This window comes from Esox lucius, chromosome 13, assembly GCF_011004845.1.
Source record: "Esox lucius isolate fEsoLuc1 chromosome 13, fEsoLuc1.pri, whole genome shotgun sequence".
In the NCBI taxonomy this organism is placed as follows: domain Eukaryota; kingdom Metazoa; phylum Chordata; class Actinopteri; order Esociformes; family Esocidae; genus Esox; species Esox lucius.
The window spans coordinates 27862250-27912830 of record NC_047581.1 but is presented as its reverse complement, the minus strand read 5'-3'; the positions used below and the strand labels follow the sequence as shown (position 1 = coordinate 27912830).

Here is a 50581-nt window from a genome sequence, read left to right as displayed (position 1 = left end):
GTGGAAAATGTTAGACCATCACAATTTGTTTTGTGCAGTAGTTCCCCCTGGTGGCCAGTTTGTACACAGCACCTTAGTCATTTGTTTAGCACATGGACTGACTGGATTGGATTAGACACCTTGGAAAAGCATAACATAACATGAGTTAGCTACAGAATATTAAGCATGTATCTTGCCTCTACATGTTCATCCTTCTCGTCTATTCATATGCTTTTCATATACTCTATGTTCGATATGTTGGTGGGAACAGTACTGGTTTCTCTGTATTGGGGACATCATATACAGCTTTTATATAATTGATCTGTCTTGGTCGTACTGTAGTTCCTTTCTCAAAATTCACCCTGAAACAACCATTGGGATCAAGATTATAAATATATTTGAAAGCTATCCCAATGCCACCTTTTATTTTTGAAAAAAGCAACTACAAATCTATTTTATCCATATGATTTAATAAATATGTTTTAAATGTAAGTAAAACATTTAAAATATTGTTTTTGAATTTCAACAGAAATAAAATAGGCATTTATTTAAGCAAAGTGCATTGTGTGTCTACATATTTGGCTTAATCTGTATGCAGTCATAACTCATGTATGAATTATTCACAGGTAGTGAAATTGGGTGGTTCTAAGGTTTCGGGCCTTGTATTGTCCTCTCCTTGGGTCGCTGAGTGGTGGGGAGAAAGTAAACTCCTCATGCGAGCCTTATGATAACCCCCTCCCACACACACACACATACACACACAAACACATACTTCCTGATTCTCTTTCTAATTTGGGTTGGGAAAGATAGTTGGGATAGTTGAGATGTTATTTACTTTATAGGATCCAGCAGAGAGGTACCGGGAGGAACATTTTAGAAATACACAGTAAGCACCTTACTGACAGGCTAAGCACATAAGGGGATATTGGATCACCGAGGAGGAACGAAACGAGGATGCCACAGGAAAATCTAATCACCTCAGAGAATGACAGTAAGATTTCCCCATTTTGTTTCTGTCGGTATACTTTTGAATGCATGTCACCTGGACCAAGGGGTGTTTTTATTGATACAATCTGTTTGCTTAATCAAATTGGCAACAGCCATGCATATTTCTATGGTTTAAAGAAGAAACCTGTGAACAATTTGCTATTGTGTTTGTAGAAGATAAAGTAATAGATCATTTATAATGATAAAAGCCGATGGCCCTCTACTGTTCTCTTATTCTATGAAAAAAAAAATTACTTTCACATTGGTTTTACAGTAAACACCTGGCTGTTTTGTAATCATTTGCACAATCTCATGCAGCCATTAGCAGAAAAAAACAGGACATAATTCAGTCCTCAGAATGTAATCACTTTTCACCTGCACATACAGACAAACACACGTTGGTTCACCTATCAATGTGAGGACTGGCAATTTAGCACCATTAAAATAATTTTTAACAAGTAACTCTAAACCTAACCCTACTAGTAAACCCTAACCCTAACCTCAATAACCTAACCTTTACACCTAAACAAAACCTTTATTTCTAACTTAACAATAAACTTAACCCCAAGTCAAATACAGCCAAACACACACACACACACACACACGTTCACTTAGCTATCTAAATGAGGACCCCAAAGATATCTGTGCTTAACAATACTTTTACTAACGTTAACCCTAACCTCAACCTAACCTTAACCTAAATGACCTAACATTTATGCCTAAACTGAACATAGTGCTAATGCATAAACCAAAATCTAACTGGTAATACCCATACCCTTAACATAATTCTATCCATAACCTAAATTGTGATATTTGCCCTAAACCTAAAACTTCAGGCAATTTTTTCGCCCCATTAGTCAACCTTTTCTGATTGAACCACCATTTGGGGACATTGTTGTACTCGTTATATAATTGAGTCAAAAACACAGACACACACACACTGAACTTAAGGCAGGTGGGGTGATGCCCTCTGACCCCAAGTTGCTCCCCTCTCCTGGACTGCTTTTGATAGAGGCCATGCGTGCTCATTAGGCTTCATTGTGTCCTTTGTGTTTCTGTTGCTGTTGTATGGCCATAATGACCTGTGTATTGCCTGCTACTCCGGTTACACTGCGGAAATGCATCAAACAGACTAAAGCCTGCCCATGAACATCTGTTCGCCCTGTCAGAGGCCGCTTTTATCCATCCCTCAAACCAAGTATAGTCAAACAAAACACAGTAAAATCTATACAACATAACATATTAACATTGTGCTACATGGGTTCAGAGTGCGTCCCCCCCCTAAATTACACCAATTTTACCCCTCCCTTTTGTCATTTTGCAATGTTATACATCAACCGGGGTCTACCATCCACCAGGAGAGCCACAGGTTATCACACTTTAGGAAGAAGCTGCTAAGCCAGACCTTGTTTAACTGAATATTTGAGAACCACTGGATCAATAAGCCACACCAAGTATCTCTGCAGGCCGAGGTTGACCATGTGTTTTATACAGTTGCATAACAGATATTCTACTTTGTGGAGCGGTTAAGGGCCCTCAACATCACAAGACGTTAGGGTACTTGAGATCAGAGAACATCCTCCTATCTTGCGCACACCTCATCATATTTAGTTTTGAACAGAAACTTCTACATTAATATTTTCATTAAAGTCAAGGCTGATTTTCATGCAAAAAAAAGTCTGGACCTCGTGTGCAACTGATAAATATTGAAACAGGGTTTGGGACGAATTCCATTTTTTCCAACTGACAATACGTTTTTCACTTTGAACACATGAAGGATATAACTGTTTTAATCCCTGTTTCTCTTCAACCCAGTCAACGTTGGCTTGGACAGTGCAGGTGAGTGGATCTGTACTGCTTTGCACCTGGGAGACTGACCCTGTGCATTTGCATTAAAACTCTGTGCTGATGAAAGAGGGGCTTTAAAAACGATGTATGCTTAACACGTTATTGTTCCATGGTCAAGACTTGTGTTGATACCGCAACTGTCAATCTCACGTAGCACCTGTCTGCTGTACAGACTCCATTACTATTCTCACTACTCCAGCAAGTACATTAAAATCAGGAGGAGAGTTTAAGGATTGCATTTTGGAACGCTGGCTAGGCTGGAGAAGACCAGAGCCGGGCTTTCTGGGGGTGTTGACATATGGCATTGTGTCCAAGTCAGGAAACACTGGGCTCAGCTCCCTGGTCATCCTGCCTACACCCTCGTCACACGACCCTGTGCACCCTGTGACCCCCCCTCCCACGACCTGTGTCCCCAATTACCACCGGATTAACCAGGCTCCCTGACGACAGCCTGCATCTGAGGAGGGAGGGAGGGAGGGAGACCGAGGAAAGGGAAAAGATGGAGGGATGGAGGGAGGGAAGAGAAAGAGAGAGGGAGGGAGGGGGAGGAGGTGAAATGGCAAGAGAAGGAAAAGAGGTATGGTGTGTTATGTGAATGTGTAGAGAGACAGGATCAGCATGTACGTGAATCACTGGAGATAATAATAATGTTTGCGTGGAATTCAGTGAGTCAGTGTGTCAGAATGATCTTCTCTCTCTGAAGATTTTTGCGCAGTTGTTTATCTGCTCCTCAACTTTTAGAGGTTACTGAGCCTATGTCTGGTCTCCTGTGCAAAATCACAAATATTTTGAAAAATTCTGTGCAACTTCCAGCATGCAGTTACATTGCACGTTTCAGTTAGCAGCCAATATGCTTCTTTGTCTATTTGAGCATAATTTAGACCGATTAGTGCCCCACAAATGAGAAATGCCATATTTGTAAATAGCCCTACAGTAACTCTGATTAGCTATGGTGCACAGGTCTATGCTGGGTTCTGGACTTCACAAATGTATATTGATCTGCCCTTTCTCTGCCTTCAAAAAAAAATTTTTATTATGGTTTGTTGCATTCAAAAGGCTTCTGATACTATGTTGATTCGATCAAAAAGGTTGATATTTTCTGTAGTGCACACTAGTAAGTCAAACACGGTAAACTTAAATTTTGAGGTCTACGCAAGCTGGAATTTCTTCTGCATGGTAGACCTGAAGGAGATGCACAGGTGAGTTTTTAGAGGGAATGTTGATCAGGGCCTTAGATTAATGTGGAGATCTGAGACAAGCTGATAAAATCAGGTAAAAGGATTATGACCGGGCAAGTTTCGGATACAATATGTATGGTGGTTGATTGAGGGGTTTGGTATCTCCTCCTGGCGTCTCTATCCTGCACTCTAATTCATCCCATTAGGTTCATGTGTACACTTTCACCTCCCTTTGATATCTTTATTTAAATTGTTTTCCTGTTTCCAAATGTTTGTTATAATCAAATTGTTTGATTATTAATAGAATGACTGCTATTTCCCTGCTCTTTTGATTTTATTGCAGATGAAGAGGACATGGCTGTTGACTGTGGTAGGCTGGAGAGGGCAAAAACAGAGAAGAAGAAAAAGAAAGAGAGGGGCAGAAAGAAAAAAAATGGAACAAGAAGAGTGTCCAGTGCAGGAACGGAAGAAAAGGAAGTGAAAGACCGACTGGGAAGAAAAGGAGAAGAAAAAAGAAAAAAGAGGCATAGAGAGGGGAAGGGGAAAGAGGGAGAGAAAGAGAGGCAGGAAGAGGGGAAGGGGAAAGAGAGAGAGAAAGAGAGGCAGGAAGAGGGGAAGGGGAAAGAGGGAGAGAAAGAGAGGCAGGAAGAGGGGAAGGGGAAAGAGGGAGAGAAAGAGAGGCAGGAAGAAGGAAAGAATTACAGGGAATCCAAAAATCGAAATAATTTCAGCAATGAAAGGAGAAGAAAACTGGGAGCGAAAGGTAAGGAGGTTGTTGGAGAGGAGGATGAGGAAACCCTGGGAAATGACGGGCACTTGAGAAAAGATGAGAAAAATGAGGACACAGGACAAGAGAGAGTTGAGAAAAGAAAGAAAAATGAAGTAGCTGCCACTAGGTGAGGTCCCATGCATGCAACCCCCTCACTCTCAGTGTGTTGGTTTAACACGGTTCTGGGTGACATTTTGCATAACGTGAGCAGTGATTTTAACCAAGTCCAGCAAGTGTATCATCACAAGCGCTGTGCAGTTTATTCAGATCTGCATGGTAAATTAGCCCAGCAGCTGAAACTGTTTGGACTCCCCAAAGTATCTGTAAAACCTATCAATCTGGTTTTAGTTGTCTTTATTAAGTGTGTAGCTATTTTAAATGCACTTTGAATAAAGTTGTATATCGTATTATATTATCACCTCTAAATGATGCTCATAGTTGAACGTTTTCAAATTACATTTTGAATTTCAAAACCATTAACATACTCCAAGATAAACACTTTTTTTCAATACATTTCCATTTTCATGAGGAAAATGTTGCCGTCTACCTTCACCAAGTCCTTGTTGTTTCAGCTCAGAGCAGGAATCACCAGATGAACAGGAGGAGAACGTGGGGGAGGAGAAACTAGAAGTCTTGACTCCTGAGGAGTTGGAGAAGCTGAAGGAGGCTGTGGATGATAGGAAGAAACTTATCTCTACCCTAAGAGGAAAGCCTCTACCCATGACGAGAAAACTGCAAACTCTACGGTGCTGAGATACCCCCAGTACTTTTCGGCTCTTCAGCCCTTGGAAAAGTGTGCTACCTTCATTAGCCTTTGAATGCTTCAGCAGCAGCATGGATATATAGCTCATTAGTGGATACCTCACATTAACCTGGATTACACTTGGTGATATTTTGTTAAAGATGCAGTCTAGGGACATTTTCAAGTGGCTGAATGGGCAATATAGTGTATGTAAATAATATATATATATATATATATATATATATATACATATGTAGAATCACTATCATACCTCAGCCATGAAATTCCAAGGTTGAAGGCTACGGTGTGCGGTAGCCTTCAAGAACCCGTGGCATGTCGTGACCTCTCGTTGCTGGGAATTAGACAGAAATTAACAAAAATATGTTCCTTGTGGAAATTAAGATTTTGGATGTTGTCAACAGTCTAAACCATGTACTACAACATGGTAATGTACAAAAATGTATGATTACTGAAAGGAAATAAGTAATTTCCAAAACTTTCGGACATTCTTAGGCCGTGTGAAATTACGAGATAACATTCTAAAATAATTTGCTTTGCTTGTTTGGACTCAAAATAATTTGCTTTTGAGTTAATAATATAGTAGTAATTTATATTTACAGTCCAGTTATGAAAACAAGTGGGTCGGAACCCCCCCACCACACCCACGAGCTCCTGGTGGAATTTCACAGTCACAGCTGTCAGTCAAGCAGAGATGGCAGCATAACAGACAGAGAAGTAGCCCATTGTCTGAACAATCTAGTTGTCATTATCATGGGCAATGTTGCCAGCAGCTGTTTTAAGGGAATTAAATAATGACTGTATATTATTACAATATTCCTGCACACTTTAATAATTTGCTCTAGTAAGGATTACTTCTGTTGTGAAAAAATCAAGCTGCATGTTTGTTTCTCTCATCGATGTTTCAATCTATCACGGAATGGAATTTTTGCATGAGGTTTTCTCTCTTCTTCTTGACTCCAGTCAACTTGGGTTTTGATATGATAATATATACCAATGATTCAAAAACATCTGTATTCTCCAGAAATACTGTCTATAAAAGAAAAACATGAAATACACCGATCAGTCATAACATTATGGCCACCTGCCTGATATTGTGTAGCTCCCCCCTTTGCCGCCAAAACAGCCCTGATTCATCCAGGCATGGACTCCACTAGACCTCTGAAGGTGTGCTGTAGTATCTGGCACCAAGTCGTCAGCAGCAGATCCTTTACGTCCTGAAGTTGTGAGGTTGGGCCTCAATGGATCGGACTTGTTTGTCCAGCACATCCCACAGATGCTCGATTCGATTGAGATCTGGAATATTTGGAGGCCAAGTCAACACCTTGAACTGGTTGCTGTGTTCCTCAAACCATTCCTGAACCATTTTTGCTTTGTGGCAGGGCGCATTATCCTGCTGAAAGAGGGCAATGCAATCAGGGAATACCGTTGCCATGAAAGGGTGCACATGGTCTGCAACAATACTCAGCTAGGTGGTACGTGTCAAAGTAACATCCACATGAATGGTAGGACCCAAGGTTTCCCAGCAGAACATTGCCCAAAGCATCACACTGCTACCGTCGGCTTGCCTCCTTCCCATAATGCATCCTGGTGCCATGTGATGTAAAAGAAAACATGATTCATCAGACCAGGCCACCTTCTTCCATTGCTCCGTGGTCCAGTTCTGATGCTCACGTGCCCATTGTACGGGCTGGGTCGACAGAGAAATGTTCTGACCCAGTCGTCTAGCCATCACAATTTGGCACTTGTCAAAGTCACTCAGATCCTTAGGCTTGCCCATTTTCCTGATTCTAACACATCAGCTTTGAGACTGAATGTTCACTTGCTGCCTAATATATCATACCCATTGACAGGTGCCATAATAACGAGATTATCAATGTTATTCACTTCACCTGTCAGTGGTCATAATGTTATGGCTGATCGGTGTATGTATGACAAAGTACACAATTTCTGTGGACCCGTTTTGGGCTCAACAGCCCACTTCTAAAAGCAGTGGCCAAAAATCCATGCCAAGCCATAGAATGTCCTAGCCTCACATGAACCATCCTGACCCCGCAAACTTACATTCGGTTTTAGACATGAATAGTTGTACACATTTGGCTAACTTAAACTGTTGAAATCCTTCCAAGGCACGACTCAAACAAGCTTTATGGCATGTCCTCCCTCGATTCAAATGTTTGAAAAGTTTGTTAATGGACCTGTTTGAATGTAGTGGGACCAAGGATCTTGTTTAGGATGCTGGACCAATGGTTTAAAAATATTTATATTTAAGTTGTCATCTGTTTGACAACTATAGTCTAGATGACCGCTAACAGACAATAATCATACCTCATATTCCACAGGGAGTCCCAGGAATTTGTGGAGAAATATGAGGGAGCTATTGGGAAAGGAAAGGGTCGAAAGCTGTATGCCTATAAAGTCATGATGTTAAAGGTGAGGGTGGAGTCATCCGTTAAGTTACAAGGACGATTTGTTGACACGTCCTTGTCACTTAACGGATGTGGTTTTCTATAGGTTTCATGAAAACTGTTAAATAAGATCCTTTACGATACAATTATAGTTATATGTGTGATCGATTTCATGACATCCCTGGTTTTGCTTTTAGAAATGGATGAAGTTTCAGCGGGACTTTGAAAACTTCAAAACTGCTTGCATTCCATGGGAGATGAAAATCAAAGAGATTGAGAGTAAGTATGCCTCCCACTTCTAAGGAATCTCTGCGAGGTTTTGTTTGTGCTCTCAGAATGTCACTTCGTTTCAACCTCCTGGAATCAGAAGTTAGTTTCACTCTCTAATTCGGGTTACGGCCTTTAGGTTGTACTCTCCTGATTTAGGTTGTACTCTCCTTATTTAGGTTGTACTCTCCTAATTTAGGTTGTACTCTTCTTATTTAGGTTGTACTCTCCTGATTTAGGTTGTACTCTCCTTATTAAGGTTGTACTCTCCTGATTTAGGTTGTATTCTCCTTATTAAGGTTGTACTCTCCTGATTTAGGTTGTATTCTCCTGATTTAGGTTGTGCTGTCATTATTTAGGTTGTACTCTCCTTATTTAGGTTGTACTCTCCTGATTTAGGGTGTACTCTCCTGATTTAGCTTGTACTGTCATGCTTTAGGTTGTACTGTCAAGATTTAGGTTGTACTCTCGTGATTTAGTTTGTACTCTCGTGATTTAGGTTGTACTGTCATGATTTAGGTTGTACTCTCCTGATTTAGGTTGTAATCTCCTTATTTAGGTTACACTCTCCTGATTTAGGTTGTACTCTCCTGATTTAGGTTGTACTCTCCTGATTTAGTCCCTTGCAGTCCTTCTGAAGCCCATATGAGCCGTTGCTTTACGTTGTTCTCTGCAGCATGTTAAACAATGTTAATATGACTGCTTTGTTTGCACCCTGCAGGCCATTTTGGCTCATCGGTTGCCTCCTACTTCCTGTTCCTAAGGTGGATGTATGGGATCAACATGATCCTGTTTGGCCTGACGTTTGGTCTGGTCATGGTGCCAGAGGTATGAAGCCCCTTCCTCAGTCAGTTCCAGATGTTAGATTTGATTTATTAGTAACCTTTATTGTTACTTTGCGTCTCTCTAGGCTCTGATGGGCATGCCGTATGGCAGCATGCCCAGAAAGACTGTGCCCAGAGCAGAGGAAGCCAATGCCATGGACTTTGCTGTCTTATGGGACTTTGGGGTAATTCACAAGTTTTCACTTGTTTAACGTGACCACTGTGTGACATTGCCGCTAACAGTGTGCGTACTGTTTCGTTTAAGTCATATAGAGATATACTACAAAATGTGAACTACTATTGAAATCTGAATCTTTTGTGTGTCCTAGGGTTATGCCCAGTACTCTGTCCTTTTCTATGGCTACTACAATAGCCAGCGCACCATCGGCTGGCTCAAGTTCCGAATGCCCCTGTCTTACTTTTTAGTTGGGGTGGGAACGGTGGCCTACAGCTACATGGTGGTGATTAGGACGTGAGTACTTGTGTGATTACTAATGAAATGAGGGGTCTCCAGTGCCCCCAGTGTCTTCAGATCGACCAGGGATTCAGTCCCCTGTCGCCTTTCAAATCAATGTGAAAAAAACAAATAAAATAATAAAATAAAAATACGAATTTCATATTGGACCAGTCCAGGTCCTTCTGTCTCAGCCCACTGTACTCAGTTTGGAGCCTGAAGAATATTTCCTTTTATATAATTAAATCTACGATCCAAGACAGCAGCTTGGACATGCTGCTTATCTTAAAAGTACCTTGTGTAACAAGTGGAAGTATTCTCTTATAGTGAAGTTCTTCAATAATGTTATAGCTAATTAACAGATAGCACAACTACTACCATATTTAATGTGTGTATGTTTATTATATATATATATACAGCTCTGGAAAAAAATAAGAGACCACTGCACCTTTTTCTTTCCTTTCCCAAAAAGTCGAAATGAAGAGACCTCTGCAAAATTGAACGCTTCTGTTCCTCACTCAAAACCTTCCTTTTCGAAAGAAAAAGGTGCAGTGGTCTCTTCATTTTTTTCCAAGCTGTATATTATATTCTATAGGCCTATAATATAAATGATCATATCAAAACGGATACATACTGTAAAAGTTAGACTAGTACCTTGAGGCATGATCAAAAATACCCAATCAAAATATAAGTAGACAAATGCAACTAAAATGAACTAAGCATTTTAATAATTGACTACAATGTAGCTACCTACTTTGTTCTGTTCTGATAGCATGTGCACTTTTTCCATAATGATTTAGTTGTGGCTACTACATCACCGCACTCCCTCTCCTGCATGTTCTTGGTTCTCCTCATTTCTGTAAGTAACATTTTATTTTGCACCAATGGGTTGTATCAGTTTCTTTATTAAATAATTGAGTAAACTACATGAAAGCTTAAGCAACAAGGTTTATATTTGTATCTATGTAGGATATGTTCGATTGAGATTCGCTTTTGTTGACACCTTCGTGAACCTCTGCTTGTCCTTGAAGGAGATGGGAAGGGGGCGGGTTAAACGTGTTTGACTCCGCCCACATTGAGTCCGGCCCCGAACTGCACACTGCAGTCAGGGGCTTCTCTGCGCGCTCGCTCTTTCTCTCTCTTTTGGGGAGGGGGGTGACATGGATAGACTTCACATTGGTTGTTTTACCGCAGTCTGTGATTGGCTTATGCATTGTAGACTTCTAAACAACAGAATAAGTTCAAGTATAATTTGTTAGGGCTGCAGCTGAAAGGTTTTGTGACGACTGCGGTGCTTCTGGTTCACGAAAGTACACAAACGAGATGTTGTTATTTGCAGCGGAAAGTCGCTGTTCCCCGTGGAAAATATATGAAGCCTCTAACTTCTACGGTTCCGGAGCAATGAATGAAAATGTGACCTGGACACGCCGGCGCGTCAACTAGAGGTTTTGTGATCATGATTGTGGGGCTTCTGGTTGATGAAAGTACCCAACCGAGACGTTGCAGCAGAATTTGAAGCAGAATATCCATATTAACGTGGAATAAGAATGAGGCATCTAACTTCTACGGTTACGGAGCAGTGAATCAAAATAAAACAATTGACAAACACGTGCGTCAATAGCGCTCAGCACACTTCTGTTGGAAAACTAAAACTAGCAATCAAATGTGATGATTTGTGATTTTATTGTTTGAAGCTCATATTTCTTATTATATGGAATGTGTTTCAGCATGGCCCGGAATGCTAATGAGGATGGGGGCGGAGACAACAACTGCTTCAATTTCAGCTGGAAGATGTTCACCAGCTGGGATTACCTCATCGGGAACCCAGAGACAGCTGACAACAAGTTCGCCTCCATCACCACCAGCTTTAAGGTAATGGTGTTAATTTGGGTGTGGGTCTGTGTGTGTGGGTCATCGCGTCCATCGATGGTACCTCCCACAGTACATCTGTCAAACTCCTCAAGTCGGTCTCACCACTGAGCTACCGTGGAAAGGCTGACTGGCTGGTGTCACTGCGAAGTCAAAATCACAGAGAGTTTAACACATGCAAAACCGTGGAGGTGGTGGTGGACTTCAGGAAACTCCCCTTGAACCTCTCCCCTTTATTAAGATTAAGGGCTCATCTGTCAGTTTGGCAAAATCATTCCAGGACCATCACTTTCCACAATCTCAGATGGAAAGACTAAATCACAGCCATCACCAATAAGGCCCGCCAAGCAGATAATGATGTGGTCTCCCACTATATCCTTATCCAGACATACGCTGGGATTTAACGTTGAGTCCATCCTCCTGGTACATCGTGTGGTTCAGGTCGTCACCTGCTCACTGCATAGGTGAACTATAACACACGTTACATCTGCTGAAGGGTCGCTGGCTGTCTGCTTCATAAGGTCCTACATGACTCCAGGATTAACCCTTCCCACCCTGGTTACCCACTTCCAAACCAACTCCCCGACGGGAGGCGGGCAGGCAGTACTGGTCAATCGTAGCCAAGGAATTTTAAATGTGGTATATTCTGTTCATATGTTTTCTGCTAATAGCCACCTCTTTCACTTTTTAAGTGTGTTTAATAAATATACAACGCCGTTTCCAAAAAAGTTGGCATGCTGTAGAAAATGCACAAAAAAATTTAAATGCAAAAAAAAAAAAGATAAATAATAATTTAAACCGTATATGCAATAGAAAATTGTACGAAGACAACATATCTTTTCATATATTTTCAGTTTCACATATTTTGAAACTGAAACATTTCTTTGTACCTTAAAAAATATATTCCTACTTTCAATTTAATGCCAGCAACATATTTCAAAAATGCTGGGACAGGGGCAACAAAAGTTGTTTGAAAAGATGTTTAATACAAAAAAATTACCTGGTGGAACATTTCACAACAAATTAGGTCAATCGGCAACAGGTCAGTAACATGATTGGGTATAAAAAGAGCATCCTAGAGAGGATGAGTCTTTCAGAAATAAAGATGGGGAGGGGTTCATCACTCTGTGAAAGACTGCGTGGGCAAATAATTTAAGAATGTTTCTCAATGTAAAATTGCAAAGAGTTTGGGGATCTCATCATCTACAGAATATAATATCATTAAAAGATTCTGAGAAACCAGAGAAATCTCTGTACACAAGGGACAAGGCCGAAAACCACTATTGGACAGCCATGATCTTCTTTTTAATTGTAATGTGGTCTGAGAAATAAAAATGTGAAAAAAAAATTGGGAATCATGGACGCCACATCCATTGGGCTAAAAAGGAAAGGGACCCTCCAGCTTGTTATCAGTGCACAGTTCAAAAGCCAGCATGCGTGATGGTATGGGGGTGCATTTGTGCACATGACATGGATGACTTGCACATTAATACAGAATTTGGAGCAACATATGTTGCCATCCAGATAACTTGTTTATCAGGGAAGGCCTTGCTTATTTCAGCAAGATAATGCCAAACCACATTCTGCACTTATTACAAGAGCATGGCTTGGTAGTAATGCATGGCTTGCCTGCAGTCCAGACCTGTCACCCACTGAAAACTTTTGGCGCATTATGAAATGAAAAATACAACAAGGGATACCCTGAACTGTTGAGCAGCTGAAATATTATATCAATCAAGAATGGAAAAACATTTCACATTCAAAACTACAGCAATTGGTCTCCTCAGATCCCAAACGTGAGTGTTGTTTGGAAACGAGGTTGTACTTGCCGATTAAATGTGACTGTGTGTGTGTCATTCAGTCTACTGGGTGTTTGTGCATGTGTTTTTATGGGTTCTCTACTGTTATAATGCAATCTTCCCAGGAGGCCATCCTGGAGGAACAGGAGAGCAGAAAGGATGACAACATCCACTTGACCCGTTTCCTGCGAGTTCTGGCAAACTTCCTGGTGTTGTGCTGTCTAGCAGGAAGTGGATATCTCATCTACTTTGTAGTGCGTCGCTCCCAGAAGTTTGCTTTAGAGGGACTGGAGAGCCATACGTGGTGGGAGAGGAACGAGGTACAAGTGTGTGTTTGTCTTGCAGTACAAATGTGTGTTTGTATCTGTCAGCGTGATTGACGGACACAGCCAGACAAATAGCAAAAGGAACTGCTTGGGTTGTGCCTAACAGCATCACTTGATCCCTGGGTAATGTGTATGTCCCGTTCCATTTCAGTTATCACTATGACTCTCTGTTTGAATGCACTGTATATCCGCTTGTTTACGAGAAGGGTGAAATAACAGCACGGACTGCCTCCCAGGTGAACATGGTCATGTCCCTCCTCGGGATGTTTTGTCCCATGCTGTTCGACGTGATCAGTACTCTGGAGAACTATCATCCCCGCATTGCTCTGCAGTGGCAGCTGGGACGCATCTTTGCCCTGTTCCTGGGGAACCTCTACACCTTCATCATTGCGCTCATGGATGAGATTAACCTCAAAGTGAGTCCCATAGTACGGTGTTAGTAACAGTATGTGGCTCTGTTCTGTCAACAACTCTCTTTGTAGAGGTTTTATTCACCAGAGAATTCTGTCCAAATGGAAATATATGGATATTTTCAGATTATTAACATTTCATGAACTTCCACCTGGGAACTCAGAACTTTGGAATCTTAAGCACTGTAAGCACCTGCTCTAGCCTGAGCTACATGGCATCCCACATTGGATATATCAGAATGGATAAGGCATTCAGAGATACAGGTTTGATCGTAAATTTGCATACCCTGGCAGAAATTGTGACATTTTGGCATTGATTTTGAAAACATGAATGATCACGCAAAAAAACTGTGTTTTATTTATGGATAGTGATCATATGAAGCTATTTATTATCACATAGTTGTTTGGCTCCTTTTTAAATCATAATGATAACAGAAATCACCCAAATGGCCCTGATCAAAACTTTACATACCCTTGAATGTTTGGCCTTGTTACAGACACACAAGGTGACACACAGGTGAAAATGGCAATTAATGGTGAATTTCCCACACCTGTGGCTTTTTAACTTGCAATTAGTGTCTGTATAATAGTCAATTAGTTTGTTAGCTCTCACATGGATGCACTGAGCAGTCTAGATACTGAGCCATGGGGAGCAGAAATGAACTGTAAAAAGACCTGCGTAAAAGATAATGGAACTTTATAAAGATGGAAAAGGATATAAAAAGATATTCCACAAAAAGCCCAGTTACAATATGCCCCGACAACACCTTGACTTGCCTCACAGCTTCTGGCACACTGTAATTTGGAGTAACGAGACCAAAATAGAGCCTTTTGGTTGCAACCATAAGCGCTAGGTTTGGAGAGGGTCAACAAGGCTTATAGTGAACAGAATACCATCCCCACTGTGAAGCATGGTGGTGGCTCACTGATGTTTTGGGGGTGTTTTGAGCTCTAAAGGCATGGGGCATCTTGTAAAAATGTATGACAAGGTGAATGCAGCATGTTATCAAATCATTCTGGAAGACAATTTGCATTCTTCTGCATGAAATCTGTGCATGGGATGCTCATGGACTTTCCAGCATGACAATGACCCGAAGCAAAAGGCCAAGTTGATTACAGCAGTGGTTACAGCAGAAAAAGCTGAAGGTTCTGGAGTGGCCATCACAGTCTCCTGCCCTTAATATAATCGAGCCACTCTGGGGAGATCTCAAACGTGTGATTCATGCAAGACGACCAAAGACTTTGCATGACCTGGAGGCATTTTGCCAGGACGAATGGGCAGCTATATCACCTGTAAGAATTTGGGGCCTCATAGACAACGATTACAACAGACTGCATGCTGCCATTGATGCTAAATGGGGCAATACACAATATTAAGAACTAAGGATAAGCAGACTATTGAACAGGGGTCAGTTAATTATTTTCTTTGTTGCCATGTTTTGTTTTATTTATTCACATCCAACCTTCAGTTGGATGTGAATCCCATAAGAAATGAAAGACATGTTTTGCCTGCTCACTCATGTTTTCTTTACAAATGGTACCTATATTATCAGTTCTCCAAGTGTATGCAATTTTTTTTTTTTTATCATGAGTTCAAAACTTCCATTTTGCACAAGTATCAACCCAATACAGCTATAGATTGGAAGCAATTTTCAACAAGGTGAAACAGGTGGATATCCATCATTCCAATGAGCACTAACTGGTAAGTTTGTTTTTTTGTTTAAGCGAGAAGAGGAGGAGATGGTGAAGCTTAATATGACCATCTGGGAGGCTGGTCTGTATAATGAGACCGTGGGAGTGAACAGCACAACCCCTCCCATCGCCATCCACCCTGCCGACATCCCTCGAGGACCTTGCTGGGAAACCATGGTGGGACAGGTACCATTCAATGCAGTTCTGGCGTACTGTCTGAATCCCTGTCTGGTAATGACAAGTACTGTGGCTTGGGGTCAATTGGGAAATTTGCGTGATTCCTGTGTCTTGAGCGGTTGTGCCTTGATTGTCTGTAGTGGTGTGTTTCTAGTAAAGTTATTACATATTTTTTTTTACAGCTTAAGTGTTTATAATTGGTTTTGTGGGGATATGTAGGAATTTGTCAGACTCATTGTGTCGGATACCATGACAACGTATATCATGCTCCTGATTGGTGACTTTCTGCGTGCTGTGCTGGTGCGCTTCCTCAACTACTGCTGGTGTTGGGACCTGGAAGCTGGATTTGTGAGTCTCTGCATTTTACAAATTATCTTATTCAGGCCTTCAAGGTAACATGTTCATTGAAAGGGGTAAACACAAGCCTTTCATGACACATGTATACCTTTATCACAATCTTAAATGTTTGCCCTTTTTTAGTTGATGCTCTGAACCAAAAAGCCTCACAAAAGTGGCTAATAAACCCCCTTTTGGGTTTTTTGCCTGTTTGTGAGCTGTTTCTGTGTCTTGGGTGGCACCAGCTCTAACCCTTCCTCTAACTCTAGTTTATGACCTTACTGAATGAGAAGAGGGAACATAAGCAACCTGAAAATGAGCAGAATCTGTAACTAAACTCTTTCACCAATGACAGTTGCTAGAGGGATATTAAAATGTAGTAATTTGATTCGACGTATCAGATATTCACCGGTCTTCCTTGCCTTTGTGCCAGCCCTCCTACTCAGAATTCGATGTCAGTGGGAATGTCCTTGGCCTGATCTTCAACCAAGGCATGATATGGTAGGCGGTTGCTTATTGCAGGTTCCTGTGTCCTTAGCTCTGATGGTGGTTCATATTGCTTACAATGCCAGGATTTTGGGTTCAATTAGCTGGTTTTCAAGTACAAATATGTTAGTGTGACAACGCAACCCCTTATTACACGTGGTCGGGTCAAAATGCGTCTTTGGTTTTCTTGTTTAACTGCAATTATTCCCGTCTTTCTCTTTCCGTTAGGATGGGTGCATTCTATGCACCCTGCCTCCCTGCTCTAAACGTGCTGAGACTTCATGTGTCCATGTACCTGCAGTGCTGGGCTGTGATGTGCTGCAACGTCCCCCAGGAGAGGGTGTTCAAGGCTTCGGGCTCCAACAACTTTTACATGGCCATGCTCCTGGTCATCCTCTTCCTCTCCACGCTGCCCGCCATCTACACCATTGTCAGCATCCCCCCCTCCTTCGACTGTGGCCCCTTCAGGTGATCACTTGTTTCATGATCAACACTATGTTCCCATTGAAATGAACCCCAGTTTTAGAAAGGTAATTTGTCTAATGAGGTTTTGCACTGACCTTGGTTTTGATTCCAAGACTAGGTTAATTTAGTACGGCCTTAATGTTCAGAGTCACTCATTCCTATCCTGACATCCTGTGCCTGTTTTAGTGTGACGACACTTTCTCATCTCCGATTGCTCCAATGTAGTGGAAAAAGCCGTATGTTTGACGTGATCCAGGAGACTCTGGAATCTGATTTTCCCGCCTGGTTTGGGAAGGTATTCAGCTATGCCTCCAACCCTGGCCTGGTGCTGCCTTTCCTGCTACTCATGGTGTGAGTACTCTGGGTTGTTCTTCCACTGGGAAGTTCCCAGGCCATGCTTTAGAATGTACAAGATAGCGACGTGAAAAAATATGATTGGTATTTGTTTCCCCCACCCACAGTTTGGCCATTTATTACTTGCAGTCTACATCAAAAAGCTACAAGCAAGCCAACCTGGAGTTAAAAAAAAAACTTCAAACCGTAAGTCATGACAACCACGTTTCAGCCATCATATTATGTGCGATACCTGCACTGACATGAACCTTCCACCAGAGAGCAGCAACTACTAATATTACTCGTCGATACAACCAGGGTGGCTGAGCCTACCTGCATATAATTAAAGTAACATACTGTTTAAGTATAAATCCCTCATGTTAGCAGGTGAGTTGTCTGAGAACACATGGTGGCTCTAGGGTTTCAGATGTGTTGTCCTAGGCTGCCACAGCACTGTCATATGGACCGTCCATGTCTCCTAGATTTATAAAAGCGTATAGTGATGACCAGTATGTGACTGACTAAGTGCATGACAATATTTGTAAGCTAAAATACTACAACTATCTACAGTAGGACGTAAGGAAAAGGAACACAGGCAACCAATCCACGCAGGTTTGACGTGCATTTCTTGCGTTCAACTAGCTCAAATTTAATGTAAGGTCAACGAAGATGTCATCGTGCCACTGGATTTAGGTTGAAATATGAAAATCCCTTACGTTCATTACTTTTTGCAAATTCAGTCAGCTTTACATATTGATTTGAGTTTGTGTTGAAATGACACGGACACAGTGTCTGTTCTCTTTGTTTGTACAGAGTGGGACATATAGTCACTGTACATAAACCGTATTTTTCAGAGTTTCAAAATAGCCGCTGCTGCCTAAAATAAACAATGTAACATTGGTCAAAGGTTTAGTTACTTTCCTTTAGCTATTTCTTCCCTACAGCAAAATGAAGAAAACAAGAAGAAAAATAAATTGGCTGCACTGAAAGCCGCCTTGGATTTAGAGGAGGCTCGAAATGCTGGGTCAGAATCGCCACACCAACACAGAAACAACTCTTCTCAACAATCTCATAGGGGTGAGGACATTTTGTGTCTTTTTTTTCTTTATTTTTCATAATTTCTGGAATTTGTCTGGTACTAAATAATTACATTAGAAACGCCATATTTCCTCTTCTGCCTTTACCTTTTCTAAGGAGATAGAGGTGAGATGAGGGGAGGGGAACACAGGGCTAACCAAGGAAAAGGCAGCCCCCGGGATCCCCCTCCTACCGACAGATCCCCGGCTATGAGGGGCCACAGAATTGCGGTGCCCCTACCAGGTAACCAATGGGAAGCAGCACCCAGAGTCCAGAGGACCCCAAACTCACAGAGACAGCGACTATGACTGCAGCACACATCTGTAAACGACGATTGTCTAATGGACCTTATGGATACTGTGTGAATTGTTATTTAAAAAATATTTTGTGATTAACTATTTTGTAATTTATCCTTTTTTTCCCTCATTTGTACAAGCTATTCTGCACAATATAAAATGTACATGTTATAGGGCAATGTTACAATTACATAATAATGTGATTAGTTAGATTAAAAGGTATACATGTTTGCAAGAATTATGTTTATTGGTTTACTGTTTACATCGACACATCTGAAATCATACCACTCAATATTAGGACTTGATTGACCATCAAAATAAATGTTTTTGCAAAGCCTTTTTTATTCAGAAATACTGTGGCCTCTAGAATAACTTTCATTAATTTTAATTGTGTGTTCTCTGACCTTTTCCCATGTTGAGGGATTAAAAAAGGGAGTTTGTCACTTTATATTTATACTCCATTGAAACACGAAGTCATGGACTTGATTAAGAATATTTTTTTCCTTTAAGAAATTTCAGATACATTGATTCATCTCATATTTTGAGTGTAAGATCATGAAATAAGTGGTCCAGTAATTATTGGGACTGTATAAACTTTGTATTTAAAAAACTTCTCTAAACAAGAATATTGTATATCTCTATTGTGGCAGATAAGACAGCATACTTATATTTTTCCGCAGTTGGGCAAATCAAATACATTGCTTGAATGCTGATTAAGAGTTACATGTTTACATAATTAAAAAAATTACAATAATCATTTCTGGCCAGGTGTTAAATTTGGCAATTTTTTGTTAAATGATACATGACACAATATAGATAATGTATTCCATGGTTACATGCTGTATCTACGTACTCCAACATTGCGTCATGTCTAAGCATGTTGGCCACACCCCCCTGTGCCTTACCCCTTTGTTAAATAATCAATATTTGTGCTCACCACCACATGAAGACTCAAAAATGCACACTGAAGGTGCGGTCTGTACCTTTTAAAGATACAATCTATTAACATGGCAAATGCTCATTATCAATTCATGGACATCATTAAGTATTCATTTGAGTTATTTGAGATCTAAAACCGATCTAACTAGCACCGATTTTGCTGGTGAAATGTATGAAAAACCAAACTTACAACACCAATCTTAAGTGGTTGGCTCACCTGGCAAGGAACAGTTACCTTATCCAAACATTTACCTGAATTTGTTCACCTTCCAGTCTTTCAACATATTTGGATAATGGGCAGGATATCTAGTCCATGGTCATGCTGTTCTCTGTTTCTGAATATTTCATTGTTATGCTACTACATGCAGGCATCACGTATTAACCACTGGTAATGAAGTGTGGAGTTAAACGTCAGAACATCAAAGGCAATGATTAATGTCTCCTACCTTGCCTCCAGTCTTTTTTTGGGGGCTTTCCCACAAATTATCATAAGTTCTGTGGGAAATATAAAACACTGTCAACAGATCCATGACTCAATACAGTAATTTATTTATTTCCCTTAACCTTTTTTAACCGGGTAAGTCAGTCGAGAACATATTCTCATTTACAATGACGACCAAAGACAAAGACTCAGATACACTTAAATGCAATCCAAACACAATATACAAGAAAATTGACCGTAGTCCTAAACATGCACAGAGGTTTCAAAGGGCTGAACAGGAAAGAATTTGGCAGAGTGAGGGTAGTTAGTGACGCGCGTAACTAAGACGGACAACCCACGTCTGTCGGAGTCCTTCACTTCGGGCACCGAGGGACAGGCTCATGTCAACTGGAAAGGGCACTATACAGTGGGCATGTGATGTGTACAGGTTGAGCCTTACCTGTGCACATGCCTGGTCCTAAATAACTCTGGGTAAACGGAACCTTGAACCTCAGATCAACTTGTCCAGAATAGCATGTTCATTTTAAATCATAAACCATAACGAACTTGAGTTAGGACTACGTCTACAGATTAATCTTCCGACTTCAAAAACAACTGGCACACGCCTTTCTTTGTTGCTCAACATCGTAACCATCACCATCATCATCATATACGATATATACGATGTCGTATAAACATGGTAACTACTTTCCACTTGTGATTATTTCTTGCTGTCCTCTTTGATCTAACAGGCAGCAGAAGTCATGAAAGCAACTGCCCGGGAGAAGAACAGTTACCCAGACAAGAAGAGATTAACCAGGACTTGGGTTTCAGCATCACACCCTGATAATTCCAGGAAGTGTTCGCTACATAGCGCTCATGTCTCCAGTTGCCATGCATTTTTAACTAGGTCAGCCCATAGGCAGTGAAGGACTGGGCAGACAATGAGGCTCTGGTGTTTCAGCCACATTGTAACACAGTTTCCCTGGGCCTTTACTGATTGGAGGGGTAGACACAACATATTTATAGTACACATATCTTTTTTTTTTAGCTATTTCCAAGGGGTAGTAGTAACGTTTTATTTTATTGTCAGTAATAAAAAAGGCACTGTTATAAAAACCTCCCAACTTCTAAAAGATAGTTGAATTACAGTAACTCCAGTTTAAAAAAGGTTTTTAAATGGTACAATAATTCGCTAAAGTATTCAGTGCTTGCGTTCTTACTTGAACACAATTTATTGAGTGTAAAATAGAAGGACCTGGTAGATAATGCCTGTGAACTCCTGCTGTACAATATTGTGCTGGCAAAGTTTGCTTAGTCACTTTCTAGCACCTTATGGGAAAATCACAGATGATCACATTCTTCTCAGAGAGAAGGTTTTGGGCTGGGTTTATATTACATGTTTTACCATGTCAAAAGAAATGGGTAATGTATTAACCAATTAAATAACATAATACACAACAAAAAAGGGAAACACTTTGGCTCAAGGACACTACATTCAAAACTACTGGCTAAAATTGTTAAACATTTCTGAAAAAATACCAGACACCAAATCCAACCTGACCATAATCACTAATCTAATGATTTATTGTGGCGATTAATTTACATTTCTCCTTATTATGTATGTTGTGTGAGATGTGTGAGAGTATGTTGTATATTCTTTTGTTCACTGTTTTATTTTAGACCTTTTATTTTAGAATTTATACTGTAGTTTCACATTTCATGGTCAGAGTAATTTATATGATGGATGTTTTTAGTGTGAGGTTTCCAATATTTCTCAAAACTCTTCTCAAACCAGATAGCTAATGGATGAAATTTACACAGTAAGGCATAGGAGTGTAATTAATGTATGTGTGTGTGTGTGTGTTCATATAACCGTTTGTGTATGCATGGGGAGTTGTGCCCTCTCACAGTGTAAGAGATTAACTGACTTTCACTAATACCTCTTTATACCTCTTCATTGTCCTTCTATATTTTGTCTTTCATCTTCTGACTTCAAGATGACCATGTCTTGGACAATCATTGGTGGTTGTCAGGGAGATAGCCAGTCTATTAACCCAAACACTGGCACACCTGTCAGACTGTGTGTGCACCTGCACAGGTGTGACTGACATTCACTTACCTATGATCTTCATGGCCTGAGGAAGACAGCAGGCTGAACTGAAGAGCCTTTTAAGAGGAGAACATTAAGCCGAGATGCCTCCTAGGAAGAAAAATGACCTTGCAATTAAAATGGCAGATGGTGGGTAGGATTTATATGAGAGTGGGTTTGTTTTCCAGAGTGAAACTGTGTATTCTATTGGATTTCTCTAGAAACTTTTTTTGATTTCATGCATACTTTCTACAATATGTTTTAAATTTTGTTTTGTACATACATTTCTCAGATTCAGTAACAAATTTCACAGGTTTGTAATATATTTCCGGATGATGTGCTGGGTGTTGAATTATTTGAAAACTACCTACCTGTGAAAGTGCAACCCTCTTAATCTCCTCTCAGTGCTATTGTTATTACTGTTAGTACATTTTATTAGTACAATGAAACTGTGAAATATTATTACATAAGAAAAACAGATTTTCCAATGGGCCATTTTCCAATACTTTATGTATAAAAAGCTTAATTTTACATATTGATATGCAAATTAACTTGATCAAATTCTGAAACAGAGTAAGTTGAGTAAACATACAACTCAACATTATATTGAACTGTATGTTAGGTAAGGTAATCTATATCAAGCAAACTTTTAATCCAATTGGAACTGTTTACTTTACACATTTTTTTTACAGAAAACGATTATGTAATATTATTATGCAATATTTATTAACATTTTGAATGATTGTGTGTATTCCTTCATAGTGGGAATAGAAATTGATGGAGATGTAGACAGTGGGAGTGAGGGTAAGTCATAAATGATGTGTTTTCTAATGTGTTTGTTCTTACTCTTATTAGTTTCCGTGTGAAAACATACAGTATTTTTTTACATCTGTATATCACAAGAACACTATGGTTGTAATTACCTATCCAACAGCAAATGTCAAATTTTGGAAAATGTAAATGTTTGGAATTTTGTTTGAAAAGGAAAGACACAATGATGACATAACCTACAGACATTTTGAGGAGAGAAGATGTTTAGGTTTCCTGTTCAAATTATTATATTATACATTTTATACCTTATATATATTATATAAATATACATTTATGGTTTATGTTGTGATTTTATGTACTGTAAATTCGGGGTGCTGCTTTTTTGGCCAGGTTCCTCTTGAAAAAGAGATTGTTAATCTCAATGGTAAAGCTCAGCCCACCCGCGATTAGAAGGAATAATGGCGCGTTCCATTTGTACTCAGAGGTCAGAATTTCCAAGTTCCAAGTCGGAAGTTTCAACTGGAATGCCCCCTCAAGTCTGATTAGGCTCCCTGCACAACCTCCATTTCTGGTTGTGCGGCTCTGTTATTAAAATAATGGTACTCTTTTACTCAAGTTGTTTACAAGAGTAGCCTTAAATGCAATAATAATTGTATTTGCAAGGACTGCAGCTAGCAAGTTGGAGAAAGGATTTAAGATGTATGTATTGACAAAAGTACTGCTTTTCATGAAATGACGTCCAGTGACGCTGGCTTGGGGACAACACAGTAGTCGGAAGTCAGAAGTCGGAACTAGGAATGACGTCACACCCGAGTTAACCCAAGGTGATTGCATTCCAAAAGTCCAAGTCGGAAAACAAGATGGATGCCCTGAGGAAAGCCTTGGTTGCGCATTCCCTTTCTGTTGACAAAAATGCATTTATGTGGTAAATAACACCATAGCAACATGCCCACAGAGAGCAGTTGGACAGTACTAAAAGTGTACAAAAATAAACAGATTTGCTAAAATAAACTGTAAAACTACACCTTTCACTTACTGTTGATACAAGGTACTGCCATCTTGGATTACGAACTCGGGGCTAGTGGGGTTGTTCCGACCTTCCGAGTTGGAATTCCGACTTGAGGGGGCATTCCATTTGAAACTTCCAACTTGGAACTCAGAAATTCCAACCTCCGTGTACAAATGGAACGCGGAACACTGATGAATCTCAAATAGCATACTACATACTACAAGTACATACTTCGCAGATGATGGTGAAGTACGTATTGTTTAGTATATAGTAAGCTAGTATGCCAGTATTGGGACTGATTGGGACATATACCTCGTCATACAACTGCCTCTCAACATTAGATCATTTTGTCACACGTTAACATAATGCTAAGTTTAAAATATTTAGCTAGACACCATTTAGCCCTGTTGAACAGACTAATGTTTCTTATGAAGTTTAAAGACTTATTAAAAAGTAATAGGCCTACTAGTATCTTACTACTTGGAATAGTCATAGGAATTGAACAATTGCGAGTGAGACTGAAAACAAACATTACACTGCCTAAGCTATTTCCTTTCATAACACATCAACGTTTGTTTTTCTTTCATTCGTGAATGACATTGATACAATAACTATCAATATAGTTGATGATAACTGACTTTTTCGTCAAGTGAAAAGATGAGAAAAACAAACTGAAATCTTTGAGGGGAAAAATAAAAACCTTACTATAACATGGTTGCATAAGTGTGCACACCCTCCTATAACAGAGGATGTGGCTGTGTTCAGAATTAACCAATCACATTCAAACTCATGTTAAATAGAAGTAATAACACACCTGCAATAATTTAAAGTGACTCTGATTAATCACAAATAAAGTTCAGCTGTTCTAGTAGGATCTTCCTGACGTTGCATCTCAGAGCAAAAGCCATGATCCACAGAAAGCTTCCAAAGCATCAGAGGGATCTCATTGTTGAAAGATATCACTCAGGAAAAGGGTACAAAATAATTTCCAAAGCATTAGATATACCATGGAACACAGTGAAGACAATCATCATCAAGTGGAGAAAATATGGCACCACAAAATGTATGAGAAAACGAGAAGAAAACTGGTCAGGGAGGCTTCCAAGAGGCATACAACATTAAAGGAACTGCAGGAATTACTGGCAAGTACTGCCTGTGTGCTCCATGTGACATCAATCTCCTGTATTCTTCATATGAATGGGCTATGGGGTAGGGAGCAAGACGGAATCCCTTTCTTACAAAAAAAACATCCAAGCCAGGCTGAAGTTTGCAAAAACAAACATCAAGTCCCCCAAAAGCATGTGTTATGGTCTGATGAAACCAAGGTTGAACGTTTTGGCCATAATTCCAAAAGGTATGTTTATAGCAACAACAACACTGCACATAACCAAAAGAACACCATACCCACAGTGTAGCATAGTGGTGGCAGCATCATGCTTTGGAGCTGTTTTTCTTCAGCTGGAACCCGGGGCCTTAGTCAGGGTGGAGGGAATTATGAACTGTTCCAAATACAAGGCAATTTTGGCACAAAACCTTCAGGTGTCAGTTAGAAAGCTGAAGATGAATAGGAAGTTCACCTTACAGCACGACAACGACCCAAAGCACACATCCAAATCCACAAAAGCATGGCTTCACCAGAAGCAGATTAACGTTTTGGAGTGGCCCAGCCAGAGCCGAGACCTGAATCCAATTGAACATCTGTGGGTTGATCTGAAGAGGGCTGTGCACAGGAGATGTCCTCCCCAAATCTGACAGATTTGGAGTGCTTTTGCAAAGAAGAGTGGGCATATATTGCCATGTCAAGATGTGCCAAGCTTACAGACTCCTACCCAAAAAGGAGCTTAAACAAAGTATTAGTTTAAGGGTGTGCACACTTATTCAACCAGGTTATTGTGAGTTTTTTATTTTTTATTTATCCCCCTCAAAGATTTCAGTTTGTTTTTCATTTGAATTGTTCACGTTATAGGTCACATAAAAGGTTGAAAAATGTTCTGACATGATTTATCTTTGTCTCAATCTTTTACATCACAAGAACCTGGCATTTTAACAGGGGTGTGTAGACTTTCTATATCCACTGTGGGTGACGATAACTGACTTTTTTGTGAAGTGAGAATCATGCCTCCTCTTTTACTGCGCAAGGGGTTGTGATACTATGTGTTACCCCAGAAAGAATGCATGGGTGCACACTTTGAAAATCAAACAGAAATAGTTGCAAAATAACCGTAAACAGTTTTATTTTAGGCTTACTATAATGTAGCTAGTGAAGGTTTTTTAGCCAGCATAGTTTATGTCTATCCTGAACACGTCCTAGTGTATTTGTTTTGACTCCAACGAGGCTCAAACACGGGTCCTTTGCAAGACCGTCCATGTCTCTAACCACTACGGTATTTAACAAGGGGTCGTCAGTGACTCACTCACTCAGTAAGAGGCATCCGCTTTTCTTGGGCGGCTCCACTTACACGGTCCGGCCAATAAAAAAGTAAGAAATTCATAGGGTAAAAGATATGTTTACTTTATACAGTCAGATTGTAAAATTGTGTTTTGACCATTCTAGGTGGTCACAATTCCCATGTGTCTGATTGTCTAGAGCTTGATGCTTGCATCCTTAATGTGGGTTTGATTCCCATGGACGACAGTAAACAGTGGCACAAAAGAGAACTAAATAAAAACCAAATAAAACACATACAGTTTACCCTCCTCTAATGTCAATAAGCCTGGAAATAAAGCTTTTGAATATCTGTTGTCTGTATGAAATATATAAGTGAGAATGTGTGTCTCAGGTGAGGCCAAGAAGAGAAACAGAAGAGCAAAGCCCTCTTCACGAGCTAGGGGACAGAAGGCCAAACAGTCCACCAGTGAGGATGAAGAAGAAGAAGAAGAGGACAAGACACAAAGAAGAAAGGGTCGTAAAAAAAATGCCAAGCCACAGGACAGTGAGGAGGAGGAAGAGGAGAGGAGCGTCCAGAGGAAGGGCACAAATGCCGCTGGCAGAAAGAAAAAGGCACCGAAGGAGGAGAGTGAAGAGGAAAGTGAAGAGGACGTACGAGGGAAGAAAAAGAAGGGTGAAAAAGTGACTAGTAAGAACCAGAAAGAAGAGCAGAACAAGGAGAAGAAGGGCAATTCTAAAGCCAAGGGAGGAAAGGAGAAAGAGAATGAGAAAGACAAGAGGAAGAATGAAAGGTACAGTAAGTGTAGTATCCTTTGACCAGGCTGTTATATCCCCACTCAGGCACGCTTGTGAGAGAGGACTCTGATAAACTGCTCAGGGAGTTGAGTAATGAAAAACTATTCCGAACATTAAGCTATTGGCTTATTGAGTTATTTCAACTGAGCATTTTAAAAACATCCCCCAGCAAGTAATGAGAGTTTATATTAAATATAGCATTTGTAATACTACAATGGTGTTGGGTTGTAATGGTATTTTTGCAAGCTCAACAAAGGAGAAGGGATAGTGTTAGGTCAGAAGTGAACTTGAGTTTTGTATCTGTTTGGGTCAATGGGTAGACAAGGTGGCTGGGCTATTCTTGTCTTCTCATTACTTAAAACTTGAAATTTCCTCTGTTGTGTCAACTCATTTCTGTCTGTTTTCCTTGTTGATGTTGGGCTGCCATACGCTTTTAACATAAGTGTGTATTAGGATAATAGGATGATGTAAAGCCCCTAGCCACATTCACCACTCATATCAAAGACAGTCTGACAGGAACAAATGGTTAATCTTGCTGACATGAACCCTGACCTGAAACCCAGGCTCTTGATGACAGCTCTTTTTCCCGACAGCTCGAATGAGACAGATTCTGAGGAGGAAGAGTCTCTATCAGAGGGGGAGATGGCTGCTCTAAAAGAGGAAGTGGAAGAGAAGAAGAAGATGATAGCCACTCTAAGGAACAAACCATGGCGCTTGAAGAGGAGGCTCCAAAACCTCAAGTATACACAATGACTACTGACAATACCACTAACATAATGACTACTGAGACTACCACTAACATAATGACTACTGAGACTACCACTAACATAATGACTACTGACAATACCACTAACATAATGACTACTGACTATACCACTAACATAATGACTACTGAGACTACCACTAACATAATGACTACTGACAATACCACTAACATAATGACTACTGAGACTACCACTAACATAATGACTACTGACTATACCACTAACATAATGACTACTGACACTACCACTAACATAATGACTACTGACACTACCACTAACATAAGGACTATTGAGACTACCACTAACATAATGACTTCTGAGACTACCACTAACATAATGACTACTGACAATACCACTACCATAATGACTACTGACACTACCACTACCATAATGACTACTGACACTACCACTACCATAATGACTACTGACACTACCACTACCATAATGACTACTGACACTACCACTATGACAACCTAATGACCACTCTCAAAGTAAACTGCTCTGCTGTTTTCCCATTGGCCTTCATGCCTCATAGAGACTTCCTCTTACAGTGCAGTTTTCTCTTTGTTCTACATTTTAGCATTTTATCACGTGATGCAATTTTATTTTCAACATTTAATTAAATTCAAAGCAAACTACTGATATTTCTGCAAAATTATCTGAAATATGTTCTATTTTTCAGTGTGTGAAATCATTTAAAGGACACTGTGTAGAATCCTGCCTCTAAACAGTAACACAATTTACACTCCTCATCTTCCCTTACCGAACGATACCGGAATATGTGAGTTAGTCCAGGGTGGTTTAGGGTGGGAAGGAAAATACAGAGAGTGTCTAAAGTGAGTATGAGGTGAATGCAAGTCATAGCAAACTGGTAGACGGACTGGGGAAAAAGTGTAAATGGGGAATATCTCAGGCAGTCTGAATACAATTGTAGAAAAATATCATTTGAAACATTAACTTAAAACATTAACTGCTGATATCTCCTGGTCATTTCTGCTTGTATTTATAGTACAGTAAAGGTCTTCCATATATTGCCCATTTAAATTAATTTGTCAAAAGCCCTCAGGGACCTGAGGTGGAGAAAAACTGTTTGATTCCTCATAAGCAGGCAGAGTGGAGAGGCCACTAACAGATCAGAAGCACTAATAAAGCATTAAGACAGATGAGACACCATGTTTTTTTCATGAGCTTAACACTGTTTAATGCATGCAATTGTGTCTGACCATGGCTGGCTAATTCCCTCTGATTCTTTCCAGGTTAACATTCAACACTTCCTCCTCCACATCTCCCTGACTAACCTTTTACTGTCTTGAGTCATGGATTGATTTTTGTTTTATTCATCCATTGTAAACTCAAGAAGTTGAGTCATTGGTTTGTTATCAAGCCAGTGATTGATATATCTATTAGTTGATGGGTCATCTGCTTTTTACGGGTTGGAATTGTAGGGAATGCCAGACTTTTGTGGAGAAATTTGAGGGTGCTCTAGGAAAGGGCAAAGGGAGGAAGCTCTACGCCTACAAAGTCATGATGGCAAAGGTACCTTCTCATGTTAACCGCACAACCGTGTGACTGTACAACTGATTTTGAATATTGCAATTAAGCATTCATAACTACAGCACTTAAAAAAGTAATGAGGAAATATAACTTGATTGCAACCTCATCTTTGTGATTTCTCATCACCATGTGTTATGTGTCGCCCTTCTCAGTCGCAATATGTTATGTAAGTCAAGAGCTACAGCAAACGTTGACCTTTTCCAATATTCTCTCATAAACTTGCTTTTTCTCTCTCCAGAAAATGATCAAGTTCAACCGGGACTTTGAGAATTTCAAAACGGCCTGTATTCCATGGGAGAGAAAGATTAAAGAGGTTGAGAGTGGGTATTTAACACAATTTGAAGTAATGTCTTGTACATATAATGTCGTTTTGTCTACTCACAATGTAACTGTTGTTACAGGTCACTTTGGGTCATCTGTGGCTTCCTACTTTCTCTTCTTGCGTTGGATGTTCGGTCTAAACATGGTCTTGTTTGGATTTATGTTTGGTCTCGTGGTTCTGCCAGAGGTATGAGCTTTTAACCAGAAGCACAATGTCCTGTGATTTCTTATTTTGGTCAGCATACAGCATGGGGAGATGTTGAAGGGCTTAAAGTCTCATTGTTACATTATTATAACAATGTCCCTGTTTTCTTCTTACAAGGTGTTGATGGGTCTTCCGTATGGGTCGATCCCCAGGAAAGTTGTTCCCAGAGCAGAGCAGGCTAATGCAATGGACTACTCCGTTCTCCTGGATTTTGGTGTGAGGACTGTCAATAACCTTGGATTTAGAACCTTTTCAACTTTATGTTTCTTTCACCTGATTGTTCACACAATGGGATAGTGATGTCCAGTACTTAGAAAATAACATCGTATTTTCATTCATTTCAACAGGGCTACTGTCAATATTCTATTCTCTTTTACGGCTATTATAATGATGCGCGCACCATCGGAGTTTTCAAGTTCAGACTGCCCCTCTCCTACCTACTGGTTGGCGTAGGCATATTCGGTTACAGCCTGATGGTTGTCATTAGAATGTGAGTAAAATTCATACGCACTGTAAACCCACTGACCGTCTCTGAGGTATGGTTGTTAACTTGTGGGCAACCCTTATGTTGTCAGCTCTGCCCCTCTGCATTGTTATGGTCAACACCGAGATTCGGACGGGCACTGGTTCTGTTACCAGCCCACCTATGTAACTTTAAGTCCCCCCACAGGTATCGTTGATGGAAGTCACAACCGTCTCCTGTCTTCCTCAGGATGGCCCGTAACTCGAATGAGGGCGGGGACGGTGGCGACGAGGGACAGTTCACCTTCAGCTTTAAGATGTTCACCAGCTGGGATTACCTCATCGGGAACCCAGAGACAGCCGACAACAAGTTTGCCTCCGTCACCACCAGCTTTAAGGTAAACAAGTCAGCAGTCAGGGCTTACACAAAGATCTGCTGTGGCACACAGACCCTATCGTTTATAACGTAAATCTACCAATCATGGATGCAAATAAATGCAAATATCCACTGTGGTGTTTTTTTTAAATTGACACATAGGCCTTTGTAATCACTTCAACCACAGTATCCTTTGTTCTCAGTAGGAGTCCATCGTAGATGAACAGGAGAACCAGAAGGACGAGAACATTCATCTGCGAAGGTTCCTGCGCGTGCTAGCCAACTTCCTGATCCTCTGCTGCCTAGGGGGCAGTGGCTTCCTGATCTACTATGTGGTCAAACAATCCCAGGACAATGCAAAGAAAGATCAGGATGAGCTCACCTGGTTTCAAAAGAACGAGGCAGGTTGAGTTGTGTTCAACATGTTCTGTTATGGTTCTGTTGGCCTGATATGTGCCGTTGGTGCTCGCCTTTTTTCAGGTTGTCATGCTATTATTCAAGGTTTTATGCTTAGACAAGGCGTTTATTCTTTGAATGTGCTTATTCGCCGAAATGTTTTCCAATGCCCACCTCCTGGTGATTGACAGTCTTACCCGTCAGGTGGACGTGGTGATGTCCCTGCTGGGGCTCGTTTGCCCCCCCCTCTTCGAGACCATCGCTGAGCTGGAGGAGTACCACCCTCGGGTGGCCCTGAAGTGGCAGCTGGGACGCATCTTCGCCCTGTTCCTTGGCAACCTCTACACTTTCCTGTTCGCCCTGTTCGACGAAGTCAACGAAAAGGTACCAGACAGTGTGTCGGCGCTGGGTGCTTGCAGGTGCGTGTTTGGGTTTATTCAGCCACGTGTGCGCGTGCGTGTTTTGTGGGCTTTGGGCTTTTTTTTTGGGGACTCATTTAATCACCCGCCTCAGAAGACGTCTTGTTGTGTTAACTTGTACAGTTGGAAGAGGAGAAGTCTATTAAGAACGCTACCATGTGGAGCCTGAAAGAGTACTATGCCAACTACAGCTCCTACCACAACACCACAGACGTCCCCCCTCTGGATATCGCCCCTGCTGATGTAGTCAGAGGGCCGTGCTGGGAGACCACCGTTGGCGTAGTAAGGCTGGCATTATTATCACCATTTGTTTTAGCTAAACTATTTGCCCCCTAGCTTTTCCTCCAGCCGATCTGATCCCATGCAAGAGCCTTTATTGTTCACATTGACGAGGCTGTGCGACAGGCTTTGTGTGTTATTGTCCTTCTTTGCTTTCTCTCCAGGAGTTTATGAAGCTAACTGTCAATGACATTGAAGTTACATATATAACCATCCTGATTGGTGACTTCTTGCGAGCGGTCATCGTGCGTTTCCTCAACTACTGCTGGTGCTGGGACCTGGAGGCTGGATTTGTATGTGCTAGGCTAAAAAAGCATTACAGATATCTGACAGTCTACTGTTCAAGTGTGTGTGTGTTTCCATAGAAATGTTAATAGCACTTTTCATTACAGTAGGGTATAAAATGATAATAACATGCTTTAGTAATCAAGTTTAGTTAATGAATAACAAGATATTATTATTCACTTTTATGACAATGAAAGTAATTGTTTAATATATGGTTAACAATACCAGAACAATATGGAGACAGGGATATTCTTTGTCCAGCCCTGATCTTTAAACTATTCCCTTCAGCACCATTGTTCACGGAATTGTTTTTCTTTCATTATATACGTCGGCCTAGATTGTTTGTTCCACGAAAACTGGATACCATACAGTGACATAAGTGATCCTACACATTCATTGTTACACTGGTCCCTGCCATGTGAAGCTTGTTACTGCCGGAGATAAAAGACAGACCAACAGACGCACATTTACATTATTCATCATGCGTTGCCATATTTATTGTTTTTATTTTAGCCATCTTATGGGGAGTTTGACATCAGTGGCAATGTGCTTGGACTAATCTTCAATCAAGGAATGATTTGGTGAGTAAAAAACACATTTCCACGCACCCGTTTTGACCGACAGAAAAGGGACATGTCTCTGTCTGTGTTTGTATTAGGATGGGTGCCTTCTTTTCCCCTGGCCTGGTGGGGTTGAACATCCTACGTCTCATCAGCTCAATGTACTTCCAGTGTTGGGCCGTGATGGCCACCAACGTGCCCCACGAGAGGGTCTTCAAGGCCTCCAAATCCAACAACTTCTACATGGGTCTCCTCCTCCTGGTCCTCTTCCTCAGCCTGTTGCCTGTGATCTACATCATCATGACCATGCCGCCGTCCTTCGACTGTGGCCCGTTCAGGTGTCTCATTCAGACGGAAGCACATCGGGGGCATCAGGCATTCAGCTTCGTGTTACATTAAAAACACAACGTCAGGAAAATCTGTGTTATTGTAATCAGTAAAGCAGCTAATTTATGTTTTTCCCTGCGTTTTCCAACAGCACCCTAGCACCAGTCTTTTGGTAATAGAGATTATTTTGGCCATTGTTATGAACTTTTTAGTTGTTCTAAAATCAAATAAGCTACAAAAGAATCAAGAAGTTGTTAATGGAGAAGTTGTTCATATACAATTACCACTATGTTTATATGCAGTACAACCTGTGGTTCTCAAATGTCTTTGAGTATGTATCTCCTTAAATAATGACACTGATGCTGTCCTGATGTGGTGCACCAATGTATCCCTATGTACACACACACACGCAAACACGCACACACACACACACACACACACACAAATAAACATTCATGCTAATCTATTTTCTACAAGTGGGAGGGAGAAAATGTACGATGTCATCTTGGAGACTTTGGAGGAGCTACCAACCTTCATTGGAAATATTGTGGGATACGCAACTAATCCTGGACTGATCTTATCAGCAGTGCTGCTGATGGTGTAAGTACACACACTAAAGCAAATAACATACGGTTACCGTAACACACACATACACACCTAAAGGATTATTAGGAACACGTATTCAATTTCTCATTAATGCAATTATCAAATCAACCAATCACATGGCAGTTGCTTCAATGCATTTAGGGGTGTGGTCCTGGTCAAGACCATCTCCTGAACTCCAAACTGAATGTCAGAATGGGAAAGAAAGGTGATTTAAGCAATTTTGAGCGTGGCATGGTTGTTGGTGCCAGACGGGTCGGTCTGAGTATTTCACAATCTGCTCAGTTACTGGGATTTTCACATACAACCATTTCTAGGGTTTACAAAGAATGGTGTGAAAAGTTAAAAACATCCAGTATGCGGCAGTCCTGTGGATCCATCATGCCTTGTTACCACTGTGCAGGCTGGTGGTGGTGGTGTAATTGTGTGGGGGATGTTTTCTTGGCACACTTTAGGCCCCTTAGTGCCAATTGGGCATCGTTTAAATGCCACGGCATACCTGAGCATTGTTTCTGACCATGTCCATCCCTTTATGACCACCATGTACCCATCCTCTGATGGCTACTTCCAGCAGGATAATGCACCATGTCACAAAGCTCGAATCATTTCAAATTGGTTTCTTGAACATGACAATGAGTTCACTGTACTGAAATGGCCCCCACAGTCACCAGATCTCAACGCAATAGAGCATCTTTGGGATGTGGTGGAACGGGAGCTTCGTGCCCTGGATTTGCATCCCACAAATCTCCATCAACTGCAAGATGCTATCCTATCAATATGGGCCAACATTTCTAAAGAATGCTTTCAGCACCTTGTTGAATCAATGCCACGTAGAATTAAGGCAGTTCTGAAGGCGAAAGGGGGTCAAACACACTATTAGTATGGTGTTCCTAATAATCCTTTAGGTGAGTGTATATCATAATGTTAAAATGTTTGAAATGCTCTTTTGTCCCGTGTCAGGTTGGCCATCTATTATCTCAATGTGACTTCCAAAAACTATGAAAATGCTAACCTGGAACTGAGGAAAAAGATGCAAATGGTAAATGATTATGAACATGTGAACAAACATTCCCAACTGTGAACAATAGTGAGTACCTGAGTTCAGTGAATGCACCGCTGTAATGTTTAGATTGTTTGCTTGTATTTAGGCTAGAGACGAAGAGAAGAACCGGAGGAACAACAAGGAGACTACCAATCAGGCCATGCAGTATCTGGAGGACCTCCTGCCCAACCGCTCTCTGATCCCTCCTCCTGTCGTGGAGGAGCCCCCACCAGGTCAGTTCTCACAGAATACTTTACCTACCTACCATCGTCTGCCTCTCACCGATACACTCAGCAACCATTGTGGCAAGAACACAAACACTGGGAACCGCTTCAGTGAAGATAACAGAAGAAAGTGCATTATCGTAACGTGGCTGGTGGGCATGTTATGATACTACAGCTAAATGCGTTAGATGTACATGCACATACACTCCGTTTTTCACTTTGGCCTTTGCAGACAATGTGATCGAGAAGGGCAGGAAATCTTCCAAGGTGGCAAAACATCCTGGAGCAGCAGCCAATGGGAAGGGGGTTAACCTTCAGAAGGATGTTTCATTGGCTTCACCAAATCCCAGAGCAGCTGTGACCCGCCCCCCAGGACCAAGGGGTCCTCCTGGACATGCCAGAGGACCACCTCCAGGGCCAGGGCGGGGCAGAGGGAGAGGTGCACCTCCTCCTAGACGCTAATTGAGTGAAAAACCTGGTACTAGGATGTCCAAACCACCCTTATGGTATGAATCAGGTTGCTCTGCATTGCAAAACCTTTTGCAGTGCATGTCCTAAAAAAAGAAGAACCTAAGAGTCTGAATTAAGTTCTGTAGGTTGTGTTTGTAACCCATTGTGAATCATGACGCAGCATGCTTCACCTTATTTACAAAGAGCGCTTTAGATTTAAAGCAGCTAAAATGTTCTCATGTTCTTATTGTCACTTATTGCTTGTCTTACTTATTGCTTATTGAGATCTGGTTGACATGAATAAGTGCGTTGGCTAAATTATTAATATATTTATGTAGGCTACTGATGATCTGTATCTGAAAAGAAATCTTCAGTAGCTTATTTCAACCTGAAATCTTTTGTAAATGTAAATACTTTGTAAGATGTCCTTTTATTATTTTTTTTTCTATTACAACCAATAAAATAATACTAAGTGTATCATATGATATCAATGAACATCTGTCTGATATATCAGCTTTTATATGGTTACTTACAAGAGTTACACAGAAACAAACACATTTACCTAAAGAGACATTAACAATAACAACAAAGTGGACAAAACAAACACACTTTGAACCAATCAGTAGGGGTTTTAAATGGTTCTCAATCTATGGACTGTTTTTCTCTTTCTATTACAACAAGTACTATGTTAGTTACAACATATTTCAATGAATATACCTGTTAGATATATCATGTTTTATATGCTTACTTATGGGAGATTAACGCGAACACTTGGCATTTGGTTGGCATTTACAGAAATATGGTCATTATGCATTAACAATAACAACAACAAATTGGGGAAAACATATGCACAATGCACAACTAACAAATCGTACTGAATTGGTCTTTTAAAATGGATCACATGCATCCCATTTCTGTTCACCAATTGGTCTTTTAGCCAGTCAGATAAAAATACCTAATGTGAGATTATCTAATGACAGACCAAACACTGAACAAATATCATTTGGGTTGCCTGTGTAAACGCATCTATAAAATGTACTTATTAAGATGATTCCAATCAAACTCAAACTGGACCACAACACACGATCTATGATTCCAACTGATGACAACGTTCACCAATTGTGCATGCATTCATCGGTAACAAACTTGTATTTGACTAAGTGCTCTCATCTCTAATGGTTATGATAATTCTGAGAAAACTTGAGCATTGTGAGAGTTGTTTTGCAGTCCAAAATCTCCATGTCTGTTGGCATACGATAGTCATTGCAGAGAATTCTCAGTTTGTCCATGGAGAATGACGGTGGAGAACTTGGAGAACGTCCTCCTAGCGCATGGGAAAGGGTCAACAGGTCTTAAGAGTTCTTCTGTGAGATTTTGATGGTTACAGCCTTGACTTCTGTGTACTCCTGGAGGGCATACTCCCCTCTGAAACCAAGAAACATGGTACAACAAATAATGAAACTCGGGTAGGTTTCACACCTAGCTTCAAACCCTGTACTGTTTTCCTGCCTTAGTCCAGTCAATTTGGGAAGGGAAGGATGCTTAAATCACACCTGGGTGTGCATCAAATAACCACACTCTTGTCCACTTGAATGAGGTGGTCTTGGGCCTATTCCAAATTAACCCTGGCATGGTTATTGTTAAATATATGCCCAATGAGTGAAAGACATTTCTGACCATACGTTTTTTCTTTTACAAAATTAGGTCTAATAGAATTTGGACAGCATGAAAACCTATCATACTGAATATGAATGGAAAAATTACTCACAGTTCCCTTCCATTTCCGGACATCTTAAATCCTCCAAAGGGACACTGGGAACTCATGGCATTGTAGCAGTTCACCCTGTGATAAAAAGGAAATGAACACCCACGATGAAATTACTGTTCTAGATTTTGGTGAACTTGATATTCTATAAATAATAATTACCATGTAACCTGTTGTGATAAACAAAAGTTTCCTGTCAAATAAGCCATACAAATAATAATTATGTATTGTATTTGCACAAGTCTGTGTTCTTTGACAGAAAGAATACGTAACTGAACTGGTGAAAAGCAAAGGTATACGATATATACCATACGGTGCCAGCCTGTAGTGCTGAGGACACGGTGAGGGCTTTGTCAATGTCGTTGGTAAAGACTCCCGCTGCAAGGCCATAATGGGTGGTGTTGGCTCTTTGAATAACCTCCTTAACGCTGTAGAAACGCATGATCTGCTGCACCGGTCCAAAGATCTGAGGAAGGGAGGGAGAAGGTCTTGATCCGGTGCATACTGACGAGTGTGAGATGTGTGTATGAGACACATTATGTTGTGTGTGTGTGTGTGTGTGTGTTTACCTCTTCTTTAGCAATACGCATGTTGTCAGTGACGTTGGAAAAGACAGTGGGTTGGATAAAAAGGCTCCTCTGGTCCCACGGTCCCCCTCCACACTCCAGAGTGGCCCCTTCCCTCTTCCCACTCTCAATCAGTTCCAGGATCTTATCAAACTGCTTCTGATCTATCTGAACATCCGATGGGAGAGCATCCAACAGTCATCCATCGCCACACCACCTCAGTCTGTCATTCTACATGTGGTCATTAGAAAATCTCACAGAGTCCAATGACTAACTGAGGTATAATAGTGATTGAAATGACAGATTATGCACATATAAACCACATTTTACACATCCATCCCAAAATGGTAGGTTTGCTATTCACTGAAGTTAGCCTGGTAGTTATGGCATCTGACTAGTAACCAAATCTTTCTTAAATTGAATCCCATGCTGGCCAGGGGGGGAAAAACATTTTCTCAGAGCATAACAGTTAACTAAAATATGTAAAACACTTCAGATAAGAGCTTCTGTTATTGTTTTCAATCAAACAATTTAGGTCAGGGTTATACTCAAGGTCAGGAATCTGAATGGATTCAACTGGGCAGCAACAGGTAGTGCCAAGGTCATTTTTAGAGACATTTTTATGTTCAGGATTAATTTCTGTAATACTACTAGAAACAGAAACTGCTTGAATAACAAGATCAGAGCTAACAGCAAGGTCTGTTTTAATTTGGAGAGATGGCTATCGCTATGTTTACCCAGAAGTAGTACTGCTCTTAGTAGATACAGTATTGTCGCAATGAGGGACCCATATTTGGTTTGAATAATTTTTGAGAGATTACTAAAGCATTGTGATTTGTTTCACATCTCAATGGCCAGAAGGTGCAGGACAATGGGCTTTGTGTACTAAACCAAAAAATGATGTCAGATAGTTAGTGAAATCTGAAAGATGAATCAGTTTTTTTTCATTTTGTATGGGGGCTTCTGGATGACATTGACTGTGATATTCTTAAAAGACTATAGAACAACAGCTTGTTTTATAAAATTAGAGAAATATATATTTTTTAATGGTTTTAGTCAGTTTGTGACTAGTTGTGGTTGTCCTTGATTGATAGGGCCTTTGGAAATGTATAGGACCATGGGATGTCTTTGTGCGATGTTCTAATCAGCAAATATCTTGATAAAAACGTGTCACATTTGTTCCTCTTTCTGACAGCCTACAACTCCAGTGCGGTGGTATTTCTGCCACTGCACTGGAGTTGGCCTAGCCCCTCCCCCTCCCCTAGTCCCTCCCCATCTCCTAGTCCCTCCCCGTCCCCTAGTCCCTCCCAAGCGTGCCGCACAAGCCCTGAAAAGTGAAGCCAAAACGTCTCGATCGCCCCCTGGTGAGTGGTCCCAGTTTGGTCATGAACCCCGCCCTCCCCATGTTATTCAATGGGACGTGAGATCAACTAAACAATTAAATTACCCTTCAAATATATTTTTTCCGAAGCTGGTTTCTGTCATTTACTGTAGTTTGTATCACGCTAATGTAAATTCAAGAGTTTGTTTTTAAAATAAGTTTGTTTTTAGTTAGTTATTTAATGCTCTAAAAACGGTGGTGTGACGTCGTGATTCACAGCTGTGATTGACAGCTATCTGAGCCGAGGAGCCACTGAATCTTCGGAGGACTGAGGAGATTGGAACTTTACATTTAATCTCTAAATTTCTATAATTGATATAATTTCACACGGACATAATGGGTTGTTCTGCAGTACATTGTGCTAACCGATCTGGCATTTCCAATCGATCTTTGAATTTTTTTCGGTAAGTTACATTTATAAGCTATTTAATTAGTAAATAAATGTAATGGGCTAGCTAACGTTAGCTAAAAGACAACAAGCCTCGTTAATAGCCATGTTAATAGCTAGCAGGTGATCGTTAGCTAGAAGTTACAAATTATTTTTGTATTAGGCCTATTCTAAATTAAGGTTAAACATGATGTAAGTTAGGCTATAACATATCGTCTAGGTTTAACAAGCAAAGGTTGTACTGTACTTGGACTTGCGATTGATTACGGTATGCGCATTCTGCGAGGGAGAGTGAGGGCGGGGCACAGGGGTGGCGCCGTTGATTTCGCGGCTTTACGGCTTTACTTCCTTCTCGCTACTGCGCATAACTACTGCGCAGAACTGGTCCCAAGATCGCTATCTGCGCAGACGCAAGTCCAAGATGTCCGCGCCGTATCAGGACACTGGTGGCTTCATTTTTCACCAATGGAAAAGAGCGAAAGGGCGTCGTCCATTATATATACAGTCTATGGTCCCTCCCCATCCCCTAGTCCCTCCCCTAGGTGAGTTTTGAAAACATCCTGGTAGACTCTGTGCCAGCTTGATAGCTAATTTATTTACATTACACAACACAAGGGGTGATATTGAAAAATACATGTTTGAACCGGAGTAGGCTAGGACTGTAATGGATTTGATAGACAGTATTAGCTGTATAATGGGATATTCCAACTGCAGCTAATTTCTTCTGATGATATCCTGGTTAAAAACATTCAAATATGGACTGAAGAATTAATTTACTAATTGCAGTAGGACTGGAACAGTTGTATCAGGACCAACAAGCCCAATAAGTAAGTATACTATTGTTTATTTTTGCTTTTGCTTCTTGCTAAACAAAAGCAGTGGCTGTGGGAATTAACTTACTGATTCTTTTTGCTAGGTTAAGAAGCTAAGATCTTGGCAAACAATCTACAGTTCTGTAAAATGTCTACTAGTTTAAATAAAGGAGGGAGGTAGTTTCTAGATTAGGTATGAAGGCTGGAACCTGCTGTATTTTATGAACAGACAAATACAGAGGAAGTATTTGTCTGTTCATTAACAGTACTGTAGAGCATTAAATATGTGAGCTATGGTGAACTTCCCCTTTAAACCGCGGTGTACTTCAGTCAACAACAGCCTGTGCTGCAATTCCAGGGCACTTTTGTCATGCAGACATCCCTGTGGGACCAAACCCCATAACCTGTTGCAAGCAGTCATCTGAATGTTATGGACCATACATCATTGTTATCTCATTGTTCATAATGCCAGGTTACATTACCTGTGGCCCTTGGTCAACTCCTGGAACCAGTGGGTTTCCCAAAACCTTGTTCCGGGCCTTCTCTGCACTACGACGGACAAACTCCTCATAGATAGAGTCCTCCACAAACACCCTGGAGCCTGCCAGACAGCACTGGCCCTGGTTAAAGAAAAGACCACTATGGGCCTGCTCCACTGCATACTCCACTACAACACACAGTACACCCACACATACACACACACACACGCATAAGCATATATAAGCATTCAGATCCGTTATCCAGTACTTCATAGAAACAAATTTGGCAACATTCACAGCTTTGAATTTTCTTCAGTATGCCTGTATCAGCATTTAACAACTGGATTTCTCCCATTCTCCCGTTTCTTCAAGGACCTCTATGTAATTTGTTCAATTTTTTCTTCCGTCTGACTTGACCAGTCTTCCAGTTCCTGTAATGCTGTATGCCTTTTACCTCGAAGTGGCTTCAGTCTGGTTACTTTACCATGTAGGCCGAATTGATGGTACCGCAGAGAAACTCTGATGCTCTATTGGATTGACCACTGGCTTATTGTTCACCTCCCTGACCAAGCCCCATCTTGCCCGGTTGCTCGGTTTGGCCAGTTGGCCAGATCTTGGTAGAGCCTGTGTGGTTCTAAACTTCTTCCATTTCACAAAGATGGAGGTCACCGTTTTCCTGGGACCTTTCAATGTTTTAGCGTTTTTTTTTCTAACCTTATCTATGCCTTGACAAAAGTCTTGACATTCTACAAATCCATGGAGTTCATGGCACATGACACATATTCACAGTCAAAACACATGAATTGACACAGTCATAGTTAAGATGTTTGTGGAGGAAGACACTCACAGTCACAGTCTGTAAAGACAATATATACAGGAAGACACTCACAGTCACAGTCTGTAAAGACAATATATACAGGAAGACACTCACAGTCACAGTCTGTAAAGACAATATATACAGGAAGACACTCACAGTCACAGTCTGTAAAGACAATATATACAGGAAGACACTCACAGTCACAGTCTGTAAAGACAATATATACAGGAAGACACTTACAGTCACAGTCTGTAAAGACAATATATACAGGAAGACACTTACAGTCACAGTCTGCAAAGACAATATTGGGGTTCTTGCCGCCCAGCTCCAGAGTGACACGTTTTAGGTTGCTTTCACCTGCAGCCTGCTGGATGAGTTTCCCTACCTGGCAACCACCACGGGAGGAAAGTTCAATCAGTGAACTGTTAAATATTACTGTCACCAAAACCTCATCCAATATGGTAACCATTCTCACCAAGCCGGAGGGCTCTGGGACAATGATTTAGAAGACGGGACAGATTAGCTCAGGAAGAAGATCGTTAACTAACATTTGGGCACATCGAGTAATTTGTCACCACTGAAAGTGAACAGGGCCTTCTCTGAATACGTACAGCGGTTGATCCAGTGAAGGCTATTTTGTCAATGTCCATGTGATGAGCAATGGCACTGCCTGCTGTCGGACCATATCCTGGCAGCACGTTCACCACACCAGGGGGAAAACCAGCCTGAATATGCAAGCATAAACACACTAAATGAAGCAAGTGCCATGTTTTTCCAAAGCAGTCGGCATAGGCTTGTTGTCACTCGTTACTTATCAAGAGGTTTAGGGCGAGTAATCTTTTTCAAGCTGTACACATCCTCACGGTAATGTGTGGTGACAACACCTCCAAAGTATTAGTGGTTTACACACAGTATTTGTGCATGCGTTTATATCTGTTTGCAAGTAAGTTGCCTACCTCTTTGATAAGGTGGGCCATGTGCAGTGCCGTGAGGGGTGTTTGTTCTGCTGGTTTAATGATTATAGTGTTTCCACAGCACAGAGCTGGAGCAATCTTCCAGGCAAACATCATCACCGGGAAATTCCACTGCAGTTAGATGAGAAAAATGACAAATGACAAATGAGGAACAACAAACACACATCCAAACAAACATCATGTTCTCATCAGTTTTCAAGACTATGCTTTTTGTTTTCAAGGAACTATTTTCCTGAACTGCCCTGAACCTGAACCATAAAACGAACCCTTACCCTAACTTTAACATTAACCTACCCTAACCTAACCTCAATACTGACACACACACACACACACACACACACACATACACACACACACACACACACACAGGGATAGTACTTACAGGAATGATTTGTCCACACACCCCTATGGGTTCATGGCGTGTGTAGGTGAAATACTCTCCGTCTAAAAACAATGACATGCACAGGAATTTGGACAACTTGTATGTTTTTGTATCATTTGAAAGTTCAACTTTCAACTTCATATCATTCACTGGTCTTTGATAGTTTTTTTTTGTCAGGGGAGGGGGAGGCAAAATAAATAATAAACAAAAACAGGTGATAGGAAAAAAGAAATCAGAGGTGATGCAATGTTCTATTGTATGATATTCTTAATTAGAGATATCTGATCCAGCTGCCAAGAAAAAAATTGCTAATTTCAATGTACAGGACTTCATATTTGTGAGAAGGTAGCAGTTAAGCGTAAAAGGATAAACTCACCCACAGGAATGGTTTTGCCTTGTATCTTATCGGCCCATCCTCCGTAATAGCGCAGGGTTTTAATGGTGGCCAAAAGATCCACAAAGTACGCCATGAGGAAGACTTTCCCAGAATCAAGGGCCTCCAGCGTCTGAGTGCATAACAGGGGAACATGCTTTTTAGGAACTCCGGAACAACATCAAGAGGTTCGCAGACATTGGGCCAATGCTAGTGTAAGACATGCAGAAAACATACCACCCTCGCAGAACAAGAATCTGCATGCATCTGTGTGCGTGTGAGTGCGTGTGTGTGTGAATATGTGCGTGCATGTGAGTATGTGCGTGCGTTTGAGTATGTGCGTACGTGTATGAGTATGTGCATCTGTGTGAGTATTTGTGTGGGTGTATGTGCGTGTGAGTATGTGCGTGTGTGTGAGTATGTGCGTGTGTGAGAATGTGCGTGCATGTGTGAGTATGTGCATTCGTGTGTGAGTATGTGCATGCGTGTGAGTATGTGCATGCGTGTGAGTATGTGCGTACGTGTGAGTATGTGCGTGCGGGTTTTCCTCACCGCCAGTTGTAAGCGGTCTCTCTCGACCAGGTCAGCGAGCCTGGTGAGCAGTTGCCCTCTGTCAGACGCGTCCATGCATCGCCATGGAGACCCTAGCTGGAAGGCTGCCCTTGCACTCCAAACCGCCTTGTCCACGTCCTCCTGGGGATGAAAGGAAAGACACGCATGCATGCACACGACACACAAAAGCGCACAGTCAAAAGCACGTGGTCAAAAGCACGCAGTCAAAAGCACCCAAATAGATACAGAAGCATGCACGCACACACACATTTCACATTTTACTATCCTTGAAGGAAACCCAAACAATATTTCCACTAACCTCAACCTTAATTCCTAACACTTTTAACTTTATAACTTTTGAACTCAACCTCATGTATAACTTGAAAATATAATTTATCCCGGTAAGGACCATCAGTATGTCACAAAAAGGTAAATTGTCCTTTCCTTACATTACATTTTGTTCCTCACAACACGGAAATTGATTAGTAGATGCTCTTACTCAGAGCAATACATTTTCTTCCCTGGGAATTTAACCCCAAACCCTGCCCTTGCAAGCACCATGCTCCAATAACTGTACCCACACACCACGTAGACAAAGAATCCCACTAAAATGATTGGCTGACTAGTAGACATGGACACTCACGGTGTCGGCCTCCTCTACTTCACACAGCAGGTCTCCAGTAGCAGGGTTGTGAACCTGCATCTTCCGTCCGCTGCATGACTCATGCCACTCATTATCAATGAATATCTGGCGGCAAGACAGATGATTTTATGAATATGCCAAGCAGAGTCACACAGCCAGCAGAGAGGTAGTTGAGGAGTGAGAGGTAGTTGAGGAGTGAGAGGTAGTTGAGGAGTGAGAGGTTGTTGAGGAGTGAGAGGTTGTTGAGTGAGAGATTGTTGAGGGGTGAGAGGTTGTTGAAGAGTGAGATATTATTGAGTAGTGAGAGATTGTTGAGTGAGAGGTTGTTGAAGAGTGAGAGATTATTGAGGAGTGAGAGATTATTGAGGAGTGAGAGATTATTGAGGAGTGAAAGATTATTGAGGAGTGAGAGGTTATTGAGGAGTGAGAGATTACTGAGGAGAGATTATTGACGAGTGAGAGGTTGTTGAGGAGTGGGAGGTTATTTTGGTGTTAAAGGTTATGGTGGTGTTAAAGGTTATTGTGGTGTTAAAGGTTATGGTGGTTTTAAAGGTTATTGTGGTGTAAAAGGTTATTGTGGTGTTAAAGGTTATTGTGGTGTTAAAGGTTATTGTGGTGTTAAAGGTTATGGTGGTGTTAAAGGTTATTGTATAGAGCTGAGTATCTATATCCAAAGGAAAACTGGGATAGCTTGCTAATTATATTACATCTCCAATGAACATGCACCGGTACCTAGAATGAAATATGTTATTACAGAGTAAATAATATGCACAAGAACAAAATGTTCTTTATCACAGAGACATCAAAGACATCAAAGACTTTTAGACCAGAACACCAAACACTTTTAAATCAATGATCGCATAGTTGATTATTGTACCAAAGCAACCTAAAGTCTTGTGAATGCAAACAAAAAGCAAAAGAGAATACGTAGCCTACACAAACACTACCACGTAATTATCCTTAAAGATTGTTATATCTGACCTTAGTGTACTGGACCTCCAGGTCAGGGATGGGCATGGGAATAGTCTGCCTGGACTCTGTGTCACCATGATCCAGATTAAGGTCCATGTGGTACTGACCATTTTCTGGCTGGGAGCTCATGTTGGTCTGTTTTCCCACTGGAAGTGTATAAGGTGAAATTGTATAACACCAGGTTGAACACATTCACCTCTCTGCTCCCTCCCCGTACTCCCCTTTCAATGTTGCTAATATGCTACGGCTAAGAGTTGTTCTTAGGCACACATTAACACTTTTTTGGCAATATACCAGAAACTCTCGAGATGCCTTACTGCTATTATAAACCAGTTATCAATGCAATTATTGCCGTACAAAGGGAGAAACTATTTACAGTCTTAAATGCCTCGGCAATGCAAGATTTATTTAGTAAATATTTATATACATAACCTTACCAATTGAATGTTCATAGATTACCAACTGAAAATATGTACATAATTTTTTAACCAACAGACTACATTTTACCAAAACAATGTTCTCTGTAACAGTCTCATAATGATTTTTTGACTCTGAATAAAAATTTGCTCTGTATAAAAAAGTAGCAATGGACACTTACAAACCATGTTGTGTGTCATTCTAATGAGTCCCATAAAACAGACAGGACAAACCTTGAAGAAGACTTGTGAGCCGCAACACATTGTTAATGTTTTTTTAATCATTGCCATGAAATAGCCGCTAAAATAAGAGGTTTCCCACTAGAGAGTACCTTGCATTTTTTATGTTTTTCATTTGATGTTGCCTACACAATTGATTTGGAACAAAGCTTATTCGAAAAAGTGTTTACAAAACTCTGTGAGTGTCTGCTGAATGCTGTTTTTCTAGACATTAATGACATTTGTGTTTTCAAAGACTTATCTGTAAAATCTAAATGTTTTTTAGCGAGACACTAATATGATGCCAGAATCTCAGTTGAGATTTTCACAAATAGAATATTATTACATTTATGGGCTAATACAGTAGCAGGACAAATTCAGCGTTTCTTCAAAGAGTTTTTAAATAGTTTTTCCACACATGCAATTTGATTCCATATCTTAGCTTACTCTAAGTAAATTCCATGACAGACAATTACATTCCTTAGATAATATGATTTTTTATAAACTATAAATGTTAACAAATGATGATAAAGTTACCCAAATAAATGTTGCCCAAATAAATATTTTTCTATGTAGTATCATCCCTATTAAAAAATATACCAAGCTGAAAATTTTGCCAAATGAGTACTAGGCATGTTGGACAATGCAGCCGACTGATTGATCTACAAATGACTATGCATTGAAAATAATGACTCTTTATTACTGTATTTGCAGATCAGTCAAGTCAGTGACAATTCACCGACGATTCATAATGGCTCTGATGTTCTCAAACACAGCCATTAGCATCAACCACTGCCTCACACTGAGGGTTGAGGTCGCAACTGGCACCATAGAGTCGGGGATGGTGGGCTGGACCCATAATTCTGATCTCATCTCATTAGGCTACTGAGGGAACTTGGGGACAGCAGGCCCATGTTAATTATAACACCCAATGAAGCGAATCAGAGGGAAAACACTGATTTATATAAGAATGTATGTATATATATATGGTCCATATGTATACCATATACAGTATATGTATATATAGTAACATTTTCAACAATTTGTTAGTTGAATTTATCCACCATCATTGTCATTTCTCTTAATCAGACTGCTCTTTTGGGATTATCAAGAATTTTAACAAAGACAATCATGGTCTTGAAGTAAACTTGCATTGAAATCACGTAATTTGTCTGAAAGAGATACTGACATTGTGTTCTTACTTGTTTTACAATGTAAGCTGACACATTATCATTTACAGCAACAATCCACAGGAGGATATTTACAGAAGGGAGGTAGGGAGATGAATGAGCCCAATGGAACAATTATGCCAGGACATTAGAGTTAAAAGCCCTAAAATAAGATTAGTAACACTGAACCAAGATAGCCCACAAGCTATCATCACCAATGGAAGGCTTATGAATCTGAGTTGGCAGAACCTGAATAATGAGGTGAGCAGAGCCAAGCTAGGTCTGAAAAGATCCTTTTGGGCATTCGCCTAATCAAGCATGGTTCTGTTAAGGAATATCTACTGTAAAGTGTACATGTGCAATAACTCAATAACCCCTGCAATCCATTAAAAAAAATATATATATATATATTTAAGAAATGTCTTAGAAATGTCAGCTCTGTTCATAACAAATTCTACAGAAATTCAATATGATGTTATATTTTTTTAATTCATTTTAAAAATGAGCATTACGTCACCCAATTCCAACTTGTTCTATATGCTTCCACTGGCCAAAGAGTGGGCTTCTTCTTATCATGGGGAGTTGAGATGACCACCTGAAGACAGCACCCTACATAAGGCAATGTTCCCTTCAGTGCCCTGGGGCATTGGTATAAGAAACTTTAGATCAGAAGGAATTGTCCCTTCAGGATGACTACCCGCAGTGTCTGGCTTCCCACCAAGGGACTGACCAATACCAACACTGTTAACTTTCAAAAGAAAGCCAGCAGTGGGTTAATAATAATAATAATAATAATAATAATAATAATAAATGGTAAAATATTTTTTCTCAATTGCATGCATATTTTTTATTACAGTCAAAGAAGCAATAATAGAAAAACATTGATTGAATACTTCAATACATTTCCAGAATGTCTGGTCATTTTTTTCTACTTTGTGCCTGGGTTGCATATCATTGATCCACTTTTGCAAAACATTTTATGCAATTGTTGTCAATGTACCCAAAATTCACTACAAATTATTTTGTTTGCAGAACATCTGTGTATTGTTTTCATCTTTCCTGCAGTGAAAACTACTGCACAGATATATGAATGGCTTTATCGGTAGTAAACAGAATAGGATAGCGAAAGATCCAAGAAAAATACACAACTGTCTCACATAAAAAAAAAATCTACAATATTGTGGACATGCAGAGGATTAATGATTTGTTTATCTTGTTCTTCCTTTTTACATATGTATTTTTATACTTGTAATTTTTGATTATTTATCCATTTGTCAATGTGTTATATTGTGCTCTTGCCATGAAACACCTTTGGCCAAGTCACCATTGAAAGACATATGTGATTAAATGACAGTGAAATAAACAAAAGGAATATAAAGTTGGATTTGCAGTTATCATCTAAAACATTATGACCTTCAATTAGTTTTGTTTTGGGGTGGATTAAGACCTACAGTATACATCTATTTGAGTTTTCTTTGTTGTATTTCTTTTAATTATAATAGGGATTGTGTTTCCTTTTACTAGCAGCCCAGCATTTGTATTAAATGTAAAGATTTGGATTGTGATGATACCAATTAATGAAACCTAAACACATCTTGAAAAAGTATTCTATATTTTGTGTATGAAATTGTTTGGTAAATTATGTATTAAAGGATTGCTTCATAATTCTGCACCCATTCATCTTTGTATGAGCTGATGTACTGGGATTTAAAAAAAGGCACACTATTGAGAACATCTTTTAGTAAATTAGCAAAATAGTTCCAATAAATAATTTTTGAGAATAATGGTAACATAGTACATGCCATTATGCAGGCCCATGTATATAAAGCAACACACATTTACACGTGCATACATGATATGCGTGGCTGAATCCTACCCACATTTCTGCCGTTACGGCATGCACTACCAACTGAGCATACAACACTAGAAGATGTTACGTTTCCCCCAAAAACAAATCAATACCTTTCAAATGTGATTGTATTAGTGACCCAGAAATGAACAGCCAGTTACATTTGTAACATTTTCAATTGAAACAATAGTATATTGAAATAATAGTTAATTTAATCAGTCATAGATGAGGCAACATATTGACAATCTGGTCGTATGAACTTTGTAATAATAAAAATGTCAATCAAATGTATTTTATGAAGCTTCTTTTCCATCAGCAAGTATCACTGTGCTTAGTTGTCACAAAGTGCTTAATTCAAATAGATTCAAATAGTGATGCATTTTGAAGATTACCTGACAAAGAAATAAATTAATTTTATTTTGTCTATTAAATGTTATAGATATTGTTTTATAACAAGCTTTTCTATTATAATTGTGTTGTCTATGCATTAAATCAAAATTATTTTTGAATCCTAACATGACACCTATACCATAATTATGATATTAGAAATACAGATTCATTATTTAAATAGCAAATAAGAAATTCTTCCAAGAATATTGTAAATGTATGACAATGTAATGAATCTTGACTAGCATACGCAGAACGTGATAAACAAATAAGACCAGATGCAACGGACGCCCACCTTAGCTTGGCTGTCTTACCTGAGCTTGGCTGTCTTACCTGTGCATGCAGATGGTGCACCTGCAGATTGAATGCTCTCAACTCCAATCACTGGCATGTCTTCTACTCTCCTCCCTGCAGCCACCAATTTGGGCAGAAGTACCCAATGCAGACCCACAACCCGTCTTATATAGTTTCCCTCACTGTTAAAAAAGCCAAACTTCTTATTAGGACCAACCGAGAACGAAGTTGTCGCACCCACCAGGGACCCACGCCTTTGGGCCCACAAGCTAATCACCGTTCAAACAGAACCAATCCTTATTTTCCACTTTACGCACCGCACTTATTGGGCATTGGCTGCAAGGCAGGCTCGCACACCGCTCAGTTTCCATGACCGTGAAACGCAGCTTGTCTTTCCCTGTCACCTTTCTATTGGTCCAATCCACTTATTTCTGCCAAAAGGGACATTTGGAAAAGGGACCGGTTTAACACCACTTTGAGGTATTGCACGCCCGCGTAGAAGGCAGTAAACGTAATAATTGGGAAGATGTTAGCTTTGATAAAGGGGCCCCCTGCTGGCCTGCTGTCTCCCAGGAACAATACCGCTGCATAACTGTGTCTGGTGCGCCCCTATTTTGGTGTAGCCTGTCTGGAAAGACACAAAGTCCTTTGAGAATTACCCCTGGGCTTGGACAACATAACCTTCGTAATTAACCCTTGTTAAATATTGAAAAGCACTGC

General features: G+C 40.4%; 3 protein-coding genes across 4 annotated transcripts; 2 read left to right on the top strand and 1 right to left on the bottom strand.

Moving 5' to 3' along the window:
• The first annotated feature begins 744 nt into the window (after positions 1–744).
• On the top strand, positions 745–19077 carry tmc1 (transmembrane channel-like 1). Its single transcript, XM_034296289.1, has 20 exons — positions 745–970; positions 2782–2805; positions 4336–4362; positions 5334–5507; positions 7864–7954; positions 8127–8208; positions 8918–9024; positions 9107–9205; positions 9350–9492; positions 11202–11346; positions 13268–13462; positions 13705–13884; positions 15604–15756; positions 15967–16095; positions 16517–16584; positions 16798–17037; positions 17260–17385; positions 17496–17574; positions 18312–18444; positions 18562–19077. The coding sequence occupies exons 4-20, from the start codon at positions 5482–5484 to the stop codon at positions 18750–18752; spliced, it is 2187 nt and encodes a 728-aa protein (XP_034152180.1). The 5' UTR covers positions 745–970; positions 2782–2805; positions 4336–4362; positions 5334–5481; the 3' UTR covers positions 18753–19077.
• A 3219-nt stretch (positions 19078–22296) lies between these two features.
• tmc2b (transmembrane channel-like 2b) lies at positions 22297–35668 on the top strand. The gene is made up of 20 exons (XM_034296527.1): positions 22297–22346; positions 22902–22996; positions 26753–27168; positions 27748–27896; positions 29366–29456; positions 29713–29794; positions 29876–29982; positions 30118–30216; positions 30348–30490; positions 30713–30860; positions 31045–31239; positions 31439–31618; positions 31777–31935; positions 32097–32225; positions 32731–32798; positions 32876–33115; positions 33582–33704; positions 34668–34746; positions 34856–34982; positions 35206–35668. The coding sequence occupies exons 1-20, from the start codon at positions 22297–22299 to the stop codon at positions 35433–35435; spliced, it is 2910 nt and encodes a 969-aa protein (XP_034152418.1). The 3' UTR covers positions 35436–35668.
• Positions 35669–35924: 256 nt separating this feature from the next.
• LOC105014483 (retinal dehydrogenase 1) lies at positions 35925–50374 on the bottom strand. Of its 2 annotated transcripts, XM_020052399.2 has the most exons (15): positions 50179–50372; positions 49901–50043; positions 45537–45673; positions 44556–44660; positions 43913–44053; positions 43364–43493; positions 42988–43049; positions 42588–42716; positions 42243–42356; positions 41914–42016; positions 40818–41002; positions 37758–37922; positions 37497–37654; positions 37192–37266; positions 35925–36848 (listed from the first exon to the last, which is right to left on the bottom strand). In XM_020052399.2, the coding sequence occupies exons 2-15, from the start codon at positions 49956–49958 to the stop codon at positions 36776–36778; spliced, it is 1635 nt and encodes a 544-aa protein (XP_019907958.1). In that variant the 5' UTR covers positions 49959–50043; positions 50179–50372; the 3' UTR covers positions 35925–36775. The 2 variants fall into 2 exon arrangements, 1 of the variants encoding a protein (XP_019907958.1); XR_002197623.2 differs by having other exon boundaries at positions 36832–36848; positions 37462–37654; positions 49901–50374.
• Between the last annotated feature and the right edge of the window lie 207 nt (positions 50375–50581).

Excerpts from the sequence above, each read along its gene's own strand:
- tmc1 (XM_034296289.1), top strand. The coding sequence starts at position 5,482 with ATGACGAGAAAACTGCAAACTCTACG. Across the intron at positions 8,209-8,917 it reads GAAAATCAAAGAGATTGAGA|GCCATTTTGGCTCATCGGTT; the intron begins GTAAGTATGCCT and ends TGCACCCTGCAG. Across the intron at positions 16,096-16,516 it reads GGGACCTGGAAGCTGGATTT|CCCTCCTACTCAGAATTCGA; the intron begins GTGAGTCTCTGC and ends CCTTTGTGCCAG.
- LOC105014483 (XM_020052399.2), bottom strand. The coding sequence starts at position 49,958 with ATGCCAGTGATTGGAGTTGAGAGCATTCAATCTGCAGGTGCACCATCT. Across the intron at positions 45,674-49,900 it reads TGCACCATCTGCATGCACAG|TGGGAAAACAGACCAACATG; the intron begins GTAAGACAGCCA and ends ATACACTTCCAG. Across the intron at positions 42,017-42,242 it reads CCTTCACTGGATCAACCGCT|GTAGGGAAACTCATCCAGCA; the intron begins GTACGTATTCAG and ends GGTGGTTGCCAG.
- tmc2b (XM_034296527.1), top strand. The coding sequence starts at position 22,297 with ATGCCTCCTAGGAAGAAAAATGACCTTGCAATTAAAATGGCAGATGGT. Across the intron at positions 30,491-30,712 it reads CTGATGGTTGTCATTAGAAT|GATGGCCCGTAACTCGAATG; the intron begins GTGAGTAAAATT and ends TGTCTTCCTCAG. Across the intron at positions 30,861-31,044 it reads CCGTCACCACCAGCTTTAAG|GAGTCCATCGTAGATGAACA; the intron begins GTAAACAAGTCA and ends TGTTCTCAGTAG.